The 72,089-nt window shown below is 37.7% G+C and overlaps 1 protein-coding gene, 1 long non-coding RNA gene and 1 pseudogene across 2 annotated transcripts; all 3 read right to left on the bottom strand.

Moving 5' to 3' along the window:
- Positions 1-12,592: 12,592 nt before the first annotated feature.
- On the bottom strand, positions 12,593-12,692 carry LOC113292132 (annotated as a pseudogene).
- An 11,447-nt stretch (positions 12,693-24,139) lies between these two features.
- Positions 24,140-25,536, bottom strand: LOC113289042. The gene is made up of 2 exons (XR_003330831.1): positions 24,837-25,536; positions 24,140-24,675 (listed from the first exon to the last, which is right to left on the bottom strand). It is a non-coding gene; the product is annotated as an uncharacterized LOC113289042 (long non-coding RNA).
- A 6,835-nt stretch (positions 25,537-32,371) lies between these two features.
- Positions 32,372-39,164, bottom strand: LOC113289041 (serine/threonine-protein kinase STY46-like). Its single transcript, XM_026538200.1, has 16 exons — positions 38,609-39,164; positions 37,999-38,113; positions 37,242-37,321; positions 37,014-37,133; positions 36,192-36,246; positions 35,512-35,622; positions 35,255-35,305; positions 34,960-35,141; positions 34,767-34,874; positions 34,127-34,200; positions 33,842-34,017; positions 33,611-33,706; positions 33,398-33,478; positions 33,224-33,277; positions 32,935-33,069; positions 32,372-32,832 (listed from the first exon to the last, which is right to left on the bottom strand). Exons 1-16 carry the CDS (start codon positions 38,800-38,802, stop codon positions 32,749-32,751), a joined length of 1,716 nt encoding a protein of 571 aa, XP_026393985.1. The 5' UTR covers positions 38,803-39,164; the 3' UTR covers positions 32,372-32,748.
- Between the last annotated feature and the right edge of the window lie 32,925 nt (positions 39,165-72,089).

Raw genomic sequence — 72,089 nt, 5'->3', positions numbered from 1 at the left:
ATCATGAATTTTTCTCAAACCCAGGAGTTTCATGAATTGAGGAAAATAATAATTTTTCAAGATTAGGGATTGCAAGGTATGGGACCGACCATGGATAGTGCATGCCCGGCAAGCTAGGTTGCCCGGTCCCGCAAACCTTTCCCTATTTTATTATTTTTCATGAATCCTTGAAGTTATGGAGAATGCTTGAAGTTATGGAGAATCCACGAGTTTTTGTTGAAACGGAGGATTTTCGTGAGATTAGGGAATAATAATTATAAAAAGCAAAGGATTGTGAGGTGTGGGACCGGACACGACTTAGGCATGGTCGGGCGGTTAGGATGCCCGGTCCCGCACACCTCTCCTTATTTTATAATATTATTTCGTGAATCCACGAAGTTATGGAGAATTCACGGGTTTTGAAAAAACAAGGAAAGTTGTTAAAACTAAGGAGTTCTCGTGAGTTCACGAAATAACAAAAAATAAGGAAAATAATGGAGAGGCACGGACCGACCACGGCTAGGGCACGGTCGGACGGCCGGCTGGTGGGCCCGGCCTTGGGCGCCTCTTAATATTTTATTAATATTTATTGTTTTCTCCTGTTTTGCGAAGGATTCCTCATTATTTCATATTTTTGGACACTCGTTCGTGCATCCGGGTGCTCAGTCGTGCATCATTGTCGAGTACACTCGCAACATTTTGTGGGGCTTACCCAGGGATGGTTCAGATGCCCGGTTGTTGAGTATCTATTACTAATCTATGAATTCAGTGGAGAATAATCCATGAAACTGAGTAATAAAAATGAATAGTTGCTCATTATTAATTCGCTGGATCAGCTGCGGATTCGACTACGAATTCAGAATAATAAAAAAAGCATTACCATCCTATTGGATCGTGGATTCGACCATAGAATCGGAGCAATTAATATTATTTATTACCATTTCATGAGATCAATGGATTCGATCATGAAATCGGAGTAATGAGATAGCACAGTTGTTTTATTGTCATTCTATGAGATCAAGTCGTGGATTCGACCATGGAATAGGAGCAATTGTTATTGCAATTCCATGGGATCATGCCGTGGATTCGACCATGGAATAAGAGCAATTGTTATTTCCATTCCATGGGATCAGGTCGTGGATTCGACCATGGAATAGGATAAATAATAGATTATTCTGGGAATTTAGTGGTAAATGTCACGGCAGGATTAATCTATTGCAGAAAAGATATTAGCCAGTTAAAGCGTCACATCTATTCTGAATGGTGCATAGTCAGGGAGTCACGATGTTGTTTACGATCTGAAGGCGTTAGTGTTCTCAATCTACGGAGAACCGCCTGAATCTATGCACAGTCTCTCCACATAATCAGGGAACGGTGAGTGTCACCGACGTCCTGAAGTTGTTCGCCGCCCAAATATTCTTCTATGTGGAGGTGGGTCTCTCTCTTGCAGTCAGGGAACAGTGAGAATCACCGACGTCCTGAAGGCGTTAAGCTCTCAATCTATGGAGAACCGCCCAAATACTTTATTCTGCATATAGGTCACGACGAAATGCCAGGGATCGAACGTCAGCTGGTGGAGGCTTTTCGAAAGAATATTCATCATGGCTTCGTAAAATATGAATCGCCGTTTGCCTGAAAGCCGTGTCAAAAACATGGCTCATGATTTTACGGTTTTTTCCCTTTGTTGAAAATCCACCATCTACAAAACTGTGAAGAAAGGGGTTTCCCTTATCCAACTGATGGCTGCCCATAGCAGTGGGTGTAAATAGTAAAGAGGATGACCCTTATCCCTTTGTGGGGTGTAGATAGCAATTCTTATGGGGGTTCAAATGTCATTTTTCGAGCCAATTTATCCGCAAAAGCTTATTTCTCCAAAAATACCTACAAAAACATAAAATAATCAAATAAGTATAAAATTGAGCACTAACAATACATATAATTGAGATCAAAATAGACACATAAATGCGTCTATCAGTTTTTACCCAAAACAATTGGCGACCACAGTGGGAGATTAATCTCTCCGTTGCAACCTCAATTTTCAAAAGGATGGTCGGTCTTAGAACTGATTCAACAAATCCAAGTTCCAGTCAGAATCTTGCAAATGGCAACATCTCTCCTTCCAACGCCGTACCCAATATCGTAGCCAATGAACAAATCCCAAGATTGATCGAGTTGGCGCGAGTTCAGGAGGTCCACACAAGGAATATGGACCTGATGAAAGAGACAATAAACGGTATACTCAATTTTCTCGTCAGATTGACATCAGATTTGAGCGGTTCCCCTTCCCCAAAAATTCCAATGCTAGGGACTGATACCCAGATGATCTTCCTCAAATCCACAGTTTCACTACCAACCAGGGGCCAGTGGACCAGGAAGCAGCTTCTTTGGTAGAAAGTTTATGCGATCTTCTACACCTTTCAAAGGATCAGCGAGCGGAGACATTTGCTGTGATCAATCAAATATCCCTAGATATGCGCCTGGCTCCTTCACATCCAGAGGCTTAAAAAATGTCAGAGATGTCCATCGACAATGTTACATTTACTGAAAATGACATGATGGCAGAAGAGGGTCATAACAGAGCCCTACATGTCACAGCATGCATCAAGGATTCAGAATTTAAAAGGGCTCTCATTGATACGAGAGCGTCCTAGAATGTCATTACTCTTAGAACGCTCAGGAAAGCCAAGTTGCGGCCAAATAAAATCGTACGGCATCCTACCATGATGATGGATTTCGAAGGAAACCACACCAGCACGTATGGATATATCAGTCTGAATCTGTCAGTGGGACCAGTCCAGTCGAAGGTAAAATTCGAAGTAATAGAGAAAGAGTCGGACTACCACATGATACTGGGAAGACTGTGGCTCCATGACAACAGGATCATCCCTTCAATGTATCATAAATGCCTGAAAACCATGTTGAATAAAGAAGTTGTACGCATTCCCGCGTCATTATATCCTTATGTACCAATTTGTGGCGTGGAGCTGTTCGAGCCAAGGGAAAATTCACGAGACTCATCAGGCAAGGTTTGCTGCACTCCGCTCCCTACATGGTCGTCAATTGTGGAGGGGGACAAACTCGCATCACTAAAAAAGGGACCCATCCTCACGACACACCTTCACCGACAGGGCACACCAATTTCCCCTCATCAAATGGAAATTTGTCTCATCCTCATACCAAGAGTGAGCGGGATTTTGTTGCAAGTCGTGATGAAAAATGGAAAACCGTATATCGGCGCCGATGTTAGCAATTAACAGGGGAGACTACCATCCAGTATATCCGCCCAATAGAATGAAATCATAACGACAAGTCACAAGAAGAAGTACCAAAAGCTCCACGACAATTACACGATGGCACGAATTCCACCACAGATGAACTCGGGATTATCAATATTGGAAGTGAAAAATCCCTGCAGCCCGTCTCCATCAGCTTGGCTCTATGTGTAGATGAACGCGCAAAACTTGTGAACCTTCTTAAGGAATATCAAGATGTATTCATGTGGACATACGAGAAAATGCCTGGCTTGGATGAAAAACTGGTCACTCATCATCTACATATAATACCTGGATCTAAACCAGTCAAGCAATCTCCAAGGCAGTTCAGACACGATGTGGAGGAACAAATCAAAAATGAGATTCAGAAGTTGCTAGCCGCCAGTTTCATCAAACCCATTCACCATCCCACATGGTTGGCCAATGTGGTTCCTGTAAAGAAGAAAAGTGGTCAAATTAGGTGTTGTGTTGACTTTAGGGATCTGAACAAATGCTTCCCCAAGGAAGATTTTCCTCTTCCGAACATTGATATGCTAGAAGATGCAACCAGCGGACATGGCATGTTCTCTTTCATGGATAGGTACAACGGCTACAATCAGATAAAGATGTATGAGCACGACGTAAGTAAGACATCTTTTCGAACTCCTCTCGGAAACTTGTATTATATTGTGATGCCTTTCGGTTTAAAAAATGCTGGTGCAACCTACCAACGCGCCATGACCGCAATTTTTCATGATATGATGCACAAGAAAGTTGAAGATTACGTAGACGACATAGTGGTCAAATAAAGAACTCGAGCAGCCCACACGGAGGTTCTGCGACAAGTATTTGAAAGGTTTCGTGAGTACAAACTGAAAATGAACCCTTTGGAATGTGATTTTTGCGTCTCTTCGGGAAAATTTCTGGGATTCCAGGTGACTGCCGAAGGAATCAAAGTCGACCCATCCAAGACCCAAGCCATCCTCACGATACCGCCTCCACGAACTGTAAAAGAACTTCATAGGTAAACTACATTCGGCATTTTATACCCGGTTTAGCCCAACTTATTGCTTCATTCATGCCCTTGCTGAAAAAGGGAGCAAGTTTTGTCTGGGTCGTGCCACAACAAGAGGCGTTTCAGAAGATTCAACAAATATTATCATCACCAGCTGTCATGAAATCTCACATACAAGGAAGACCGTTGTGCCTCTACACTGCTTCCAGCGATGTTGCTATTGGAGCTCTCCTCGCTCAGGAAGACGATGAAGGAATTGAACACCCTATATACTATTTCAGTCGAAAAAGCATGCCTAGCCCTGATTCACTTTATCCAGAAATTTAGGCATTATCTGTTGTCGAACAAAGTGGTGCTAATAGCTAAAGCTGATCCTGTCAAATTCTTACTCTCAAAACCGTTCTTGATAGGCAGGCCGGCCAAACGGCTCCTCCAAATGTCAGAGCTCGATATAACATGCGCTCCTCCAAGGGCTATTAAAGGGAAAGCAGTAGCAGATCTGCTTGCATCTTTCCCAGGAGAGGGTACCACCGCACTGCACGAAGACCTTCCTAGGGAATTCCCAGAAATCTCTTTCATCAAACAAGAAGCATGGTTGATATATTTTGACGGATCCGCCACCCCTAGCAGTAATACTGGAGGAGCGGGTGTGGTTCTAGTTGTTGATGGTGGTTTTTAGCTTAGGGCGAAAACCGTAAAAGTCTGTCTACCTGACCCAGCATCATAAGTAGTTGTTGGTGGTAGTTTTTAGTTTAAGGATAAAATTGTAAAACCCTGTATTTAATGCGCCATCGCTCTGCAAAGAGGTTGATCCATTTAAAGTGATGAGTGCTCAAACCTCTCAACTTACATATGTATTGAGAAATTCAGTATATTTAATGCGTCGTCGCTCTGCAAAGAGGTTGAGCCATTTTAAAGTGATGAGTGCTCAAACCTCTCAACTTACATATGTATTGAGTAATTCAGTACATTTATATATGAAATTTATCCAGAATGGTGCGTGCAACAGCAATCCCAAATATTCTGTGAATTTTATCTTCCACCGACATGATTCATTGCATGCCGAGTATTTCCCATGCTATGTTCCCAGCTGAAATCTCAATATTGACATGACATGACGATTAAATGTTCACTCTCAGCGGAGTAGCATGAGTCTCCCGAAGTGTTAGTCTTGAGATATGCATGAAAGTACCCACATGGGCTGCATCACTCTCTAACAAAGAGAATATTGTATCGACGCACTTTTAAGTTAGCTCGATCGAACACGCTTAAATTCCTTAAGGAAAATCTATACTTTTAATATCAGTCTCAAAAAAGATCATGGCCACACAATTTGGCCACACGATCCAACAAGTATATCCTACTCCTAGCAAGACTAGGCAATCACCGTAGTGACCACCGGTGGGCCCACTAAATCCCTAGTTGATTGAGTCCTATTTTTCTCATCCACAACTGCTTCAAACGCCGACCCAAACATGGATGATCGCGCTTTCAAAAAGAGAGCTCAAACGAGCTAGACCGGCCAAAATGGTCTCAGAAGCGTCACGACCGTCCAACTTCGCTAGACTAGTTGGACGGCTTGGATTTTCCCACAAGCGATTAAGGAAGTGCCGACGTGTTCACCACCGGCCCAATATTATCCCCGACCAATCGACTTGCTCATGGGAAGTCAATCTCACAACAAATTGTTCGATTGAACTAGGGTAGGCGCAACCGCTTTAAAACCTAATTGGTGTATGCGGCAATATGTTACTGCCGCAAATCGATCACGACCATCCATCTTCGCCAGCCGAATCGAGTGGCTTAGATCTAATTTTAGATGACTCAGGAGATGTCAGCATGCTCACTGGCAACCCACCTTTGCATATGGTCGATCGACTTGTCCATGGCAAAACTAGAGTGCATCAAAACACTTGCCCAAAGTAGGGTGAACGCGCTGTTTTGAAAACCCTAAATTGTGTTTGCGGCAATGGCCTACTGTCACAAATCGATCACAACCCTCCATCTTCGGCGGCCTAGTTGAGAGGCTTAGATTTAATTTCAGGTGGCCCCGAAGATGTCAACGTGATCACCGTCGGCCCACGTCTACACGTGACCGAACGGCATGCTCGAACTAGCGCTTGATGCCTTGAATCGCTCGCCCAAAAGGGAGTTGGCCGAACGACCCCTAAACCCTAAGGTTGCGTCAATAGCAGTATACAGCTGCCGCAAATCATCTCGTCCATCCAACTTTTCCAGCCTATTTGGATGGTGTAGATTTATTTTTAAAAAACTAGGAAAGTAGCATTGTAATCACCGGCCATCCCTCCTCCACGGGGAGAAATTGACTCAGAGACAGCTCGACCATAGGGTCCTCAAACTATTACCCAAAGATGGTCGGTCGTGCTACTTTTAAGACGCTTAATCCGTGACTGATTCGATCGAGCTCAAAAAACAGCGATGCTTCTAACACATCAATTATTTTCAGCTGCTTATTTGAAAGCGATGCTTTACATACATCGATTATAATCAATGATTTATAAATATCGGTTTTACAAATAATTTATTATTTGACCTAAAGTACTACGTGCTGATTTTAGCGGCAAGCACATGACTTGACCCATTCACTCGAGACATCAAACATGTCACAAACTGGGGGATACTTACTAGGGTATTTGTCTGGCGGTTTACAGTGTGCAGCATGCAACACGCCCATTATGAGAACGTGTCAGGAAAGGACGAACGGTTAACAACGATGAGAGTAGTGGGTGAAGGAGTTACCACGTGATAATCACCACCTCTTACACAACTCCACTACTTAATCTTCTCCACTTCCTACGAGATCAGGGTTATGCTCAAATGACTTGTATAAATAGGTTTTCAACATATTTCGACAATAACAAGACACGTGTTATCAACACAAGTATCCAGAAAACACCAAGAACTGATATCTTACATTTTGCAAGCCAGTTCCATAATCTGATACAAGTCATAAACAGCCACACCTTAATAATTCAACATTCTGATCTCAAACCCTTCTTCGCTTCCCTCCCTGAGATCAACCCCTGCTCCTTCACTTTGTGACCGAATTGAATCTGGAACGGCCATTTCTTGGTTTAGGCCAGAGTCTTACATATTGATCTCTCAAATCTAAAAGTACTCCCGTGCAGTGCATTATTTAGGGTTTGAATTCGTTTTTCATCAACGCACCCAAATTTACCAAAAACGGCAGAACCATTTTTTACCCTTAAACAATAGTATCTCCAACCGGTGAAGTCTTTTCGCATTCCTTCAAGTTGGACGTCCAGCGCACCAACGATTCAGCAGAATATGAAGCCTTCCTCATAGGACTATCGCTGGCCAAACAAGTTGGAGCAGCGCACCTGGAAATAAGAGGTGACTCCAAGTTACCGGTTAACTAAATGAATGGATTATACGCACTGAAAGAGGTAACATTGGCCCCGTATAGATATGAGGCGTAAAAGTTATTAAATTACTTCGCTGATGCGACCATAACTCATGTCGGTCGCAACAACAACAAACATGTCGATTGTCTAGCCACATTAGCCTCGAAGCTGCAATTCGAGGGCTTGGAAGAAACCTTGACGGTGAGAAGGCGGAACGTAGCATCGACATGGATTTCGCAATCCAAAGATACTGAACCCAGTGATTGGAGAACCCCTATTATTCAAGAGATTAACAACTCGCTTTCCCAGGGAAAGGTTAGTCTCAAAACCCTATAAAACTTTTTCATGCTTCACGGAGTCCTGTACCATCGAAATCCAGATGGATCCTTATCGATATGTCTTGGAGACGAAGAATCAGAGCCACAACTTAACCATGTTCACAGAGAAATTTGTGGGCAAACGTTGGTGGTGACTCTTTACCGTCATCATCCACGCCTTGGCTACTACTGGCCAGATTTGGAGACTCAATCTCGATCACTTCAAGGGTCTTTCTCCAATTGTCAAGCACCGCCACATCAATTGGAGGTTTTCAATGTCGTCCACGTTGGGGACTGGTGAGAGCCATATGTCAGTTAACTTCGCGATGGTGTGCTCTCTACCGGCAAGAAGGACGTATCCAAGATGAAGCAAAGAGCCAAAAGATTCGTGTTTCATGAAGGAATCCTGTATGGTAAAAGTTTTGAAGGTGATTTACTACGATGACTGTGAGAGGTGGAAATCCCAATTATGTTGAAAGAGACGCATGAAGGTGAAGATCAACGGAAGAAGAAATTATTCCTCCAGATACACGAAAAATATTACTTGCCAACAATGGAGGACGATGCTGCAGCGTTTGTTCAAAAGTTCCATGAATGTTAAATTCACGGGAACCTCATCCACGTACCTTCTACTCCCTTGCACTCGGTAAGTAGTCCGTGGCCATTTTACATATGGGTAATTGACATTGTTGGGAATATTAATCCGCCATCGTCAAAGCAGCATGAGTATATCATAACCGCAACGGAGTACTTTACCAAATGGGTTGAATACATTCCTCTACGAGGGACTACTGGAGGAACAATTGCAGCAATTATTAAGGAATACATCGTTTGTCGGTTTGGCGTGCCTAAGCACATCATTACTGATAACGGCACTCCCTTCGCCAACAAGCAAGTACGAAAGTTACTCGAAGAATGTGGAACTAAGCAAGTCTTATCTACTCCTTACTACCCGCAAGGGAATGGTCAAGCCGAGAGCACCAACAATACTTTAATTCGAATTATTAGTCGAACAGTACATGATAATCCTCAAACGTTGCACGAACAACTGCCCATGGCACTTTGGGAATATCAGGTAGCACTTAGAAGCTCTACTGGCGTTTCTTCCTATTCACTTGTCTATGGCGCAGACGCAGTTCTCTCGGCAGAGATTAAAATTCCGTCGGCTAGGATTGCAGCGGCAAGTGGAGTCCAATGGAATGAGGCCGAAGTATCAAGTGCTAGAATAGCGGAGTTAGATACTCTTGACTCCAGGAGAACTAAAGCGAAAGAGCATGCTCAGACGTACAGAAATATGGTCTCCAGAGCATATGATAAAGTTGTAAAACCTCGAACTTTCCATACAGGAGATTTGGTATTGAAAACTGCTAAGCACATTCAGCAAGACATGTCCACACTAAATTTTTCCCCAAAATGGGAAGGTCGTTATGTGGTTACCAAGGCGTATAACAGTGGGTACTTGATAGACACATTTTTGTGTCCGATTTGTCTCGATTCTATATATTGTTAGTGCTCATTTTTTTACTTATTATGGTGTTTTATTTATTTGTAGGTATTTTTGGCTAATAAACATTTTTGGAAAAAATTGGCTCGAAAAGTTGTCTGAAAGCACCCGGAGGAAATTTGCTATTCGGACTCTCACTTTGGATGATGGGTAACCTAATTACTAAGGGGCATCCCATTTCCAGGCAGTTGCTAATCGCACCCCTACTCTGGATAAGGGGAAACCATCTTCAACATTCAAAAAAAAAGGATTTTGGCGGGAAAAAAAATGTAGTTAAAAAGCAGTTTTGGCAATCGTGATTTGAAGGAGTTTGAGGTCGATTAAACCTCTGATTTTCATAGGATAGACTCCTTATGGGTCTAGAAATCTGATATGGGTGTTTAAATCGATTAGAATGGGCTCAAACGACGGACTTTTCTCACAACAAGAAAATATGGAAAGTCACGTGTGTGACCTGTTTTAGGGAATTTTAGAGTGATTAAAACGCTGTAAACCTTCCCAAAGATTTGTATCTATCTAAGGAAGAGTTTAGAATAAAAAGGAAACCTCAGAAACGCGTAGAAATCCTAAAACAAGAAATTGTCGCAACTTGGCCGTGAAGAGAAGGAAAGAGATTTTGGAAGATTTGGGAGAGATTTAATCGGTATTTTTGATATAAATAGATGTCTTGGGTCATATAGAAGAGGTGTCGAGAGTTTGGGAACCTAAGGAGAGCCAGAGAAGAAGAAATCAGAGCTTTACCAAACTCTGTTTCTGCTGCTGCTGTGTGAAGAAGAAGAACGCGAAGAACATTGACGCTCGGTACAGTCGCAGAAAGTGTCGTTGTTTAACAGCTGAAGAACATTAAGCTGTTCAGGGCAGTCTTATTCTAGGGTCTTAAAATCAGCGACAAAGCAACAGTTTTTCTGTAACAGTTCCATTGTAACAGCTGTTTTGCAACACCAATACACTGTTGCAAACAGTCTGTGTTATTACTTTTCACTCTTTTAATCATCTTTTGAGCAACAAACACATATTTTGAGATCATGATTAATATGAGGAGCTAAACCCCATTGCTGAGGCGATAGAGGAAGCTATTTTTCCAACAAAAAGTGGTATATTCTATTTTATCTTTTTATTTGCAATAATTATATGATTATTTGCCTTGAACTATTATTGAATATGATTTTTATTTGAGTGATTGTGATCTATTTTGATGGAGTATGCTTAGTTTTAAGACTTTTGATGCTTCATACTTGGTATTTACAATTATTACTTTTGAAAATCTACTTGTTGCAATATTTTAGAATCAAATTAAACAAGAAAATTGCATAAATATAAGTATTGGTTTAATCACTTTGAACTTGGAAAATAGTGGAATCTTAGCCTCAGTGTTTCTTTTAGTATTGATATCATCTTTGATTGAGTTTGCTATAATTTTTAGTGAGTTTTCTATTTTAATATTAGAATTTAAGTCTAATTAATATCCTTCACAAGTCTGAGAATCGAACCACTTTTACCACTATCTACAAATCACATCAATTTTTGGCGCCGCCACGCGACGGACTTGTTTTAGGGTTTTAGATTTATTTATTTTTATTTTTTTTTTTTTATTTTTTTGTCTTTTTATGTTTTTGGGTATTTATCTTGTGTCTACAGGTTCTGGATCATAAAGAAAATTGAGCCAAGGAGTTTGGTGATTTCATAAAGACTTGGAGCTAAAGATTAAAGCAAAAAGAACAGAAAAGAACAATTTTATTTTAAGACAATTTTAGTTTAGGGTTTGTTTATTTTTTTATTTAAAAAAAAAACTGTATTAGGGTTTATTATTTTTGTAATTTTTTTTATTTTTTTGGACTTTTGGACTTTGGGGACATTATTTTTTTTATTACCCTACGGAAGGGTACTTTAAATATAAACTGTTTGCAGAGAAGGAGGACAATTACGATATTGTCTCTGCACCTTGGGTTCGTACACTAGACATCGGAGTCAGTGGCCCGAGTCGACTACAACCGATTCATCCCCCGTCTGGAACGGGAGGTAAGATTCTAAACACTCGCGAATCCCCTGTCAGCGAGTTACTGGACTCCTTCGTATGCATATATGTTGAGGACTGAATACGGACATTTATTTTTCTAGTAAAGGGCAAGGCCTGGCCATACAAGATAAGGGTTCGGATTTCATCACCGTTCTCTTCTTGCCCGCTTTAGGAACACGTAACCTACGCGAACCTAAGCCTAAAATTTTGACTAGAACGAGACCGATAGGGTAACGAGCTTAACAGGAAAGTCATTCGAAAAATATTGGTTACTCTTTTAAGCATACTTCGAAGTTCTTGACGGTTTCTGTAAGTTGAATGCGTGACTGCGCCGCCTTGTAATACCGGTGAGGCCTTGGGTATCAAAGCTCCACCGAGCTTCCCTCGCCTCTATTCAACTTACGTTAACTCGGATTGATTCCAGAGGGGTTTGCTTAAATTGTAACGAATTCCCGTTCGAAGGATTAGAAGCTGGTCTAGAAACAATCTAAGTGGAGCCATCATGCTTTTTTTTGCTAGAAATCAATAGGTTTGATTTGGTTGAGTCGGCCTTGATCTGTGTTTGCTTACCCTTCCAATTTAGAAAATTCTATTGTATGCCTGAACGTAAAAGAGACGCACTAGGTAGATTTGTTAAAGAGAAACCTAGTAGTTCGAAGCGTCTCGATTACCTTAATCTAGAAAGTCCGGCTTTTGAAGAGTCTGTTTTTGAACGTTCTTTGACTGAGGAGAGAATCCATGTTGCTCCGATAGCGCCAGAAATGGCAACTTTGAAAGCTTTGTTGAATCCAACTAGGACTACCCGTCCTTCGTGTATTAAGTTAGCTGAAACGGAGGCACCCTATGAACTGAAACCTGGGACCTTACAGATGCTCCCAATCTTTTTAGGGAAAGAAAATGAAAACCCTTATTACCATGTTAGGGATTTTGAGGAAATTTGTAGTACTCTAAGAATTAGAGGCTTAGATGATGATGCTTTGAAACTTAGGTTATTCCCATTTTCCCTGAAAGATAAGGCCAAGTCGTGGCTGTATAGTTTGGACTCCGAGTCAATTGAGACATATGAACAACTTACATCTGCCTTTTTCAATAAGTTTTTCCCTAGGCACAAAATCGTCTATTAGGACGCAAATATGCACATTTTCACAACAAGAGGGAGAATCTTTATATAGGTATTTGGAAAGGTTCAATGATTTATTATCCCAGTGTCCTCATCATGGTTTAGAAAAGGTTAGGCTAGTTCAGATCCTTTATGAGGGTTTAGATTATTCCACAACGACCATGGTTGAGTCTCTATGCACTGGTGGATTTGAAAACCAAACTGTTGATGCGGCGATGGAATTTTTTAATGAAATCGCCGAAAAAACCCAGCAATGGGAAAATAGTAGGGCACCCCAGAAAACAATTCTTTTAAGTAGAGGAAACGTTAATAGGGTAGAAGGAGGCTATGAATCAGATGCCAAAATTGCTGCTATAGCAAAAAGGTTAGAAGCCTTAGAAGTGGGCCAGACTAGTGGTAGAGTGGAGCCTTTTTGGGAAGGCCAGAATATTGAAGAGCAGCCAATGCTCTTTATAATAACACTAGATTTGATAACCGTCAAAAGATTGACCCATATTCAGAAACCTATAATCCTGGTTGGAGAAACCATCCGAACCTTTCGTGGTCTAAGGGCCAAAGTCAAGGTCAGTTTAGTAATTCTAATGCTCCCCCAGGTTTTGGCTATACTAAGAATCCTTCAGGACTAGCTCAGTTTCAGAATCAGTCAGATAAGAAAATCCTAAGTTTAGAGGAATCTCTCGCCTTGTTAACTCAGCAAACTGCAAAATTCCAGTTATCCGTAGAACAGAGTCTACAAGCTAGTAACAGGATAGGACAAGAAAATAGTCAGGCTATTTCCGAGTTAAAAACCCAGGTTGGTCTGATAAGTGATTCTTTGAGAGAAAAAGGTAAGTTTCCTAGTCAAACACAACCCAACCCTAGAGGAGTTCATGAATTAGGTGCAAAACCATCGAATCAATTGAATGCTGTTAGAACCCTTAGAAGTGGTAGAGTTGTAGACAATAAGGTAACCATGCCCGATAGTGAACATACTGTAGTTCACCCCTCAGGATCTCACCTCTCAGGACCAGTAGCTGAAGAGACTGATAAAGTTTCTGATGATGTGAATTCGGTTCCTGAAAGGTCTGATTTTAGGCCTAGAGCCCCATTTCCTCAGCTATTAGTACCAACAAAGAAGGAATCGAACTTTAATGACATAGTGGAGGTTTTTAAGCAAGTTACCATAAACCTTCCCTTATTAGATGCAATTAGGCAAATTCCTGCTTATGCCAAGTTCCTTAAGGATATGTGTACGCGAAAGCGAAAACTTAGCGTCCATAAGAAAGCCTTTTTAGCTAGTCACGTAAGTTCAATCATTCAGAACACCACAACTCCAAAGTACAAAGACCCAGGTTCTCCTACCATTGCTTGCACAATAGGTAACTTCCGGGTAGAAAAAGCTTTACTTGACTTAGGAGCCAGTGTGAACTTACTGCCATTCCATGTATACTTACAGCTAGGACTTGGTGAAATGAAACCTACTCAGATGACACTGCAGTTAGCTGATAGGTCTGTTAAAATCCCTCGAGGTGTTATCGAGGATGTTCTTATTGAGGTCGACAAGTTTATTTATCCAGTGGATTTCGTGGTCCTAGATACCCAACCTGTCCCTGACCCAGAGAACCAGATACCTGTGATTTTAGGTCGCCCATTTTTAGCTACGTCTAATGCGATCATTAACTGTCGAAATGGTGTGATGAGTTTATCTTTTGGTAATATGACTATGGAGATGAACATTTTTAATGTCAGTAAGCAACCTCATGAGCTAGATGACACATGTGTTGAGGAGGTGAACATGATAGAAGCCTTAGTTCAGGAGTCATTACCAAACATCTTGTCTGAAGACCCATTAGAAAGTTGTCTATCCCATTTTGGTTTAGATTTTGACGACGATAGCACTATTGAACAGGTGAATGCTCTATTAGATTCTACCCCTGTGTTAGACACTGATAGATGGAAATCTAGGTTCGAACCGTTACCAGTTTTGAGACTACCCTAATTCCTTCTTTAGAAGAGCCCCCAAAGTTGGACCTTAAACCACTACCGATACTCTAAAGTATGTGTTTTTAGGCCCATCTGAGACTTTACCTGTGATTGTAGCTTCCAATTTGGATAGTGATCAGGAAAGTAGGCTAGTAAATGTACTTCAAGACAATAAGGAAGCTTTAGGGTGGACTATAGCAGACATTAAGGGTATAAGTCCTACTGTGTGTATGCATCAGATTCATTTAGAGGAAGACTCCAAACCTTCTAGGGAGATGCAACGTCGACTGAACCCTAACATGAAAGAGGTAGTTCGAAAAGAGGTGCTTAAGTTGTTAGATGCGGGTATTATTTACCCAATTTCAGACAGTAAGTGGGTCAGCCCTGTTCAGGTTGTCCCCAAGAAATCAGGTATCACTGTAGTCCAGAATGATAATAATGAATTAATCCCAACCCGAGTGACCACGGGATGGCGTGTGTGTATTGACTATAGGAAATTGAACAAGGTCACAAGGAAGGATCACTTTCCCCTTCCTTTTATCAACCAAATGTTAGAGCGATTAGCTGGACATAGTCACTATTGCTTCTTAGATGGCTGCTCCGATTATAATCAGATCGTTATTTCCCCATAAGACCAAGAGAAAACCACCTTTACCTGTCCCTTTGATACCTTTGTGTATAGACGCATGCCTTTCGGGCTATGTAATGCCCCTGCAACTTTGCAGCGTTGTATGATGAGCATATTTTCTGATATGGTAGAACGGTTCTTAGAGGTCTTTATGGATGATTTTTCAGTGTTTGGTTCATCTTTCGATGAGTGCTTGCATCATTTGACATTAGTGTTGACTAGGTGTAAGGAAAAATATTTAGTGCTTAATTGGGAAAAATTCCATTTCATGGTTAAATCAGGAATTGTATTAAGGCACATCGTCTCTTCAAAGGGTATAGAGGTAGACAAAGCCAAAGTTGACCTTATTAAGACTTTAAAGGTCCCAAAAACAGTAAAAGATATTAGGTCATTCCTAGGGCATGCAGGTTTTTACCGTCGATTCATTAAGGATTTTAGCTTGATTTCTAGACCTCTTTGCAATTTGCTTGCAAAAGATGTTAAGTTTGTCTTTCATGATGCTTGTTTAGAGGCTTTTGAGATGCTTAAAACTTTACTCACTACTGCACCGATAGTCTAGGCACCTAACTGGAACCTACCCTTTGAGATTATGTGTGATTCTTCAGATTATGCTATAGGCGTCGTTTTAGGACAACGAGAAAACAAATTACTTCGTGTGATTTATTATGCTAGCAAAATTCTGAATGATGCCCAAATGAACTACAAAACTACCGAGAAGGAACTTTTAGCCATCGTGTTTGCCTTGGATAAGTTTAGGTCTTACCTATTAGGTTCTAAGATCATAATCTATGCAGATCATGCTGCTTTGAAATACCTTTTATCTAAGAAGGATACCAAACCTAGATTGATTAGATGGATCCTATTGTTACAGGAATTTTCCCCAGACATTAGAGACAAAAAGGGTGCAGAAAATGTAGTAGCAGATCAGTTGTCTAGGCTAGTTGTTATTTCCCCTAGTGATTCCCTTCCTATAAGGGATAGCTTTCCTGATGAACAATTAATCTCTGTTTCCCAATCACCTTGGTATGCAAATATAGTGAATTATCTTGTTACTGGTCGAACCCCTCAACATTGGGGTAAGCAAGATCGTTCTAGGTTTTTAGCCGAGGATAAGCATTTCTTTTGGGACGATCCTTATCTGTTTAAGTATTGTCCGGACAAGATGATTAGGAGATGTGTATCTGAGAGTGACCAGTCTAGTATTATCTCCTTTTGTCATGAACATGCATGTGGGGGTCATTTTTGTGCTAAGAAGACTGCTGCTAATATTTTGCAGTGTGGATTTTACTGCCCTTCGTTGTTTAAAGATTCCCATAGTCATTGTGTTTCTTGTGAGAGTTTCCAGAAGTTAGGAACCATTTTCACGTAGAAATATGATGCCTTTGAACCCTATTTTAGTGATTGAGGTCTTTGATGTGTGGGGCATTGATTTTATGGGTCCATTTCCTATTTCGTTTGGTTATCTTTACATAATTGTCGCTGTAGACTATGTGTCTAAGTAGGTTGAGGCGATTCCGTGTAGAACGAATGACCACAGGGTCGTAGTCCAGTTTTTGAAAGAGAATATACTTACACGTTTTGGTACGCCGCGAGCTATAATTAGTGATGGAGGTTCACACTTTTGTAATAGACCGTTTTCTCTTTTATATGAAACAATACGGTATTACCCATAAAGTAGAAACCCCATATCACCCTCAGACTAGTAGTCGAGTAGAGGTTTCCAATAGGGAAATTAAACGTATTCTAGAAAAAACAGTTAATCCAAATAGGAAAGACTGGTCGTCGAGGCTTACTGATGCCTTATGGGCTTATCGTACTGCGTTTAAGACACTCATTGGAATGTCACCTTATCGTTTAGTGTTTGGAAAGGCATGTCACCTGCCTGTTGAGTTAGAGCATCGAGCCTATTGGGCTATTAAGAACTTAAACTTTTCACTTACAAGGCAGGAGCTCAAAGAAAGCTCCATCTCAATGAGTTGGACGAGATTTGTAGAGATGCATACGAAAGTGCTAAGGAGTATAAGAACAAAATGAAACTTGTGCATGATACGAATATTTTACGAAATTCATTTTCTCCAGGTCAAAAAGTTCTTCTGTATGACACTTGTTTGCATCTATTCCCCGGGAAGTTGCGCTCTCGGTGGACCGGTCCTTTTGTGGTCCGTACTGTTTTTCCTCATGGCGCTGTTGAGATTGAGACACCAGATGGTAGTGGTTATTCGAAGGTTAATGGCCAGCGATTGAAGCCCTTTTTAGAGTCTTTTCCTACAGGTGATGTTGAGGAGGTCCCTCTGCAGGACCCTGTTTACCTTGATTAACCATCGAGGAGATTTTGTATGTTGTATAATATTTTTGTAGGTTTTTGGTTACACTTCACCCAGGTACTATCTTTCCGACTTCTCTCTTTACTATTTCCTCATGTTACTTATATTTTTGGTACTGTTCTTTGATTAGAAACATTGAGGACAATGTTAGATTTAAGTTTGGGGGTGGGGTAGAACTTTTTGTTACCATTCCGTTGCAATAATAAAACTCTAGAGCCTAGAAATTTATCCCTATTAAGGATGGCACTAACCAATCTAAGTGGATGGAAGCATTTTGGTTGTAGGAGTTGAGGAACCAATCTGACTAGATGTCAACATCTAAAGAGTCTATGCATAAAAGCACAGAGCTCAGGTGTTAGAAATAACATGATAGTTTCACCATATCTCGTTGAGTCCTTTTCATTTCTGTTTTTATTTTGTTTTGTTTTTAAACTATGTTTCTCTAAGTGATTAGGTGGGGCTCACGATTCAAGTTGTTACCAATGCTAGGGTGAATTAGAGTGATTGAGATACAAAAAAAAAAAAAAAAAAGACCAGACCATCAGACCAACTGGAATAAATTCAATAAAGTCGACCACTGGAACCCTTGTATATGCCAGTTGTGCTGACCTAGAGTTAGGATTATCAATCACTGGTTCCCTTGTATATGCCAATGTGTTGATATTAGTCAGACTAGTATATTAGTCCATTAGGATAGGTTCATTTTGGTGGAGGCCTTCAGACAGATATAAGAAACACCGTTCACCTAGTAAACATCAAAACCATCTATGTTTTTCTATATCCATCTTCTTGATCTATCCATGTGATTAGTTTTTACTCCGGATATTGATGTCCATAGTGCGACTATCTGAGTAGAGCTCTGTCACTTCATATGAATTTTAGTATGCTTGAGTGCAAACTCGTGTACAACAATTGGAATTTCGCATCAGGGTACTTCCTCCTGTAGTCAATAAGTATGCCGACCAAAGAGATTCTTTAGTGCCTTCCAAGGTTCTGTGTAGATAGCTAGGGTCTGGAGTAAAAAGGTTTTGTGGGTATATCTATGGTAAGCCCTCCGGAGACAACACTCCGCCACTAGGGACACCTAGGGGTTTAAAGGCTTATTGCATACGCTAAATGCAATCGACGATGCCTGCGACAGTGAGTTAGGATTTTATTTCTATTTTATTTTTGCTCGAGGACTAGCAAATAATAGGTTTGGGGCTATTTGATAGACACATTTTTGTGTCCGATTTGTCTCGATTCTATATATTGTTAGGGCTCATTTTTGTACTTGTTATGGTGTTTTATTTATTTGTAGGTATTTTTGGCTAATAAACATTTTTGGAAAAAATTGGCCTATGGATGTGAGAGCAAAGCAAGATTAGCGGAAGAGGACGCATTGAATAAAGTTAGGTAGGAGTCCTAGTTTTATCCATTAGTTTAAGAAACTGGTTGTCCTTAGTCGGTAGCATCCTAAGAATTAAATCCCTTTGGTCGAAGTCAGTAGCTTAGAGCGATGTCCGCCTCGAACCCGATACTTATTGGTTATTGGTGCGGAATTTCTTAAAGTTGTCGGAAAGCACCCGGAGAAAATTTGCTATTCGGACTCTCACTTTGGATAAGGGGTAACCTAATTACTAAGGGGCATCCCATTTCCAGGCAGTTGATAATTGCACCCCTACTCTGGATAAGGGGCAACCATCTTCAACATTCAAAAAAAAGGTTTTTGGCGGGAAAAAATGCAGTTAAAGAGCAGTTTTGGCAATCGTGATTTGAAGGAGTTTGAGGTCGATTAAACCTCTGATTTTCATAGGATAGACTCCTTATGGGTCTAGGAATCTGATATGGGTGTTTAAATCAATTAGAATGGGCTCAAATGACGGATTTTTCTCACAACAAGAAAATATGGAAAGTCACGTGTGTGACCTGTTTTAGGGAATTTTAGAGTGATTAAAACGCTGTAAACCTTCCCAAAGATTTGTATCTATCTAAGGAAGAGTTTAGAATAAAAAGGAAACCTCAGAAACGCGTAGAAATCCCAAAACAAGAAATTGTCGCAACTTGGCCGTGAAGAGAAGGAAAGAGATTTTGGAAGATTTGTGAGAGATTTAATCGGTATTTTTTGATATAAATAGATGTCTTGGGTCATATAGAAGAGGTGTCGAGAGTTTGGGAACCTAAGGAGAGCCAGAGAAGAATAAATCAGAGCTTTACCAAACTTTACTTTTGCTGCTGATGTTGTTGAAGAAGAAGAACGCGAAGAACATTTACCCTCGGTAGACAGTCGCAGAAAAGTGTCATTGTTTAACAGCTGAAGAACATTAAGCTGTTCAGGGAAGTCTTATTCTAGGGTCTTAAAATCAGCGACAAAGCAACAGTTTTTCTGTAACAGTTTCATTGTAACAGCTGTTTTGCAACACCAATACACTGTTGCAAACAGTCTGTGTTATTACTTTTCAATCTTTTAATCATCTTTTGAGCAACAAACACATATTTTGAGATCATGATTAATATGAGGAGATAAACCCCATTGCTGAGGCGATAGAGGAAGCTATTTTTCCAACAAAAAGTGGTATATTTTATTTTATCTTTTTATTTGTAATAATTATATGATTATTTGCCTTGAAATATTATTGAATATGATTTTTAATTGAGTGATTGTGATCTATTTTGATGGAGTATGCTTAGTTTTAAGACTTTTGATGCTTCATACTTGGTATTTACTGTTATTACTTTTGAAAATCTACTTGTTGCAATATTTTAGAATCAAATTAAACAAGAAAATTGCATAAATATAAGTATTGGTTTAATCACTTTGAACTTGGAAAATAGTGGAATCTTAGCCTCAGTGTTTCTTTTAGTATTGATATCATCTTTGATTGAATTTGCTATAATTTTTAGTGAGTTTTCTATTTTAATATTAGGATTTAAGTCTAATTAATATCCTTCACAAGTCTGAGAATCGAACCACTTTTACCACTATCTACAAATCACATCAGTACTACAAGATTGTCAAAGAGGATGGAGGCAAATTGGAAGCGGTCGTCAATGGGAAATGGCTCAAGGCATACTACGTCTGACCATCACTATATCCCTTGATGTTTCATAGCACAGCCAGCCAGGCATTTTTTCGTTTCTCTCATATCCAAATTATCAAATTTTCATTTAGTCAAGACATATTAATGAAAATTCCGTTTGCCTTTTCCAAAACCCAATACAATTGAAAAAAAAATCAAAACCCAAAGAGCCATCAGACGTTCTCATGGCTACATAATGAGAATGACTCAGAAAAGACCATCCAATAAGTTGTAGTTCTTTGAAAGCATCATCTTCAACCTGTCTTTATACCTTTCAGTCCTACGCTTCAAATTCTGGATTTCCTGTTCCACCTTTTCAGATTCAGCAGTTAGAGCCTTCTCTTCTTCCAAAATATCCTTGGTGGCAGGAACGACATTAGCAAGGAGGCCGGCTCGATCAACTTTGATAATGTCGAGACGGTGTCGTAACCAACTCATATTAAACTCCAGGGATTCACAGGTAGATACCATGTTCTCCCACTTTACAACAGTTGATTTATCGATGTCACGAATGGATGTGCCTTCCATTTTGATAATCATGGGCAGGAGGCAGTTCACCGAGGTAACTAAAACAGACGGGTAATGTCGCACCACGTTCCTAGTTGTGATGTGGCTATATCTCCTCCATATTTTTGCGTGCAAAGCCACGAACTCCTTCCGCACTAGTAATTCACCAACATTCCGGTAACTAGAAGATAAACATTTCATGTGAATATTAAATGGCAAGCCTGCATTGGGGAATTCGTAGCAAGAAATACCCAAATCAGGTCTGCAGCAGTCGGCATAGTCGAGCTTGAATGAAGAGAAGTGGCCTGATCATCGTCATCAACCACGGTCACGCATGTTCCAACTGGGTATCTCTACACAAAAAAGAAAATCTCTCTTTGTTACCTACCGGCGGTGGCAAGCAAGTATCTATTCGTCAGTGAAAAGCATACCGGTATGATCTTCTTGACTCGGATAATCCGGATGGGGGAGATGTCACAAGACCCAGGAATTTGCGCACTCTAAAAAACAATAGCAGTGTTATATATGAGGAAAAGAATAATTATCACTTCAAAATCAGGAGGTAATTAGAGTCATACTATGGAAACAAGCCGCTTGCGCTTGGCCGAAAAGTCTGGCTAGCTCGAAGATGACTCACTTCTATTCGACATGATGAAGAGGTATGAATTCAACGAGAAGAGTCTTTATTCTGAACTGATAAAGACAGTACAGTTTCACCTTTATATATATTGCGGAAACCCTAAGAAGAAACGGATGCTCAACAGCCACAACAGGACTTATCCGATAGCCAAGGATTCAACCTCGACCGAGTAATGTTTCTCATCGAAACCCTAATGAAGAACGGGAGGAAACATACAGATAGCCAAAGGAATGATGCGTCTCCCAAGCTTGAAGCCCTGACACAAATACATCCTGAAAATATGAGGAGGCCACTTTCCTGGTAATGATTGCTTACTCTGACTTGACCATTTTATCGCAACAATGCCACTGTCACGTGATAAGCAGGGGACTTAATGTTGATGGTGGTTTTTAGTTCAGGGCTAAAATTGTAAAACCCTGCATTTAATATGTTGTCATCTGCAAAGAGACAGAGCCATGTAAAAGTGATGAGTTCGCAATTTTTTCACTTGCGCATTTATTGAGAAAATCAATATATTTAAAAGAATTTATTCGGAATGGTGCATGTAGCAACAATCCCAGATATTCTGTAAATTTCGGCACCTTGCCTGTATTATTCATTAATATAAGGCTCATTGAATACTTTCTATGCTATGTTCCTCGGCTGAACCCTTAATATTGATATGACATGACAATCAGTCTTCACTCGCAGCAGAGTAGCATGAATTTCCCAAAGTATCAAGGTTAAGGCTTTGCATAAAAGTACTCAATCGGAAAGCATACTGCTCTCTGGCAATAAATTTAAAGAACTTTGTGTCAACATGCACAGTTCAATCAATTTTCTGATAATTCACAAGATTCAAAACCAACCTGATTAATTTGCAAAAATTAGGTTTTTTGCGCCCTGTGCAGTATATCAGATCCTGCTGGTTGAAACTAAACCTAGGCAAACTAGGAAATTGATCCGCCATGGATTAGTAGGTGAAAAATCCTACCCAAAATCAGAAAACAAGGAATAAAATAGGAGTCGCGGAAAATAGGAGCAGCAACAAAGGGAGGTGTGGACGTGCCATAGGCCATCCGGCGCCACCTGCAAATGGCCACGCCCCCATACTGCTTGTCATCCCTCCTCTTTCCACTGACCAATCAGGTCGCTCTAAATCCGCCACATGCACATGTAACGCCCCCTAAGCTAACTGCTGACTAATCCAAGAGATTAACTAAATAAAGAGGCACTAAGAATCTAAATCAATTACTTAAACAAACAATTAAGAAATCTGCTACAAAACTTAACCCAAAAGCTATCCCCTCTCTGAAATATATATACAACAACTACTCTCAAGTGATACATATACAATAGTCATTTGGTTTGCAAATAAAATATACAACATAACAAATATAGTAATATTTAACTAATTAACGGAGTCAACTCCTCGAAGCTTTCACTGCGCAACTCTGATCTGTCTCTGAAACTGAAAGTGGGAAAGGGTGAGCACATCATCCCTAGAAGGGGTGCCCAGCAGGAATAAAATTTAACTTTAAAGAAATCATGAGCAAGATTTGGAAAACAATACATGTTTTCCAAAACATCAAAGTGACTAAGTCACTGGAAATGCACAAACAATGTATATGGACAAACTCCTTCTTCAAACAATATATATTAGTGATGCCGGGTTTTTCCACACCTACATAGCTATGTTGATGCCGGGTTGTTCCACACCTAATAAGCATAAAAGCTGAATTCGTGTAGATATAAATGAAGGAGCATATCCTATATACCACACGTGGAAATTCTCATTTCCCATAACAATTCATAATGACGAAAAACATTACAAGTCATTTCCAATTCATGGAAAGATTCAAATAATCAACAGAACAATCATAATACAAACTAAACAATTTATGAAAAGCACAATTAGACAATGAATGAGTTTGTTAAACATAAACTTTTATAAAACAAAACAATGATGGTTTCAAAAGAGCTAAAAGTACTCCCATCTCTTTTTGATGACAAGCCACGCCTACCTCGAGATCCACCATCCACCGGTTCATCCTTTGAATCAATCGTTGTTAGTAGACTAACCGTTAATCACACAAGCACTCTAAGAATCTAGCCAAAATGGCTCACACAAGAATCAAACAAGTCTAACTAATGGTTCTAAGCCCGAGTCCACTAAACAAACCCATTAAACCCAGTCCATCTGAGTCAACTAACGGTCGCTAACGGTCAATGAGATTCAACTAACGGTCAATGTCCAAAGTCAGGTCAACAGTCAAAGTCTCTGAGTCAAGGTCCACTGAGTCAATTCCGATTCAACACTAGTCGACTCAGTCATCTAACTGAGTCAGAATCTGACTAGGATGATTAACAGGCCTACTTCTCTTGCAGCTTCACTTCAGTTATAGTTCTTACACATTGACATCTTCTTTACTAAAATTTCAACATCATACATTCAAACTAAACAACTTCATAATTCATTACATAGGATAAGCTTACCTGCAATTGTAGTAGCAGCAACTTTCAACGAGGCTACCAACTATGATTCTAGAATCACCACTACCACATATTTTCTAATCTCCCAACTCAACACACAATTATAGATTCACAGACTTCACTATCAACTCTACATCACCATATCTACCTTTGTTCTGCAGTTGCAACTTCAGGTCTATTTACACTTTTGACATCTCTTCCACACTCTTATCTCCACATTCAATTCCCAATAGATACGACCAATCCATCTTCTCAAACTCATCAGAGATACCACCAACTATACCCACAACAGCTCCCTCAACTATTTAGTTTCCACTAACAACTTCAGATGCATTCAAGACAACACACATGTCTGCAACACAGCTCACCACTTCCAATAGAATTATCGATACAACACACTTAACTGCTAACATCCTATCTCAATTCAAACAACACTTCAATCACAACTTATTTACTGCTTCCATCTCCAACTCCAGATCCAAAAACCTAATTTCCTGTAATTCATTTAGATACCAGTTTCTAAATATCAATCCCAGTATCAACTCAACTCTTCTAACATCAGAACTATGAACCTTAATCTCAATCTGACAAACCCATAAAATAATCCATCAATTTATACAATTTAAGATACATCAAATAAGAAACTCTAGTTTACCTCTTTCACAGATCTCTGAATTTGAGTCAACACCAATAATCACTCCTACACTTTGTTAATACAAGAATCAAACTTGGTTCTTCACCAGTTTCAACTTCAAATCATTTCTCACTCAATTTTATCTCTACACTTCGATTTACTTCTTAAAACACCACACCCATCTAATAATTTTGTCTAATTCTTCTTAATCGTCACTCAATTCAAACTACAGAAAACACTAATTCTTTGATCATCTCCAAAACAACATCAGTACTGAAATTAAAACTTAACCCTTGCTTCTTCATCTACCCGCAGCCCTATTCTTCGTCTTCTAATTCTTCAAACCATATCAACTATAAACCCTAACTTCGATTAACAGCAACAACATCATCCTCATGTGCTCAATCAACCATAGTACCACCATTTTCGGCTCCAAACAGAGAAGCTAACGAGCTTTCTATGAAACTCTTACGTAAAAGGCCTCAAATCTCTGAGATTGAGATCGATAGAAGAGAAAATGAAAAGCAGGAATCAAAAGAAAGAAACGAGAAGAAGAACGAAGAAAAGAAAGAGAAAGAAGAATAAGAAATGAGAGTTTATCCTCTTGATCCGTAGATAAGGCTGACAAAAACTTATTAAGGCACCCAGAAATAATACGGGCAGCCACTCAGTCTAGAAGCAAAATAACTATTTTTCCCTTCAAACTCATAGGCTAATATCTTCTTCGTCCGATGTCCAATTGATACGTTCGAGTAGTCCATTCTGCGTAACTTTTCGAGACCTATCTAGCGCTACTAGTTTCGTATCTAAATCGTTGTTAGATTAATTTCTATAATTAAAATCTATATTAACTAATCGAATTATTATCGGATAATTCGTCACTTGACCGGTCTAACAGCGTTAACGAGCTTGCGGATCCTTACATCACATGAGGTGTGGTCGGGCCCATACCTTGTCGGCCCTCTTTCCATCGACCAATCAGGTCGCTGATGTGACCACGCCCTATGTTTGGCAGGCCCTCTTTTCTATTGACCAATCAGGTTTCTCTGAACCTTCCACAGTATTAAAAGAGGCAAATTACACCGAATGGCCACAATACCAATTAGCTTGCCATTCCGCGCCAACATGCTAATGGCATGCCAAACGTTCCATTCCGCGCCAACATGATAATGGCATGCCAAATGTGTCATGCCACGGCAGCATGCCAAACGTGTCATTTCGCCACAAATAGCGCGCTTACGTGCTAACTCACTTTTTGTTCATGGCCAACGCCATAACAGAGTCCAGTTAGGGTATCCCAACTAGAACACGATTTTTCTTTAGTGGCATTAGTTGAAACCCTAATTTTGTTCGTGGCTCAAATTACGCCACTTTGGCCCCATAACATGCCACAAGCCATGCGGGACCCAAGAAGACCTAAAAGTGACGCCATACTATGGCCGCTCATAGCTATCCTTGCTCATGTGGCCGTCCCCACATTATGGCCCTTACATAGTCCTTTGACGCGGCCATGGAACCGTTTGCACAAAAAACGTCACCGTGCCGCGACCACATGGCACACGCGTTAATTAGGGTTTCGGTATGGCAAACCCTAATTTAGGTAGGGTTGTCACGCCAACAAAGCCAAGTGATGCTACCTAGGGCATTCAGATTGATATGGCAGCTGGAACTACGGTTGTCAAGCCATATTTGGGCCTAACACCAATATGCCAAATTATGGCAGCCACGGCTACGCCAGACGTTATTTGCGCCGCTATCCATGGCATAGTGCCACTTGCATGTGCTAAATATACCGCTATGTCACTGGCATGTGCCAATGGCGCCACTATGCTACTATCAGGTGTCAACAGAACATGGCCATAATCAATGGCCACCCTCTCTCATGAATTACGATCTCAGCCGTCCAAATTCGCCACAGAATTGACCGGCCTATGGAAAGTCTCAGGTTCACACGCCATTTTCCTACGGCAAGGTCCATGACTTGACTTGCCACAACATGATCATCCGCCACCCAGCTGGCGCACGATTAATCAGAACAATTAGGTCTTGTATTCAACAATCTGCTGCACATTTTCCACGAAAATACTCGAGACATCAAACATGTCACAAACTGGGGGATGCTCATCAGGGTATTGGTCTGGCGGTTTACAGCGTGCGGCGTGCAACACGCCCATTATAATAAAGTGTCAGGAAAGCGGGCAGTTAGTGGCGGAAAGAAGTATTGGGTGTAAATTAACCCATTTCCTTCATAGTGGGGACGTGGTTTCAAGCATTTACACATTACCCCACATCTCCATCACTCAATCACTCCCACTTCCTACGAGATCAGGGTGCGTTAAATTATGAATTGTATAAATAGGTTTATACCTATTTCGACAAAACAACAGAGTTTTGGTTAGCAACAACACAAGTATCCAGAAAAACACCAAAGAACTGATAGCTTACATTCTGCAAGCTAGTTCCATATTTTGATACAAGTCACAAAACAGCCACACCTTCAGAATTAACCATTCTGGTCTCAACACCTTCGATTCCCTCCCTAAGACCAACTCTTCTCCTTCACTTTGTGACCGAAGCAAGATTTGAACGACCATTTCTTGGTTTAGGCAAGGATTGTACAGATTCATCTCTCGAATCTAAAGTACTCCCGTGTAGTGCATTTGTTTAGGTATAAATTCATTTCTCATCAACACCCAAAACTGGCAGAAACAGTTTTTACCCCAAAACAGTGTTTTAATATTTCGAACGTTACATGCATATGTAAGACCATACTTTAAATTATTTTTGGGCTTCATTTATGTATGCAAATGAATACGTTTATATTTGATGGCATATGGTTTAAATCATTTAAATCTCCTTGTATAGTATATGGATATGTATACCGTGAAATCTCTTTGTATAGTATATGGATTAGTATACTTATCCGTGAAATCTCTTTTTACAGTGTATGGATATATATATTGACCATGTATAAAGGATTCACATCTTGTTTAACAATGAACACATTAGTTCGACCAACTCTCTTCTCTTCTCCATCTTCAATAATAAACACTTATTTTTGTCTAAGTTATTATCTACAATACTTTCTTTCTTAATTATGGTGGGTTTAGCTCTGGAGGATGACGAATTGATAGTTAGTTTATGGTTTGATGTTCATCTAGAGAATGAAGAAGAAGATGAACAACTAAATACTACAAATATTTTAGAGCAGTTGATGCAAAGGTTGACTATACATAACGGGAATCCTAATGAAAGAACGGTTAAGTATCTGAAAACAAGGTTAAACGTTATCACTTCAGACGTGAAAGTATATGTATTGACACAGAGATACTTATATCTACGGAGGGCACCAGTACCTTCGGAAATCGTAAGAAACTTACAGGTTACCTATCCAACAATTTTTTGTGTATGTGTACTGAATTGTTGAATAATTTAATTGTAAATTAATATTGTTTTCTTTTTTTGTAGGAGCATTTTGCTTTGGAGAGTTACAAAAAAAAGAAGGGGAAACCTTTTAGATTTTTTAACTGCTATGTGATTTTGAAAAATAGTTTCTCAGAGTATAACCCTTCCCCCTTTGAAGATTCATCCTCTGAATCATCAGATGAAGAGTAAAGACTTTAAATAATTATAGGTTTTGTGGGTATATCTCTCTGTAAACCCTCACGAGACATAACTCGTGCAATAGGGTCGCCTATTGGTTTAAATGCTGGTTGCACGTTCTTAATGTAATCGTTAATCATATGAATATGAAAATAACTATTATTATTTATTGTAGAAGAACATTACACCATGTTCATCACTTTTAAACTCTTACAACAACACATACTAATTATTTAAAAAGCATATTACATCAATTGATATTCAAACTCTTGATTAAACTAAAACATAACAACATTTATTCAGCCCATACCACTGTTTCACAGACAAGGCATTTCCAGTAACGTTTTCCATATGTTTTCTTTGCACTTGACCGGTGCATTTCCATAAAGAAATTACAACCCTCAGTTTCACAGGGAATCCCCTTGCTGCATTCAAACTCCACCTTTCCTTTTAGTTTGAAGTTCTTGCAGAGTTCGTCAATTTTTTGTTGTTTAATTGCATCTTTTATTGCATCCTCCAAACATTGTGCTTCTCCCGGACATTTAGCATACTCACATTCCAAATACCTTATCTTCTCCGGTATCGACTATTTTACCTTTCTAGTGCCGGTGCAACCACGTTGGGGACATTTTGTATATAGCCATGGGCATTCAAGCAGACTATGATTATCCATGAAACAACATGTACAAACCTCTTTTGCTTCCACACATACTATTTGTTTTCCATTTCTACTCGAACTGTTAGAATACATGATTGAGGTTTATATTTGAGAATGAATTGAGATTTATGTTGGTTAGAAAAATGTTCTATATTTATAGAAAGAAACATATAGTTTTTGGACATGATTTCAGCTATTGGACACGAGTTCTAACAAATAGAGTCGTTGGGAACGATTTCTAATAAATATGGTCGTTGGGAACGATTCATATATAAGGAAGATAACCGATTATTCTTTGCAGCATCAATATACACATTCTTCTTTGCAGTATCAATCATTGAGGTGAAAATCAAAGCTAAACATCTATTCAATGGAAAATCAATCAGCAACTACCAACTCAGTCGAAGATATTCTTAGAAGATGCAAGCGAACCACCCAATCAATTGATGCAATGGAAAAAGAGATATGCAAAAGAGGAGATCAAGCTACTACGAACGCAACAACGTCTTCATCACCTACCAAATTTTCTAATGTGATAGTGAAGTGTTAAGCAAACGAAAACCCACAAAAGAAACCAAAGATTCATCATCAGCTGCGACAGAATACGAAGAAAAACTCAAGGCACAGAAACGAGGTCAAGAACAATTCCAACTAAGGGCAAGGTTAAATGATGTTGAAGAAGAGAAGGAATGGATTAGAAACTTTTACCTTCTCAAGGATGATTTTCCAGAAGATCCTAAAGATCATACTATATTTTCGATTCAAGTTGGTCGGGGTCCTTTCGTTAAACCGGCGGGCAAGAAACCACGCTTTAATCATGAACCATCCCACATTTGTTCAAGGACAAATCATGTTAGGAAATTATGAATCAAGTACAATGAGTTTCTCCATAGGTACAAAAGGGACGGGTCCGCTGCACAAGAGGCATATAAAGCCTCGAGAGGAGAATAGTTTTATCATATCGAAGCGGCATTGATCGTTGAATCTCACACCAAGAAAAATAATAACATGTAATGTATTCATACCTATCGTGCACCATGTTAAGAAAGGAGGGCAGAGCGATACACGTTTTTAATCGAATGATCTGTTGTAATTTCTTTTTTACGTTATTAATGAACATTAGTTAAATGAAGTGATAATGAAGTTATTAATTTGAATATGAAAATCGTTTCGTTACAACACATTCAAACATTTTATTAATTCAAACAACAATTTAAATTAATTTAGACAACACTTTTAAAATTAAGATAACAACAATACTAACTAGAAATTTAGGACAACACTTTTAATTTAAACCTAGATTATAAATTAAAAAACTAACTCAATAAAAGATAAAACAACTAGAGATGGATTACATCGTCATCTTCTGAATCTTCAACGTTGACTATATTCATCCCCTTCAAGATCTCCTTTTGCTTGCGTCGATAATATTTTTTTTCGTTGGGAGCTAACCGACTAAGGTCCATAAACATTATTGCATTGTCTTGATCTAAATGCATTTGTTGTTGATGCATTTGATAAGTCGGTTGTTGAAGCTTTTGCATATTTAGTTGTTCTTCCATTTGATAACTCGGTTGTTGAGTATACTCCCAAATTGTTTGGTATTCGGATTCTTGTGCCACTCTCATTTTTTCCTTCCTTGATCGTGTTTCCTTAAGATACTCCAAAATACTAGCACTTTGTTGATAGATCCTATCTTCTTCAATCTTAATCGAAGATGTTCCCTCATCACCTTATCTAAATATACCTTGCTCACGATCCGTTTTCTGTCTGGCTAGCATTTTGGCTTTTTTTTGTTCCTATAGGACGTGCATTATACTTGTAATTCCAACGAGTCTCTCCATTAGGAAGAACTTCAGTACCATCTTCGAGTGATACAAAGTTACGATGATTATTAAACAACTCACTGATTTGGCTCACAGTGAGTTCATAATTATATCCGGGGACCTTTTCTCTAAACGTTTCATAACATGCATCATACCTGAATGGTTGTCCTGTTTGTTCCTGAAACTGCTCCCGGCCTTCTTTTGTCTGAAAAATTATGTAAGAAAAATTATGTTTATTACTATTATCACCACTATATGGAAAAACTTAAAAAAAAATTAATAGAACTTACCAAATCTTCGTGGTTCGCACCGCTTTTGGTTTGCCGATATATAGCGTTAAGAATGGACACGAATTCTTTGACATCTTTTTTTACATATTTCATCTTGGTTTTTAAGGCTCCCCAATCTCTTCCATTTGGATTGCCGTTGTGTTCGACAAAAATTTGGTGAATACGTATCCAAAACATAGCGGTTTTTTGTCCCAAACCCACAATTTCGTCCATACTCACATAAATAAAGGCGGCAATAAGATCAATCTCTTCCCATTGAACAAAATTATTAACCATTTTGAATGAAACTAAAACATAAAAACTTGAGAAGTAGAAGATAAACATAAAAATCAAAGAGGTATAGTAAGAACAAGGGAAAAAAGAAATCAATTGATGTAAGAAGAAGAGAAATAAGAAATCAATTGATTTGGTGTGATTTGAGTAGAGAATGAAAGAGATATTTATAGAGGATTTTGAAAAAATAACCGCTAGGATCCGACAGTGAAGAAGATAGAACCGTTATTAATGATGGATGGTTAGGATCGGGTGTGAGAGAGGTGTAAACGAAAAAAGGTCTAACAAATATTTTTTACGAAACAGCCACTCAGTAGTCGTGTAAAAAGCTACGGCTACTCAGTATCCGTAAAGCTTAGCAGCCGTATGATTTCTCTTCCCTACAAGAGGGATCAGATGTGATCCTCCAAGTAGGGAAAGGAAGGGATATCCCTACACGTGATTTCCCTTCCCTGTAAGAGGATCAGATGTGATCCTCCAAATAAGGAAAGGGAGGAATATCCGTACACATGTTATCCTCCAAATAAGGAAAGGGAGGAATATCCGTACACATATAGGGATATGGAAGACCATAATAGATGGGGAAGGGTGGTTTTTTGAGTTTTTGAGGGATATTTAGGGATGGGGAGGGCACCATAGTGCTAGCTCTTAAATTTATCTTCAAACACAATGAACAAGTGATAGATTCTAAAGGTTACACAATAAAGCCAGCGAATACATCCAAACTGTTTCTTACACCTCCCAGCTCACATACATGATCAACCATTTGAAGAATTGCAAGAAACAAGAAATCTTAAGAAGGGACAAAACAGTTCTGGTACAGGTGCAAGTAGAACGGCAAAAATAAAAATGATGATTTATTTTTCTTCTTTTTCGGATGTTTTCCCGTGTGTATTTGCAAGACAATTTTTAACTGATCATTTAATAGAATTATTAACAGAGAAACACAACAAATAATATGCTACTGCAGGCCACACGGGTTCTGCAGCAAGTTATCACTAACCCTTCCAACCACAAAATTCAACATCGCTTGACCTGAATATCAAACGCTAGCAAAACAAGAAGGAAGTTGAAATAGGAACACTAGCAAGACCTAAGTTAAAATAGGAACACTAGCAAGTCCTAAGAAGTTACATCTCGGGGTTGGGCTGATCGCGAAAAACAAACTACTGTACAAGGCAGCGATCAGAGCAGCAGATGGGAAAATGGCCCATGTGATGGCTAAGGATCAGAACGAGATATAAAATAAACCTGCAACTAGGCTTCTTCCCTTGTGTGGGTACTTAGTGGTGATGACTATTCCTACGAAGAAACGGGAATCTGTTCGGTTTCTCTTTTTTTCGTTGTTCCTCTCCATCATCTACGACCTGCTAACAGAACAAAATGATGAGTAGCCAGAATAGTAAACAGCTATAAAATATGATAGTAATAATAATGAAAATACTATATAGTCATGTTAGCTTATGCACCTCTTTGGTAATTTGCCGCAAGATGTCAATGATCTCAGAGAAGTCAGGCCTCAACGATGGATCTTGCTGCCAGCATTTCTCGAGCAATTCTGCAAGCTTTGGATGCGTTTGCTTGGGGATTGTTGGTCGGAGACCCTAAAACACATCAGTACAATTATCGGGACCAATCAGCACTTCACCAAACAAAAGAGGGAGAAAAAATAAACAAAAAGTTTAAAACTGAAGTGCTAACCTAAAATTTGTTAAGAAAAAAAGTTGACACTAGAGGAGAAAGAATATAAGAAACTACCTTTTGTACCACACCGACTGCTGCTTGTAACGGGGTCAAATATTCATACGGAAGCTGAAAAAATCATCACACAACACGTTAATTAAGCCAATTTATATAATGTTATGAGTATAAAATATTAAACAGAAGGGGCTACACATAGTTCCACGACTGTGTTAATGCACTGTTGTATACCTTTCCTGTCAGCAGCTCCCACAGCACAATTGCAAAACTGAAGACATCGGCCTTGTGATCATAAGGCTTGTGTTCTATGACCTTAAGTGAAAAAACTATAACCGATGAGAAAATCTACGAAATGAAAGCCCTACCCTTCTATTAGAAAAACTTTCTCCACAGACTAACCAAGTAACACGAAGCAATTTAAGAGAACTGTTTCAAACTTCCTACCTCTGGAGCCATCCAACGGTATGTTCCAGTTTCCGCGGTCATTACTCCAGACTGAACTTGCACTCTAGCAACTCCAAAATCAGCGACCTTAACAACCTGATGCAAAAGATGTTTTTAGACAAACAAAAAAATGGAACAAGATCATTGGATTAACCAAGGTTAATTTACAAGTGCCATACACAAACATACTTAAGTTTAACAGCTGGTTATTATCATTTAAGACTCATTTACCTCATTCTCATCCATAAGAAGATTCGCAGCCTTCAAATCCCTATGAATTATATTATTTTGATGCAAATAGTTCATTCCCTTGGAAACATCAATTGCAACTTTAAGCAAAGATGGAAGTTTAAAGACACCCTTGTGTTTGTGCAGAAAATCGTACACACTTCCACCAGACATAAATTCTGCACAAAACAAACTGATAGAAGTTAATGAACAGAAAGAAGACTGTTATACTCAATTTCTCATATCAATATATGATTCTGCGACAGATTTCAAGGAGGAGTTTCATGCCTGTCACAATGCACAAGCTAGGAGTCTTGGTGCATGCGCCAATGAATTGAACAACATTCTTGTGTCGAACCTTCCTGAAAGACAAAAGATGGAGGAGAGAGAGTTGGAACACTGATAGTGAGTGCAAAAGTAAAATAAAAAATATACTGATTTATTTATATTTATCCAAAAGATGCACGGATCACGGATATACAAAAATTTCTAGTCATTGTCATGGAACCTGGATCCTATACCTCAACCCTGTCACTGTCCTTCCAGAAATCCGGGTTGAAGTTACTCTTTTTCCTCTTTTTTTGTGATAACCCCAGTTTTGTCTTCGCATGACCTGGGGACAAGTGCATTCACTATCAAAGGTGAGGTCTGAAGGGAGACAAATCCCCAAAGATGACCTACAGGCAACCATGATCTACTACTTCCTTTGTATTTGCTTTATTGTAGTTGCCAATTGGCCCTTGCTTTGATGGTTAACCTAATATGAAATAATGAGAAGTAATCTCCAACACCTTTGATATTTCAAACTGAAAAGGTTCTGTCTCGGAGAAGATTTGAGTGATTCACATGTAACTAGTTAACTATTCGCAACAACAGATGAGTACAGGGAACAGATTGGATTGACATATTGCAAAAGAAATTGACAAACCTCATAATATACACTTCTTGCGCAAACTCTTGCTGCATATCCTCATTTACCCTCTCTGGTTTTAGGACTTTAATGGCTACTTCTTGGCTGCAATATGTGCCTTTGTACCTGAAAATCATCACGCAGTTGGAGTTTAGAATAAAATTAGGCATCAGCAAAATAACTAATAAACTCGGGAGAAAATTTAACTTACAAGTCTCCATATGACCCAGATGCAACTTTGTTCTCAAATTTTAGCTGTGCTGCATCAATTTCCCAGACATCTGTCCCATCAGTGGGTATCTTTACATGATCAGAAGTTTGTTCACTCCCGCTCTGCTCGTGATTATCAATAGAAGACACTGGATGAACTTGTGATTTGGACCAAAACTTCTTCTGCAGTGCACATAGTAGGACTTAAAGAGCAGAAGAAGATTGCACATCCATTTGGAAGTAATAAAGGACATCTGTAAGCAAAACAGGTAAGGAAAAAGGCACGTAACAATTACCTCAAACTTTGACACTTCCTTCTTCACGGCTTGCCTAAGATGCTCAGTTTCCTACACATTTAAACTAAGGATGTGAAGAAAATATTAAAAATATAGGAAGACAGTTACCCTCTCAAAAAATAATCACTCGGACAACCTTAAACACGGGAACCTAACACAACTATTATCCCAACCAGGTGATTCATATGGCTGCTTAGATGATTAGTTCACTTAGTTTATTAAGCATTTTAAACCCAGACAGAGTAAGTGGAACATACCTCATCTTCCCAACCCTCAACCACAAAGACGTCCAAGGAGTATCCGTCGTTTGTGGAAAAAGCATGGGCCTCTTGGATGTTCAGACCAATTTCAGCAAGCAACGAAGTCAACTGGGGATAAAAATAGATAAATCCATCACAAAGCTGTGCTAGTAGCGTTGAAAAATTATGATGATAGAAACAAAATCTTGTTACAGAGATAAATGCATGTAAGAAGGTTAGTGCATAAGTTTGGCGTCGACAATTTCAGAGACTAAGAAATGTTTTACTAGAAGGAGAAAAAGATGACTCAGGATAGCAATCTCCAGGCTATAGACTGATTGTTTCCTCTTTGAGAATGTAGTAAGAGGTGCAGGATTTTTGATCCCATTAAAACATGCACGTTCAAATATCACAGACAGCATTCAACCACTAAAAGGTCAACATTATACTTTTGTACGGTATAAATGTACGAATTCAATCCGTTCAGGAATCTCGTAACAGTACTTTGGATACATTGGTCTAGAAGACTAGTATCCTCAAACAAGATCTGGAACCAAAAGGAAGTCTTTAAAAGAAGAAAAAATGGAAGTGCACCGTCGTTAAATGCAAAGTTAGGCAACAAATTTCCAATTTTCTATTACAAGTAATACATCAAAGTTAATGATAAACAAACCTAGAGAGCACGGTGATGAAAATACCTGACTGAGAAGTTTTGGCTTGTCATCCGTTGAGAATGTGATTTCATGCATTGGCCTACATGATTATGAATTTGTCATGAGCTAGGTGCAATAATGTGAAAAAACGGTTTACTTGGCACAAGATAGAACTATATACTTCCAGCAAATAATTGCAGCCTAATCATATCAAACGTTTAGCAGCAAGAAAAAAGGTTGCAAGAAACATAATAGGTTATCTCACATGTTTAAGAAATGCCAATAAGAATGAAAATACCCTTCTCTGTAAACAGGTGGTAAACATGTTACAAGTAGACACCTGAAGCACACAAAAGAATGAAAACATAGGACTTGGAGAAAGTATTTCCTATCCAACGAACCACCAACATTACAACGTTTACCGAATATTATTGGAATTCTCAGAAAACTTGTCTCATTCTTAGAAACTGGATTTATGAACACAATGAATCAGGAAACTGTCTGGAATGTTAAAAATCACTACTCTTTAATATAGAGAACAGTTGAATACATGACATTGCCAATACAGATAACAATCAAAAGAAGGAAAGAACTGGATAGCGTTGTTTCAGTTGAATACCAAACAATTAATTGGTACCCATCAAGCTGAGCTGTATTAGTTTATGAATTAAAAAGAGATATTGCAGGCCAATCTGAAGAACCAGACATCCATGTACCAATCTAAACATAAATTTTTTCTTTTCTTATTCATGTAAAAATAATGATTTAAGGGAGTGACGAAAGTAAAAACGAAACTCTTGATGAACGTTAAAAACTTGACATTTTTAAGGACTTCAAATGTCGATCAATTTCTATAGTTGTAAGTACCTGGTGAAGTGTACACTCTCATTCTCAATGCTATCACCATCATCGTCATCTGAACCTCCAGCTTCGAGTGCAAGAGCTTCAAGATTCGGCGACGAACCAAAGGCAGGCGGTGGATGAACTCTGAAGATGAAATGTACATCAGTAATCTAATATTTGTGGGCGGCAAAATATTATTAATGGAGAAGTAACTGCAATTACAAAGATGTACTGTCACGAGAGAAAATATACCTTCGTTTGCTAGAGTAAATAGGACTTTGAGCATCTCCTTCTCGGAGAGTATAATCTGACCCATTTGAGGCAGCCGGAACCTGCAAAAGAGATACTAGAGTAAGTATGGAAGCGAAAAGGCATACATACAACGCGAACAAATTAGGAAAGCATCCCAAGAGAGGGGGGAAAGGGCAAACTCCGAGAATGTCTCCGCTTTGCATGGTTATTTGAGTTATTATATACTTTTTGATCCAAAATTGCCATGATATGAAATTGGCATCAAGACTTGAACGCAGTATAATTTTGTACAAACACGACAACGTGAGAGTGTGCAAAAGGTATGTACATAAAAACTACCTGACTGAAGATTACATAAGAGTTTGGACTCATGTGTGGGTGTCAACATGTCAAACTTCACAAAAGTTGTGTAGTTTCACAGATAATTGAGGGAAGTGGAACCAAAGAAATAACTAAAATGCGGTGGCAATGCAAATCGTGCACCCTTGAGGATAAAAACAACCTCCCAACGGATATACTCTGGTCTTTATTAGGTGCTAACCAAGATTGCACGGACACAATTTTTTGATAACATACATTGTCAACACATATCTGTAATGTGATACATTTCTCCATTATAAGCAACAAAGAAAATGCAGGAGGCATCCCCATTTTTATCTGATAACTAGACAAAATAACACAGAGATACTAGCTCAAAAATCAATAATAAATAGTACATATTTCGACAAGAGGTGGAATAATCCAGAGTGTATCTTACCTGCACGAGGCGAACATCAAATGCAGGTCTATTGGCGGGATCATGGGCCAATTGGAGTAACCTTTTGTGTTTAAGAACATCTTCTGCCCTTTCCGCGTTTACATCGAGAGCATACCTAGAAAGTGCAGAGAATAACATTGTGTCTATCAGATTAATTCAAAAACAAGTACAACTTTAATCAGACAAAATTTAAAGTCATAGATTATCGATATTCTCACAATCTTGCAAATTTAACATTCTAAAATAAAATCTAATTCAGTCCATACTCGAAAACGTAAATCCATATCAAAATCTCAAAAATACAATATTAAAATCCGTTAATTTTCTGATCAAATGTCTCCACTCTAAAATAAAAGCAAAAAACCCTAAACCAATCAAAATCTTCTGTCAAATAAGATCAAACAAAACAACCTGCATAAATCCATCAATTAGCACAAAATACCAACAATCTCGTTCTAAAAGCACACACAAAACCCCAACATGCGATGTTATAACAACAATTGAACGATATTTGGTAAGATCCTAAGCAAACAAAAACAGATAAAACAGTCATGAATAAATGAGAAAATTGATGAATTAATCAATGGAATTATTGTTATTGTATTAGTACCTAGTAGGAAGACGATGAAAATGAGACCAAAGCTCATCTTCAAAACCAGGAGTAAGAGCTTCTTCGTTATTAGAATCCTTTAACCTACGAAGAACCTCATTATAAACCTCTAGTTTTTGCCTTTGTTGTCTTGGATGTGTTGGTGATGAATCTACAGTTCTGCTATTACAACTTTCATTATCATCCATTGCCATTAACCAAAACTAACAACAACAATAATAATCAATCTAAATATCAAGGTTTATTATCGTTAATCACGAACGAACCAGAGAAGAAAAAGAAGAAACGGTGATCTCGTGATTTATTTATTAAAAAAGAGAGAGAGAAAAGATTTCTGATTCTGAAAGGAGAGGAGGAGGAGTTTGTATTTTGGTTTCTGTTTTATTTATAGTAATTAGAAGATTTTATTTTTATTATTTTCTTGCTTTTGCATGAGAGAATTATAAAAACTAAAAAAACAAAAAGGATCAGGGAAGGCGGGGGACTACTCAAATGCTGTATCCAGGGAAGGAAGGAAAGAAAAAAGAAGAAGAGAATTTTGCTCTTTTTTGCCCTTCTCTTCTTCAAGATTACTCTCCAAAATACACTTTTTAACCTATTTTCCAAAAAAAAAAAAAAAAAAGAATCCTAGTGATTTTACATGAGCCAAACTGAGGAGATGTTGCCATGTAACACATAATGTAAATCCACGTGGAAGAGACTTTATCGTAGTGGTTTTGAATATGTTATCCTTTTTAGGTAGTACACATCGATATTACGTGGCATAGTTACATTTTCAGACTTTAAAGTGGGTTTATTCTTTGGTATCTTTCGGGGTTACAGCTTGGTGTGGAGCAGCAAGCAGATTCATTCAGCAAAACAGGAACTAGTACTTCTTCTACAAGTTCCTGTGACGCAGCGATGTATGGATATGGATATATTGCAGTGTGGGGACTGTTTTGACCCTACTAGTGCAGATAGATAGATTAATCCTCTCCTCTTTGTTTGTTTGATATTTTCTCGTTTTTTTGACTGAGCTTTGAATCTGATCCGGATTTGATAAACATGTCCGGTTCTATAGTTTTGATGGAGATAGATATATTACTCACTTGTGCTAGGAGGCAGGCATGTCCCTGGAAAAATGGATGGTGGACTGCAGCCCCTCGTCCAAAGGATGTGTTCCCAACTAAAAACTTCGGTTGTCTAAATAATTCTTTGTGCAATAATTTTATTTGTGATTTCTTATTTTTAATTTTTGCTTATGATTTCTGTTTTTGATATTCAAACATAATATTAACATTGGTAATTTTAAGTAGAAGTTTCCTTTTGGTCTTCTTTCCGAATTTGGTTGTATAAAATGTTTACAATTCAAAAGAAAAATCATTTACATTTTATACAATACTAGTTGGTCACCCGTGCATAGTTACACATATTGAATGTATATATTAAAATTAATTTTGTTAAAATACATAATATTACTAAAAACGAATAAAAAATTAATAAGCTCGTGATTCTAAAATCTAAAGAAGAAAATTTATATTCAAGCTTCATAAATTGATTAAAAGTTATAGTGGTCCAGTTTTTTTTTCAAATTTGAATTTTAATATTCTTTAAATTTATGAAGCTCGTGATTTTTCTTCTTATATACTTTTGTCTCTTTCGGTTCACCTAATAATAACTATATGACTTCACTTTTCAAAGATCGATGTTCTCTCTAGTATATGAGCATCAAGTAGTGATTCTTAGCAAACAATTCATCTACTTTAAACAGTCATTGCACTATATCGAATATTGGTTCTCTGACGCACAACTGGCTCATAGATTTCAATGAAGTTCGTGGGCGGTGGGCCAGTCACAGTATTGCACAATTTTCTTATTGAATGACGGTTGTGGTAGGATATGTTTTATCTCTATCTTCTTTATCGGTATCTAATTCTAGTAGTCTTTCGTAGTGATGTTTTTATCTTCTAATTCATGATTAGATGATAAATGTGTTGCGTGACATGGCTCCTGTAGCCAAATATATAATTCCCCACCAACAATTTATCAACCATATGCACATATGATTCCTTAAATTTCCACTATTTCGGGAATGTTTTATGCCAGTTTATCATGCGACTAATTAGTTCTTATTTAAATTTACCGTAAATTATTGGTAATTAAGTTTTTATACCTCTCTCTATGAGCGCACTGATTCGCATAAGCTTTAAAACTTTCGCGTTATTATTGAGTAGAACCTCCACATCTGGTTCAATATTAATAATTGTTCCAACTCAAGAATCATCATGCAATTCTAAATCCGATTTATACATGCATAAGTTTATCTATTAGTCTTATTAATTTAAAAGGACTGAAAAATAAAATGTATGTCTAATAATTTTTTTATCTTGGCACAAATATTTCGATCCTGCATGGGGAAAAAAAGCAATCCTTCACCCAAAGTCCATTATCTAGAAGTGTATTTTGAACACGCCAACGTTTGTAATGTAAGGTATTTTGAGTACCTTACAGTTTAACAGTATGTGTCTTTCAAGCATCTTACACAGAGTACCTTACTGGGTGGAGGAACTTTATCAGTTGCGAAGTTATTTTTTTTTTGCCAACAACACCTACACTGTGAGTACATACTCTATATTACAATGTACGACACTAAGTTCAACTTTAACAAAAAGAAAAAAAAAAGTGTTCATGATTAAGGGATCAAGATGGATATCGGTTGTTGAGTTGTACTGAACTCGAAAGTGTACACTAAGCAATAAAATAACGCTACTTAGAAAATTTCTCATGGATATATTCAACATCTTGGTGTATGTGTACTTACAATCCAGATCTATTCCTATATAATTATGCAATAAGACCTTTAGAGGCTACAAAATGTATTTAGATTTCGAACTCGTAGATTTATGTCTAATTCCAAAAAAAAAAACCTTCCAACTCACTCAAGCACAATAACAAAGTTGCATAAACACATGAAGTAAACAGTATAACTAAAGAATCATGTATCGAGACCACGTTTTTTGTCTGCTTGAAGTACTTGATTGACTATTTTGATTTTCCTATCATGTGAGGAATATAAACCATATACTTAAAAAATAAGAGAGAAAATGAGCCGATCTAGAAGAGATTAATTAGAAACTTCTTTTACCAAAAGAAGAACCAGACCCGCCAACTCTTATACTTGAGACTGCAGTCTACTCCACTGCAAAAAAAAAACGATAAAATCAAGTGAACGAAAGCAAGAACAAACACCTACTCTTTTTAAGCCCTTTGTCTGTAATATTTCAAGAATGTTAGTTTAACTTCTCTTACGTTAAGAGTAGCAGCACGAAAAACTAAGGTAACATCAAATAAATATGTATGTTCTTTGCTACACATGTAAGAATCAACTGCACTTGCATAGACAACATCACAAGGCACAACTCTCCCAAACTTTCGGACTTTCCATTTAACATTATATGACCATAATAAACATTATATGATCATCAACCACGCAACATTACAATCAGTCGTCGAATTGAATCCAACTATTGCTGAATATGTACACAAAAAAATAGTATAAGATGTTTCGGTTACTCTTGAATATCACTTTGACAACATAGAGATTTTATATGCTAGTTGCACACGATTATATGTGAACGTGATTTGGAAAGCTCGTGGAATTCATGCAAATATAGAAACCATAGACTCTGAATGGTTTCATAAGAACAATACCATGATTTTTTCATCTATTTCATTTTCATTCAAGCAGAAAAATTTCTTTAACAAAATAGTTCATACAGACATTTCAAAAAATAGCAAAAACGAAAAAATGAACCTGTATTTGAAATCACTACCGAAACTATATAAATTCAATATGGCGTGTCAATTAGCATACCAAATTTCATGTCGAGAGCAATCACTGCTTCGCTTTTTTTTCTCGGTATCACTGCTTCGGTGCAGTTATGATGGATTCATAGTGCGTCAACGTATAAAAGAGGTCCTCTGCTAAATCCGTCACCTGATGAGTAAAGAATTTCTACAATTACTTGCTCCATGTATGACAAAAAACAAAAAAAGTATGGAGAACGATAAAAATAGCTTTAACTCCCTTGTAAGACTCTAAAAAAAAACTTTCAATCTAGTTTAAAACTTTATAGAAGCTTAACTCCATTGGGTATATGTAAATCCATGCAGTAATCAATCGATATCCAAAGCAATCTAGATAAACAAAAAGTTAACAAAACACTCTTGCGCTTTTAATGTTCACCTTACGTCATCACCGTAAGGAAAGACAAATATCACCACCTTGGATTCACCAAAAGCCAATATATAAATTTTTCTGATAAAAATCAAAGAAACCCCAGAAAACAAAAAAACAAACATCAAAATTAATTTCATCACCTCTGATGTCGGTACTGTTAAGATCCACATTGTTGCGACTATTACAAATGCAAGTCAGCATTCATGCATTCCCCATTGTTGCTGCTATAATACATGAAATAAATAAAAAGGTTAGACAACCAAACCCCAAGTGCTGCTATAATACATGAAATAAATAAAAAGGTTAGACAATCAAACTCCAAATCGCAAAAAATAAGGGAAAAAAAAACAAAAACAAAATCCTAGAAGTAAAAAACAACCAGAAAACAATGTGGTTTGGATCTCGCTCGAGTGTTTATATAGTGAGTAACCAAACCCATAATTTCTATAATAAATTTTCTTGCTTAGGAAATAATATCGACCTCCATATAAATTTTCTTTCTTAGCAAATAATATCAATCTCGATATCTCTAAATTTATATAATATATTTTTATAATTTGGGTATCCTATATTTTTAGATCGTCATATTTACTTGTTGTGTTTCCTTCCAAGAAAAAATATAGGGCATATCTATGTTGTATTTTTTGTTTATGGAATGAACAATATTTACTTTTCAGAAAAGCACTAAGATTTTTTAGAATTCATAAGATTTTGTTATATTTATTTATTTTATGTAATCTTTTTTGATTGGCCAAAATATATATTGTAGGCCACAAATTCTTTTCTTTAAATTTTTTTATATTATCAAAATAAAAATTATTTTCTTAAAATATTGATAACATTGCTAAAAATAGAAAAAGGTGTGGAAACAATGTTATTTTGGTAAATAAAGTGATATATTTTCTTAGACAACATTTTTTGCATATTTACCTATAAGATAAATAAATATTATTTTTGGACAACTATATTTGTTTGTTGAGTTATTTTTCCAAAAAAGATATTGAGTATCTTCTCCATATCTGAAAAAGGAAAGTGTGTTTAATTTTTTTTAATTTTTTTATGAAATGAACAATATTAAGAAAATAATGTTTTTTTATTTTATGTGAAATGAACATTATTAAGAAAAATAATGTTGGACCAATATTCATTTTTGTTGATTATACTTTTGTATTGAGGTTTTTTGGTTAATCATTTTTAGTTTTGTTTAAATCATGTTATGGTACTTACATGCTTTTTTATTGACGGTTTTAATTTCGAACTATTGGACAGGATAACCGATCGTTTTTTTTTTGCGGAACAGGTAGCACGTTTTGGTCAGGTAAGCATTCACGACTCTATTTATATTGATTTATAAACTTAGATCAAAGTATTTTTACTTCTTTCGAATTGTAAATGTAATCGCAATTATGGTTAGTTTTAATATTAATCAATAGGGTAGAGTTGTAATTAGGATCAGTTTAATTATCAAAAACTGTAATTGGACATTAAACATTTTTTTTAATAATTTTGTGATTGATTTAATTTTTTGATGAGATCGTGATCAACAACATTTTTTTTGATGTGATTTTATTTTAATTTTGTTTGTAAAATATTTTTTTGTTTATTTCGTTTGTTATTTTAATTGTTGTTAGGATTAAAATGTTTATTTTTTAAATATTTTTGGCAATGTGTTAGATTTTATTATATTCGGTTATTTCAGGTAATTTGTTTGTTTGTTGTGATTGGTGGAAAATATATTGTATAAACCAAAAATATTATAAAAATGACAAAAAAAAATATTATGGTGTCAGAATCAACCAGAAGCTCTGATTAACCACGTCGATCGAAAAAACTATGTTTTATATAGAGAATATGATTATTTATTTTTTATTTTTTTGATATATAAAAAAAAAAATCTTTTTTGCTTGAAAGATTGTTGTTCCCAGCACTTGGTAAGCTAAGAAAATTCCAAACTGAACCGATTGACAATTGTCGGACTAGCATAAATCCTTTCTCTTTTGTTGTGTAATAGTATCACACCTTGTGAGCAAGCAACCATTCATTTGAGGCAATTTGACAGAAGCCAAGAGAATAAATTGTGCATCATTCATTGTAGATGTGACATCCCCTGAACCAAATTCTTGGAGTACACTGTAAACATTAACTTTAACTAAAGATGGTTAATTGGTCACGGCTATCTGCTGCAGCAGGATTGCACCCTTATTTGGATTTGACGACGCTTTGTGGACTCTCCTCCTGCTTTCATTAATGGATTGCTCACGCTCGTAGATCTTACCTCATTTTCGTGCATTCCAGACCTAACGATAACTTAGGTTAGTGAAGTTATTATCTTTGTTTTCTTAAACAATAAAAAAAGCTTATTAAGTTATCTTCAAAATTATTTTTGTTAATCATAGGCTATCTCTTTATTAAAAAGTGCATCCTAATTTGATCCGAAGTTTTATAATATCCACAGTATGTGATAATCCCATCTTCCAGCTCTTCTTCTGCCTTTTCCTTTTCTTGGCATTCTTATTGGACCCATGCTCGCCCCATCCGTTCTTATCCACTAAGAAATACACTCTCATATTGCACACGAAATGAACATTATTGCATTCCTGAATAGAACCAGCAGGCAGCAAAGCAAATGGTTTTCCTTTTTGACATCCATAAACAACAACCAATGGCTATACTTCCAATATCGTAGGCTTTTTCAAAGTCCTGTGACTTTGTGCTTATCTAACTGATAAGTACAACACTGTAATTTTTAATGGGTTACTTAAAAGTCTTAAACAAGCATTTAGCAGCCAGTTTGATTATAATTATTATTAATTAATAGTCATTAATCACAGTGTTTGGTTTGATTTGTTTTCAAACTACGAAAGAATAGAGGAGCAGGAGTATAGATTGGATTAGGATGTAGATTTGGTGATTATCTCGAAAAATAAAGAAATTAAGTAATGGTAGGCTAGCTAAAAGGGACAAGTTTAAAAGAGTGATTATGATATGTAATCTACATGGCAAAAGTGGCTCTTGGATGTGACGAGAAGGTGACAAACAACACCGTGAACTGCAATCAATATTTTTGGCAAGCCTGGTTTATGTTAAAAATAAAGAAAAAGTGCGGCGACCAGAACTTGGGCGGTAATCTCTTTAAGGTACATTGATCATAATTAGATTTTTGATAATGTTAATAAACATCTTGACAATGATATTAAATCTTATCCGAGTACCTGATTTTTTAGAATCATGCAGGAAAATAAACGTTGAAAATGTATATGAGATCAACTGATTTCACAAATCTTAATTGAATATGTGAATTATTATTTGTATTGTTAGTCTTAAACTCTTAATTAGATTGGGATTTGAGTTTGAGAGGGAGACAGAGATAAAGATTCTATATTGCCTTTGTCGTTTAGAAAAGAGGGTGATTTTAGTTTCAGTTGTAGGTGGGACCCGTAAAGGGAGGCACTGGAAATGGCATTCACATGGTCCGAGTCATAGTCAGGATACTGACTGCCTACTCAACAACAATTTTGCTTTATGATCCACAAGGATTGTGTCACGTGGATGGTATGCATGAGTCATGAATATTCCATATCACCATTTTCCTTGCCTACGTGTCTCTTCTCTACTGCTGTGGACGTTGTTTACATCCAAATGCAGCAGTATTACCATTACTGTCGATATATTTTTTCGTCGAAACATTTTACTTCACGATAAAAGAGAGGTTACGTGAATGTTTACAAGATAATTACGAACATCATAAAATAAAAAAAATAAAATTTAAATATGAATATGAATATGAAGAAAGGTATAGATTATTAATAATCGCAAAGAGAAAGAGTAACGAACTGTAATAGTTTTAACCTTTTGTAAAAAGGAGGAGGGATGGTATAAACCGGAATAAACGCGGTCATGTAAGATAGTTATCTTCGTCGAAAAGAGATGCTTTTAAAAGAAAAATTAATTTGCTTTAACTGTTGTTTAAGACGGACCTGGATTCTCAAAATTTCTTGGATTGAAGGTGAAATCGAAGTGCCGCCAAGTTGAATCTTTGATGTTCTTGAATAATCCTAACAAACCACAAACCAATTAAAATACCTAGAAAAAATCACTTTGCAAAAGAAGATAAAATCACCATAAAGGTGAAGACGCAATAGCACAAAAGCGAAGATACAATCCCCTCAAAAGCGAAGAAATATGTTAAACGACATCAAAATCATAGCAAAATTGAAATCCTACACTAAAAACTAGTAACAATTAAAATTAAAAAAATAATTTTCTCAGATCTAGTCCAATACGGATTACATCTCAACAAAAGGATAAAGGCTACTTGAAGAGTTTTTAGGTTTTTTTAATTTTCTCTAAGAGAGAAAAGAGATAGGTATATTCAACACGAAGAAAATGAATGTATCAAATATACTTGAAACTTGGGACTGTGGGTGGCCGTATAATTATATTGTCTGTTATCCCCCAAGGCATTCTCTTATGGACCTTCATAATTCAAAATTCACAAGGAAAAAAATGGGTAAACGTGGTGATTCCAGATTGGGTTCAAGAGATTGCTTGAATACCATATTGAATCCACCTTTCATTTGGCGTTCCAAAATTTACTTTTGGTACAGCAGAATGAGCCATTAGATTTTATTTTATAAGTTTAAATTCAATGGTTATGCTATATGCGTCCAACCATTGGGCGCTTCTAATATTATTAACAATTAGATTTTCTTTAGATGTTAAAATCTAATTGTTTCAATCTTCTGTGTCAAACCATTGGGCGATTTCTTGATTCAACCTTGAATAACGATAGCGCTTAGACCTTGAACTAAGGTGACGTGTCGCCTGTTGAATGTGAATGATGATGATGAGAGAAAGACTGATAGGATATTGTTATCAGTTACATAATAGTCTGATATAAACTGATACAATTGGACCGAAATTGTATAGTAACTTGACAATTACCTCGTGGCTAAAAGCTTATTTCGTAATTTAAAATCTGTCATGAGACTCAATATTTACTTAATTCCATACAATATTTGTATTTGGACTCGAGATCTGTTAGTGAGATCCAAATTATACAACAAATTAACTTGACATAAGATGTACACCATGACACATAATCTATCAAAAAATGTCACATGACTCTAATTTTATAAGCGACTCAAATACAACTTTATTGGCTAAAAAAACACGTGGATCAAAATTTATCTCATGGATCATCACATAGTAAATAACCATCACGTGAGACACTGGTCCAACCGAGGAGATGTGTGTAAAAATCAACCATCATGATTACAAAACTAGCCATTTTTAGGGTTTGTGAATCGCAGTAAATAATTTATACCACTTTGTGGTTATCTTTTTTGCCGTTTGGCAATGATATCTCCAATAACAACTATATCATCCAACTCCTGATTGGTATACTAATTTCAACCTTAATTTTACTTATATTCTTTTTACATGTTTAACCTCACAGAATCTCTTATGATCTCAATTATATTAATTAATGTTATCTCATCTTAATCTCCTGAAACATGGACTAACCCAAAGTCTATGCTCCTAATTATACTCAAGAAGAATTGTTATCTACTTGTATAGCTTATGTAATATTACGATCACAACATCCTCTCCATGGTGTAGATCTATCGACAACTGAGAACTTGGGGTGGAACATTCATGAAAACTTCGTTGCAGACACCGAAACCAGATCATGCTTGATCCAATGTCGTTTTTAAACAATCAACAGAGAAGTAATGTAATTTGTAGCTTTGATAATACAAATTTATCGAGTGAGAATGATGTGTGCAGTATGAAGCGGCAACAAAATTTTTGAAATTTTGCACTTAAAAATTTAATTTCTTAACTTGTTGCGATTTTTTAACTTATTTTGTTCGTGATATTACGTGAAAAAAGATCTCTATAAGAATGACAACCATTCAAAAGCAAAATTTTCGGTTTCGAACATTGTTTCGACATTATAAGGTGTTGAACATATTTAACCATTTTTTGTTGCAAGCTGCTCCACCACCTGCATTTTAATAAAGGCGTAGAAGATTTATCTAGTTTTAATTAAGATAGATAATCCGTTGAAAGACCCTATTCTTACAAGATCTAACATGCTTTTAAAAATGTTGGATATTATTGAAAAAATTGCCTAGATTTTCTTGGTTTTATTACTCTCATCTAGGTGTGGACCAACCCGTTAAACTTAGCAACACATCTTTCGCACCCGCATGAATCTTTCGCCTCCTTATATGGCTCCTCAAGAACGAAAATGATTAAGTGATATGCTTATATTTATGATTTTTTTGATTTTTTCACGTGCCCTAATTTAGCCTGATTATCAATTATAAAAAGAACTTACTTTTATAAACATAGTTGTTGCCCTAAATTGCCTACCGAAATAACGTTGGTAGGGTTGAAAGAAGGGATCAACATAACAAGGAAGAAACAATCTTAATAAAGTAATCTTTCGGGTATTTGTCATCATGCTATATACTCCGCGTTTATTCTTATTCTTCAAAATGAACCCAAATTTTAATCCAATCCACTTTCAGTTTATCTAACTCCAAAAAATGGATTCACTTCAGCAATTTCTTTAAGAAACCTATTGTCATCTCCATTATCCTCTTTTTTTTAAATTCAATCTATTATAACTTTATTAAACATGTAAATTTAATTAAGTTTAGTTCGTTTTAATATCTGATGTTGTAAATTAGTGTGGGTCTTAAATCTTCATTTAAAGTCTTTATGAACTTTATGTATTTTGAGGCAAAGAATAATAAATTTAAATCTCTATTCAAGAACATTGATTCATTATTCGCTTAATGTTTGATCGTCTATGTTGGCAACATGATAAAGAGAAAACGTAGGATATAAAATAGAAAGTAAGAGAGAGATCCCCAGATGAAAATGATTAAATTGAGAAAATCTAGGTAGTTTCTGAACTTAGATCCAATGGATTTAAAAGCATGTTAAATCTTGTAAAATTAGGGCATTTAAATGAATCCTTCCACTTTAACTAAATACAAGTCTCTAATTCAATTTAAAAGAAATGTAATTGATTCAGATTTGTACCTTAAGTTTTTATTAGATAGAAATCGAATTACATCGAAGTGAATAATATAAGAAACAAATACAATTATTCTACAATTATACATAAGGGTTCCATCTAAAATAGTCAATCTCGAATCTCGTTCTGTATCGGTCGGGACCGAGACACTGAGCAAACTTTATCTCGAAGAGATTCTCGTTGAGACCTAGGAGTCTTTATTTTGAATTTTATATAGGTAATATGTATGCCAAATATTTTGAACACTTTTACATATGTTAAACTTGCATATATTTAAATAAATAGTACCAAATTTTAAGGGGAAAAAAGTTGTATAGGGTTAGATTTGACTTTTATTACAAAATTTTCATATGTAAAACTTGTCTCGGCGAGTTTCTCGGCCAAAACTCGTTTCTCCGAGACTAAAAGACTCGTATGGGCCAAGGACCAAAACTGAGATACTCGGTAAGATCTCGGTCGAGATTGAAAACAATGGTTTCATCCTTCCAAGTCAGGATAATTGTTTGTGACTAATAAGTTCGAGAGATCTTGATTGGTTGGATAACTTGTTGAGTTCAAGAACCAAGTTCATCTCATAAATTTAATAAGTAAAAATATTAGGTTGTTGTGGTGCTTGTGTGTGGTAAACTATGCCAGATAGTATCGTCCATGGTCAAAATCCTTAAGGTTGTGGGAAAGATAGATTATGTTTTACTACTTAAGTGAAAAATCCTTGTTCTTGTGGTACTTGAGTTTATTACACATATTCTAGGTTAGACTGATTGTGACTTCCATAAACAGAGTCTATAGTAGGACACATTTGGAACAACATAAAATCAACCCTCAATTTATTTGTGACCTCGAACTTCTAACATGCATTAGTTGCATTTAGATACCACAAATGGTTACAACGGTCCTTCAATTGGTCTTCATTAGCGTGTATGCCATAATGTGGATCAGTATGATTAAGAACTTGAAAATCAATTACAATTGTAGTAGGTTCCCATGGTAAAATCATAATTCGTAACTCTAAGGAATTTTGTGGCATAAATGACGATGAAGAACCATCATCCGTGGTTTATGCAAACAAGCTTGGATATTCTGGAGGAGACTGGGTTGCAGTAATATGTGAAGTAACATCAACTCTACCAAATAGTTGTTGATCCATCCCAAAGTCGTGTTGTGGCTCAATAGCTCTTACAGGCTTCAAGATTGAATTGAACCGAAACATGAGTCTATTTTGTTAAGTAGTGGGTTGGACACTGACTTCATTGTGCTCCTACTCTTCAGGATCCTGTAAAAAATTTAAGTAATTGCCTTAGGAAATGTGACTTTGAACTAAAGAGTTTATGTGATGCACTATTTTTTATTCGAATGCAACTTAACAAATTAGTATAATCCAATGTTTAAGTATCATTAACATTTTTGGATTCCTTTCCTTACGGGATATTAGTTGGTACAATCTTATTGCATGAGTGTATCAAGTGTGAAAAATGAATCAAAGTTGACTATTAAATCATGACATTCAGACATCAGACCAGCTTGCACCATTATTGGGAAAATTCTCATTATTAAAAGGGTTAACCACAAAACTTTGTCTAGGTTTGTATAAAATTGATTATGGTTAGCCTCTAATTATTCATTTTTAATCTAATCAAGTTACTTTAATTATTTCAAGTTAAAAAAAAAAACTAAAACACCCGTGTGTTGTCTTCCAGTGGTTTTGCTCCCTGCAATTAAAACACCTTGGCTGACTTACAACTCAAACACTTGTAATCTCTACCACCTCTCATCTCAGCTGAAGCTTTCACGGCAGATGCAATTTTTGTCGACTCCAGGTTGTCCTAAGCGCAATCAAAAGCTTCCCGAAGAGTACGTCATGTGGGAGGGATGGTTTTAGGGCGCAACATTTGACTGCCGCTTTGAGTGTGGCAGCATCAGCTATTGCAGATGATTTGTTGGCTTCAGTTACTGGCGTGGTGAATCTTTTATTGGTAGGAAAATGTCCAACTTCCTTAGGGGAGTACATTTCTAGTGCACCAGACCTTAGACCCATTGTTGTTTGGACTATTTGGAGGCGATTGGTCTCTAAAGTTTTCGCGGTTTCAGTTGGTAAAGATATGGCAGCTTATTTGGGAGATTTTCAGTTTGGTGTGAGTATTCCATGTGGAGGTGAGGGTATCCTTAATGTTTTCAATAGACTTGTTGAGATGAGAGGTAACGCATGTACTATGTCCATGTTACTCATTGATTTCGCTAATGCCTTTAATATGGTGGATCGAACTTGTCTCATCGAGGAAGTCAGATTGCATTACCCAGGCATATCAAGGTGGGTGGAGTTATGTTATGGGAGGCCAGTTAAGCTTTACTATGATAAATTTGTTTTGTCCTCGGCTATTTGTGTGCAACAAGGTGATCCCCTTGGTCCCTTATTGTTTGCTTTAACACTTCACCCCCTTGTTAAAACCATTGCTTCACAATGTGAACTTGATTTACATGCATGGTATTTGGATGATGGTACTTGGGGATACTCTGAAGTGTCGAAAGCCTTAAAAATATTTCAAAATGACGGTCCAGGTAGGGGATTGCATCTCAACATCAATAAGACCGAAGTCTTTTGGCTAACTAAAGATCCTAGAAGCACCGCAGATGGGGTTTTTCCTTCCAACATCGGTAGACCTGCTAGAGGTGTTAACTTTTGGGTGGGCCTGTTAGCTTAGATCTTCAGTTTTGTTGCGACATGGTGATCAACATGGTGAATAAAACCATTCAGTTGATGTCTTCTATCAAGAGGCTCAAAGGTCCCCAAAGCGAGATGTTATTGCTTTGTAGTTGTATTGGAGTATCGAGGTTGTACTTTACTTTACATACAACCAATCTTGCGGCACTCCAATAGGCTATGGATCTCTTCGACAACCATTTGCTCCAATATTTGAGGTTGTTGGTTACGGGAGATGGAGCTGGTTTTGGTCTTCTACAACAACGGTTGGCTGCCTTGCCAATCAAGAATGGTGTCCTATGTATATATACTATGGCTGATACTCGTACTTACTGCTATCTTGCCTCGCAAAGACATACCAGCTCTATGCAAAAAATTATCCTCAAATGTTCTGCTGATAAAGTCCCTATTTTTCATCAGGCGCTGCAGTCCTATATCCAGGTATGTGGTTTGCCTTCTAACTACACCATCGACGACACTGCCCTTTTGTGTATGCACTCTTTGGAGGTAACTTACTTCGATGCAGTTAAGAAACAAATCCCTACCATATTTGCAATGTCGGTACGAGACTCAACGTTGTGGCAGTGTAACAGGCTCAAACATGCTCAAGATTATCTTTTGGATATACCAATTAGTGGGCTTAACCAAAGTCTTGGTACAAAGTAGTTTCGTACTGTAGTTTGTTATCGCCTCGGTATACCATTATTTACCGAAGGTGGTCTGTATTTGCGCTGCAACAGATTGATGGATATTTTTGGAGATCATTCTTTGCATTGTGCTAGCGATGTTGGACTCAAATTACGGCATGATCTTGTGTGTGATGTCCTTGTGTAGATATATGTTACAAGGATGGTGTGTCAGCTCGCAAAGAGGTTTCTTTGGGATTATTATCTGATGATGGGGGTGCGTTACTTCCTGCTGATATCTTAGTTTATAATTGGGAAAATGGTCTAGATGTTTGTATGGATGTCACAGGAGTTTCGACTTTCACAGGTGGTGGTACTCGTACTTACACTCCTGGTCAAGCTATCTCGAACTTCGTTTCGCGTAAGCGGAAAAAGTATTTGGAAAAGTGTGTTGAGCATGGGTATGGACTTGGTGCGCTTGATTTCTGTGTACTCTAGGGGAGTTGGGTGAAGATATTGTGGTTTTCTTTAAGAGGTTAAAAAATTATTTGGTTAACAATGATGCTGGGAGTGGTCTTGGTAGTTTTATCTTTCAGAGAGTAGGTGTTGCAATTCAAAAGGGTGTTGGTGATCAGCTTGTAGTTAGGTTACCAACCCATTCATTGTACACGGAGTAGTTTTTCTTTTTAATAATAAAAACAATTTTAAAAATGGGCACCTAACGCAGCTGGTCATCCATGTTTCCCAAAGTTTCATGCGCTCTAGGAGGTCCCAGGTTCGATCCCCCAATAACATAATATTGCATGAATTAACATGGAAGGTAGAGTTAGCTTGCCCCCCTTGTGACACAATCTCAGCCCCCAACGCCCCCCCCCCCCCCCCCACCCCATCCGCTTCGGCTCCTTCGGATAGGTTACCCATGAGGCTCGTTGGTAGGCTATCACGGCAACCTGTTCAATTAATGTAGTAGTACGTTGTTGGTGCTTAGCTTGTTAGGCTTCCAACTAGTTAATGTAATACCCTTTATCTAATAAAAAAATTTATCTATAAAAAAATAAAAAATTAATACATGATAACTAGTTATCATTAGAAAGAAAAATCGTCAGTGAAGTTGGTAATCAGATTGATAAATCAATAAACATTTTCTTGGTAAAAATCAAGTTGGTCCGAAAAGATTGAAAGCGCGGTTTCGTAAGTGGCGTATCGGAAAGTATGAGATTACCAAGAAGGTCAAAACCTAATAGACCTATTGGAGACGAAAATTTTATAGTCTGTCATAGTCGCTATCAGAACATTTTTCTTCCCACAAGATAGTGAATGTGGGATTCATCAGTGTCTTTAATTCAATTCGAATACGGGTAATTATCGTAACTTATGAGTTTTATTCTGAATTTTGTGTACAATTTTCTTTAGGGAGTAACGGATATACTTTGGACCATTTTTCTAGTTCAACTAAACCAGTTAGTCCAATCCAATGTTTAAGTGCTTATAATACTTTTGGGTTTCCTTAATAGTAATTCTTTTATGGAATAATAGTTGGTACAATTTAATTTCACGAGTTGATTTAATGCGAAAACCATTCAGAATTTACTACTAAAACGTGTCATTCAGACATTAGACTAGTTTGCATTGTCACATGGAAAATTTCCATTATTTATGTAAAAGGATTTTCTGAAGGAATTGAGCTACAGTTAACTGAAATTAGGATTAACTTCTAACTAATCATGTTTTTATCTGACCAAGTTACTTCAGTAATTTTAAGTAAAAAAAAAATAAAAAAAATAATTTCATGATAACCAGGTGTCACTATGAAGAAAAACCATTCGTGAAGTTGATAATCAAATTAATAAATCGATAAATATTTTCTCGGTAAAAATCAAGTTGGTCCAAAAAGTTTGAAAGTGTGGATCCTTGAGTAATATATCAGATAGTCGGTGCTTTCCAAGCGAGTCAAAAACCGACCCATTTTGGAAGCACATATTTTCTGGTTCGCCTGAGTCAATAGCCTTTGGTTTTATGTAAATTAGCGGTTTCATGAGTTTTCCTGACATAGGAGTATACTTGACGTAAGTTTTGGTCTAGCTAATATATTTTGGGCGTTATTAACTTGGTACTCCTAAAATTCTCGGTACTGTGCCAGAACAATTTGGTTCTAAACCTATAGTCAATTTGGCTCGGTCCCCAATTTTCCATGGTGTACTGCTTTATGATTAGAAAAAAAACGTTCGTAGTCCAATAGAATTGGTGCACAAATATGGAAATAGTTATACCACTAATACCGCAATTATATACTTCGACTAAAGATATGACCATTATATATATAACTCATGCAAATGAATTGTGGTATTTATCTCAGTGATGCCCGGAAAATCATGGAAACTTTGTTTTCTTGATAATGCATGTATCGAGGGTTACGTATAGTTCGGCTAAAATTGCATACCCCGAGTCAAGATTTGGTGTCTTTATCTAAATCTACAACTGCATTGAGCCAACCAACTTTTGCAGTAGTGCTGGAAATAGGGAAAGGACATTGGAGTACTCTTAATCAAAACACTTTTTTTGTTTCTTTTTAAAAGTGACCTTGGTTCATTAAATTTTAGTTGCTTTGTAAAAAATCTTTGACCCTGAGTTAGATCGGCTTTAATTTTGATGACTTGGGAGGGCTTCAGTGTCACTCATATATAAAGGAAGACTCTTAGTCCATTCCCCCCTTGACGTTTTACTTAGTTGAATAGAACCATATTTTTCACGTAGTACTCCAGCAATGAGGTACATATTTTGCGCATAATTTCTATAATATTTGCATAATTTTAAATAATGAACCTTCCTCAATTTTTGTGAAAAATAAAATTAAATCCAAAAAAATAGAAAACAAACATACCAGTTTGAAAATCCTTAAAATGGAACGTACGAGTAGTACCCTCACCAACCGAAAAGGAAATAAAGTAGTTGGAATCCCGACCGCTTGAAAACTAATCCATCGGCGACAGACACTTTGCCACTCGACACAGACTCTACCGCCCAGTTAGCTCTATATTGGTCAGCATAATTTTTCTCAGTGGAGAAGCTTTTTTACCGATCCACATGACTTGCCATATTGAGACTTTTTTTTGATGCTAAAGATTGGAATTTTATTAATCTGAATTAGAAGAGTTGTCCAACAGTAATTCACTCTCAATAATACTAGGAGGATTGTCAAACCAGATCCTAGTGACACCAAACTTTCTGCTGAATTTTGCAAGTATATCAGCAATTTTATTACAATTTCTTGGAACAAACTGACATTCCCATCTATGAATAGATTTTAGCTTTTCAATAGCGTCAAGCATAATAATCTCATTCTCCCATGAAATCACTGGAACATCCTTATTGATATAGACTTCAATTCCTTGAAGGTCCATCTCTAACACTATCAGGGACGACTGCATCTCCAAGCTCCAAATGACAGCATCGTAGAAAGCAAGACATTCTTCCTGCTCATCATTTTTTATTCCTGCATAGCACTTTGTGAGACAGCCCCTTCATTTTCCTGCAGAATCACATAAAACAAGTGCAATACCTGTTAGACCATTGTTGGGATCAAAAGATGCATCACAAATAATCTTTAGAAGAGGACAAACATGAGGTTTCCAATGTGCTGTAATGTGCATAGTATGATGTACTATATTAATGTATCCATGGTGCCTACTGTACAACTTATCAATATAGCTAGAGAAACTTAAGGCCTTTCTCGCTATCCTTTGTGGATTAGCTTTCATATTCTGGAAATTTACATCACATCTTGTGTTCCAAATAGTCAACGAGACTACCATAGCCATGTGTAAACAACTATTGCTGGCCTTGCTGCAACCAATTTTCAAACACAACTGCAATGTTGTTATGAACTCCATAAAGTATATTAGAACCACCAGATATAAACATCCATACTGTTCTAGAAAATGGACAATAAAACAACATATGCATTAAGTCCTCATCATGTTGATTGCAGAGAGGGCACTACCTGTTAATGTATCTGCAAATTCTAGATAGTCGTTACTTCGTAGGAAAAATGTCAATTAAACATTTCTATAATAAATGTTTAATTCTTGGCCAGGTTTGGATGCTCCATAAATCCTTCCATCGAACAGCTGTACTAGGAAAAATAAGAAATAATTGTATGTTACCCAGACTGAGTTCATACAACTTGTTTTGTGCTGATTTAAGTGTGAAGTTTCTATTCCTTGTTAATTTCCACATAAGCTTGTCTTCAACAGATGCAGGGAGTCTCATACACATGATTAATTCTGCAGTTTGTGTATCAAATGGATATTGTATTAGCTCAGTGTTCCATTGTCTCGTATCTTGAAGGAAAAGTTCTTGGACCGAAACATACTTCTCATTGTTTGTCACACTTTCTCGCGGAAATGGTGGTGCATTAAGACCCAGCACCCAAACATCTAACCAAAATTTTATTTTATTCCCTCTCCCCATCCTCCAGTGACTGTGTTGCTTTATAGAACCTATCTGCTTTTGTACACCATTCCAAGCCATGAAAAATTTGCTTTAGTATTTGCATGAACCATACTAGTACATGGAAAATACTTAGCTTGCATATATATCCTTCACTCATTGAGCCTCCGTGTTTGTGCGAATTCTCCAAACAACCCTTATAAATAAAGCTTGATTAAGAACTTTCAAATCTCTAAAATCCTGACCATGGTTTTTAAAAGTGTACGCTTCGCGCTTCGAAGCGTGCGCTTCGCTTCAAAATTCTTGAAACCGCTTCGAAGCGTGCGCTTCGCTTCAAAATTCTTGAAACCGCTTCGAATCGCAAAGGTGAAGCGGCGAATATGATGTGAAGCAGGTAGATTCCATAAATAGGTGCGCTTCAAACATTTTTCCCGCCAACAATTTAAATTTCCCGCCCAAAAGAAGTAATATAAAAGAAAAAATACGTAACTTCCAAGGGGACTCGAACCTCGCTCCTCCTCCCCAGATACAATAGGCCTAACCACTGAGCCACAAATTACTTTTTGACAATGATCGGACATATATAAAACTAATACAAATATTATCTTCTTAGTTGAACATTTTAATTTTAATTCTGTAACTAACTACGAACAACTAATGTTATTTATTGACGCTTCAGACATCAATCATGAAGCGGCTTCACGCTTCAACATACGCATCGCTTCTTAAAAATGAAAAACGCTTCACGCTTCGATTCACGCTTTCAATACCTTGATCCTGACCACCTAAATTTTTGTGTATACCCACCCTTTTCCAAGAAGTGACATACATACCTTTTTTTTCCTCGAAGGCCCACCAGAAATCCTTATGCGCAACTTCTATTTTGTTGATTGTATCAACTGGTAATTTATGCAACTCATAGAATACGTTGGAATTGTGTTCGTAACATTCTATATCATTAAAGGTTACTACATTGCGACATAGTGCTTCCATTCCAAGCTGAGAGTCTACCCTTTACTCTGTCCAACAGGTGGGAAAAGCATTGTATTTTTTTCCTACCAACTATAAGGGATATTCCAAGATATTTTTCATTTGAATTCATTCTTGGAACCTTCAATCTTCTACCCAGTATTCTGCAAAATCTCTGAGGTACATGAACATTGAAGTATACACTTGATTTATTGAAATTAACCAATTGACCTGTTGAAGCTTCAAAGCCTTCAACAATTTTCAGCACGTTATTAACATTATGAAGATCAACATTTAAGAATAACAAACAGTCATCCGAAAAAAATAAAATGCGAGATTGATGGTGTACCTGGTGCAATCTTGATTCCTCCAATCTGATTCAACTGTTCAGCATGATACAACTATCTCGAAAAAGCTTCCATCACAATAATAAATAGGTAGGGTGATAGGGGATCACCCTGTCTTACACCATGTGTTGGTTGATAGGTAGTACATGGAGCACCATTCAAAAGGATTGAGATTTTTATAGTGCTGATACACTGCATTATGAGATTGCACCAATCTGGACATAAACCCATTTGAAGCATAACATCCTTCAAGAAAGACCATTCAATCCGATCAAAGTCTTTTGACATATCCAACTTTAATGCTAAAGACTTTGTAGTTTCATTCTTGTTATTCATTGTATGCACAATTTCTTGAGCAAGTTGGATGTTGTCTGAGATTTTCCTACACGGGACATAGGCTGCTTGTAGAGGAGAAATTATTTTTCCCATTAACTTCTTTATTCTTGTTGCCATAATCTTGGATATTATTTAGTAATATGTGTTGCATAAGGCAATATGGTCTCAAATATAAGGTAAATTGCTTGTTCTTAGTCTTTGGTATTAAAGACACATTTGTAGCATTTAAACTCTTGAGACTATATCATGTACGAAAGAATTGATGCACTCTTTCCACCACTTCAGTTCCTACAACATCCCAATGAGTTTTGAAAAAAACTGGAGGAAAGCCGTCTGGATCAGGTGCTTTCCAGGACTTCATGCTTTTTAGAACTTTAAATACTTCATTGCTGTCCGGAATTCTCATCAAGATAGCATTATATACATCATTTATTATCTGAGGAATACACCGAAGTATCTGATCATTTTCTTTCTGGTGAGATAGTAGTGTGTAAACTACCATAGTTCAGTGTAACTTTATTACCGTGGTAAACCAATTTCCAATCGCATCTTTCAGAGCCACAATATTGTTTCTCGAACGTCTTTTATTAGCATTTGCATGATGGCATTTAGTATTTATGTCCATCTTGAGATAATATTCATCTCTAGATTTTTGTCCCCAAAACTCATTTTGAACCTGGTGCCAGTATTCAATTTGATTCTCCACCTGTTGAACTTGGTAGGTTGCATTGTGATCTTGTCTTCCTCCATGGATGGCTTCTAGCTATTGATGAAGAAGAAATACATTACTTTGTAGGTTTCCAAACTTCTCCCTGTTCCGTTTGGCCACATATTTTCTTGTAATGATCAAATTCCTTGATAACTGATAGGCATGAGATCTATTTATTTGGTGATTCTAGGCAGCAACAACTTCAGATTTTAATGTTCATCTCTTTCATAACATTGAAAGTATTTCCATTTACGTTTTCTATCACCATTAATAGATGAAGTATCAAGCATAATTGGGCAATGGTCCGAGCTCAGCTGTGGCATGTGAATAATCTTAGCATCTGGAAATTTAATAACCCAGTCTTCATTGGTGAGAGCTCTATCAAGCCTTGATCTTCGAACTCCAGTACCATGCACATTAGAAGACCATGTAAAAGACTTTCCAGTGTAACTCATATCTTCCAAACCAGCCTCATGAATTAAATTAACGAAGGAAGAATCTCTTGGAGATGAAGTAAAGTAGTGAGAAGTATTAGAGGAACTTCTACCAACGAAAATCTTGTTCTCATTTTGGAAAACCAAGTTTAAATCACCGATAATAACCCACAGCTGATGAATAGTAGAACTCAGGTCTTTGATGTATGTCCATTGCTTGTATTGTGACCCATACATATAAGTGAGTATCCATTCTGGTTTAGAAGGGTCATCCTGCACTAGACAATTAATGATCCAAGTATCTGAATTTACAATGTTAAAATGAAACCCATCTTTCCATAATAAAATTAGACCCCCAGCTAGCCCTCTGGAAGGGATAAGTTTATTATTAGGATATTTATAAGGTCTGATGAACTTATTCATTTTTTTCTAATTCTATTTTTGCTTCTGAGATGAATACTATATCATGATCATATTTAGACGTAAGGACTCTAAGATGGTCCATAATGTTTTTTTTGCGAAACGAACCATCACAGTTCGAATCTATGGCTCTCATAGTAATGGGATATGGCGTTTTTGTAAAAACTAAATGAAATTTAGTATAAAAAACAGTCGAGTAACTATTAACTAAGAAAGCATCAGCAACAAAATATTTAAGAAAATAAAAAGATAGAAATTTAGTATTTACCAAACTTGCATGGTTCTCCTGATTTTGTATGGCATTCAGCCTTATGCTAGTGTTGTTATCTGTGTTTGCATCAATTTCCACCCCTTCCATAAATTCGGCATGGGCTTCATTAACAACATTGTTGTTAATGTTCCCTCCATGAGCAGCCAATATAGGACCTTGAATGGATAGATTAGACCCATTTGAATGGATGGGTTGATTTCCATCCCTCTTAGTGTGTCTAGCTTCCCCAGCATTATTCAAATAATCATTTTTCAACGTGAACAAAATCGAGATCTTTATCTTCCGTCTCATTTTCAATCCTTTTCTCGACATTTTGGTTCTTTGCAATATAGTAAGCTTCGTATTCTTCCTGCGTCATTTCTCTTTCCCTCAGTATCTCAGCTACTTCTTCACATGTCGCATCATCATGATCAACTACATAACATTGATCACAGAGACTGTGTGGTTGCTTGACCCAATGATACCTAAATTTAGGCCTGCTGTTCTTAGGATCTGTTGAGATTTTATACCTATGTCTTCTATTGCTTCATTGACTACGGCTTCATGATGATGTTCTAGGAGTAATTCTTTCATTTGAACAATCCATTCTTGAGTAGTGAAGACATAATCTTTGCATGCAGTTGCTCTAGAGTATTCCTGCAGACCAGTTTACTTCCCTGAACATTCCATGGAGATTTTTTTAACACATCCTTCATCTATTTCTGGGTATTAAACTTAAAAACATACATATGCTTTCCCACAACTTTCATTTCTCCCTTCTTATATTATTTCCAGAGTGTATTCAGATCATCTTTCACTTGCAATGTTTCTATTTCATCATCATTGGTCATAAGTTTTCTTATCAAACTGTTAGACCATCCATCTACGACTTCATTCAGATTCCTTACAGAAGCAATACCACCTCTGCTTCTTCTTATAGAGGCATTCCTCACCCTCTTAGTAATCTCTAATAGGTTGTTGATGTTGCTGCCAGATTCCATTACTTTATGGAAACAAAGATAATTTTTAGGGTAAGGGTAATGAAAAGCTTAAGATAACACCAGTTGTTTTTATTCTTTATACACATAAAAGGATCAAATCTATTTACACCAAAAATATATTGTTTCCTAACTAACAATTTTAGAATAATATGGGATGAGAAGAAAATATATTCTGGTCGTTACGATTTGCATGTATTCCGGCATAATTTGCTGACTGCTGAAATCACAGGAATGTTTAGGGGGAAATTTTGAATTTTAAATTTTTTGATATTGAATCGGGTATTGGATAGGTCTATTCCATTGGTTGCTCATAGTTGCAAACACTTTACAAGGGAAACGAATGTATGTCTCATACCGAGAAAGCTTCAAACTTGGTATCTTCTTGTTGCGCAATACTGCTGGACGGAGGAAGGGTGTATTTTGCAACACTGCAACATTTGATAATACTATCGACTGAAAGATGCATAACCATAGCACAAAGATCCAACAAGGGATGGAATCCATTACAAAAATCAGAAGAAAACCTGCAAAAAAAGAAAGTTAAAAGGCCATTAAACATAGGGAGATCCAAACCGTTAAAGAAAACCCCATTGAAAAGGAAAACTAAATAAGAAATAAAAGAGATCCAATCATATGTAACTTATAAATCTGATAAATTAACTCATAATCTATCTAAAATCATAAAGACCTAAAAAAACATTGAGAGAAAATCTAAGAAAAAATGTATACCGCTTAAACTTGATTACAAATTTATCACAAAACCTTAGGGCCTATTTGGTACAATTTTTAAAAACAGTTTTCAAAAATAGTTTTCTACTGTTTTAAAAACACACTCGTTTTTCCTTGTTTCATTTTCTAAATATTGTTTGGTAGGATAAAAACTGTTTTTGAAAACTAAGGAAAATCAACTAAATCAGATCAAGTGTAAAGACTCGTCTAAGAGATAGTGATAGTGGTCATGACTCACTTGCATATTTCCTGATCTCTTACTTTGTTCTGAAAAAGAAGAAGAAGGAACAAAAAATAAAAAAGAATTAACACAAAAAAAAACTATTTGTTGATTTCATTTTTCTGTTTTTAAAAATAGAAAACGTTTTCTGAAAATGCCTATACCAAACTCATTTTCTCTTGTTTTCTGTTTTCTTGTTTTTAAAAACAGAAATCTGTCTTTAAAAACAATACCAAACACAACCTTAATATCTCGTTATTTTTTTCTTCCTGTTACTCCCAATCATTCAAACCACTTGATTGTAGTAACCCAACTGAGTACACGATTTCTTCATCAGGGACATTACAAAACTTTTTTAACTAATGAAAATCCAGTAGCACACCCAAATAAGAAACAAACGAGATCTAAGACATAATAGATAATTTGGATAAGAAATTATTTATTGATCAACCACTCAAGGTCATGAAAGTACAAGTTTTGGATACAAGGAAACCCTAGTCTCACACTCTAAGCAAGACTATTCTTACCCAAAAATCCGAGCTCTTTACATTGCCCAAGGGCCTCTATTTATAGACCTTCCAATACTAATGGAATACAACTCATTTTACTTCGTCCAAGGTCATCGTGTTCTCGTGGGTTAGCTTTTTACTTCGCCCAGACCATTTTCCATAAAGTTTCTCCTCTTCTTTCACTGACGCCTTTGGGAACTTGTCGGGACAGCTGTCTCTTTTCTTGCTCAATAATTTACTAACTTCGTGGGTTATCTTTTCAGCCAAGTAACCTTACTTCGCCTATCTGATTTCGTGATTGGTATCTTTTTGGGTACTCCAAGTGACCTTTCGTGCTTTAAATTCTTATGCGAGTTATGCTTCCGTGCGTACACGTGTTCTTACTTCGTGTTGTTAATCAGTGGCGAGGTGATTTTGAATTTTGATTTGACAAGTCACTGATTGGGATCTTGGGGAATAATACAAAATCTTTGAGTGAGATTCTTCAGACTTATTTCGTGCCCTCTTGTGCGGCCACGTGGTGAGCCTATTTTGTGTACCTACATTTTGCCTTTTCTTGTTCTGTTCGAATCACATGAGAATGGAATAAGAACCTCTCGAAATTCCCTAACTTCCACATTCTCCATCTTCTTGCTTCCACGTGGCCACGTTCTCCTGGTAACCGGCTATTATCGGTCTGGATTCTTCGAACGTGTCGACAACCTGTTTTTACCGGTTACCTTTTTTATACTATAAATGTCTCGTTTTGGAAGAGGGTTGGGGTTTCTTCTCCCTTTTATTCTTTGCGTCGAACTTAAGTTGTTATTGCTACTGCTTCTGCTCCTGCCATTGTTGTCATCTTTCTCTTTTTTCAGTTTTATCGCTTTTCTTTTATCGTCATGGCTCAAAAGATAGCTTCAACACCTACCTCACTCAAAACTTTTGAGGAATTCTAAGAAGATTTTCAGAAGATGGGTTTAACTTTGACCCCCGCCGTTGATTCTTCCGTAAGTCCTCCTGTTTCTGCGACTCAAGTCATGGAACTGAATTATAGGTGGATTCAATTCGGTATGTGGTCTGCAGACAAGATGATCGTCACCGTGGGTCAGTTAAGAGCCGGGTTATATTTTCCCCTCTATAACCCTTCGAACTCTATCTTCCTTGAGATCCTGAACATGCTTCAGTGTGGGGCTTTCCAGCTTTCTGTCAATGCAATTCGTATTTCCAATGAGTTTACGATTCGCTCAGAGAACGACACTTCGCAAGTTCCGTTAATGGCTGAGGAATACGATCCTCGGGACTATAACGTGGACTCTCTCGTGGCTAATTATTCCGCTGGGTTTACAATCACGAGAAAGTATCAGGAGTGAGGCATTGAACTTATTCGGAACACTGTCTCTGCCCCGTCTAAAGCCCTTCTTTTAGATGTGGTTCCTCTCAAACTAGGATGAGATGAACGACTTCGCTTTTCATTCGAAGAAGACTGGATGATGTTTCCTCTGGTGGTAGGGGGGCCCTTAATCTGGGGTGTTGATGAGAAAGGGATTCCTCGCAAAGGACCTCTTCCCAAACATTGTTATCTCGCCGGTTGCGATCCCTGGAAGCTCCGATGGTCCGTGCCAACTGAGGTATTGTTTTGTATCTTAGATATTTATATTTCTTTGGGTTTTGTACGTTCTCATATCCTTTTTCTCTTCTACTTACTACGAAATTCCTGCTGCTGGTCTCCCCAAGGATCGCAAAGAAAGGGATGTTACTGTGGAATCTCCTGCTCCCAAACAGGTATCCACTTCGCACATTACTTTCTTTTCCGCGATGTAACTTTAGATTCTTACCCCTTACTCTTCGCAGGATGATGTTCCCCTTGTTAAGCAACCTGCTTCTGAGCCAACTAAGGGACGAAAAAGACGTGATCATCATACTACGCCTTCCCCTTTAATTCACGTATCTCTAGTTCGCTGAAAGTTGCCACTTCGTGTATTATAGTCCTGTCATCCCTTAATCGTTTTGAACTCGTTATTTCGCAGACTGGTGCCTCCCACGCCCCCTCTTCTGGCGAGCCTAAAAGGCAGCGTAGGACCTTGGACTTGGCTGGTTTGACAACGGTTAGGAGTTATGTTGTTCCTCCAACTCATCCTGCTCCTCCTAAGCACCAGTTTTCTCGCCTCATACAACTACTTCTCCCAAATTTTTTGATCCTCCCGTTCCTCCTCCTTTGGTCGTGCATCTCGAGGAATACCCAAAGGAACCTCCCCCTCGTAACAAGGGTAAGCAAAAGATTTCATCTGTGATGTCTAATCCTCTCTACGATCCAGACATGAAGTTTCTGCAGGGTATTTATCACAGGGCTCGTGAAGATCCCTCCACGGGGTCTCGTGCCCTTGAATATTTGGTGACTTTTAGTGCTGACGACTTCCTTTCTCAATATTCATCCGTACTGCTGAACGCATCCATGAATCTGACTCTTCAACAACATTCTGCTTTAATGAACGTGGTGAGCCCTTTATACTTCTTCGACCGCGTCTTCATAGCATTTTGAGATCCATTTCTAAATTTCACCTTATCGGTTCGCATGAAGTCAATCGTCACATAGCCATCTTAGTGGAGATTAGACTTATCCGCGAGAAAATGAAGAAGGATGATGCTCAAATCAAGGCTTTGACGAAGGAGCTTAACGAAGAGAAAGAATACTCCATCAAGCAAGTCAAGAAGGTGGACAAGATTCAGAGTAAGTTCTTCCCCTCGTAAATCCATTTCTTGCCAATCTTTATCTCTGTTATTTTCTTATTTCGTATTTCGTCAAGCTCGATGCATGAAACGTCAAATGGATGCTTCCGAAGCGTCTGCCTCTCTTGAAGATATTCACATTGAAAACTTGAACCTCTCAACTCAGAATGATTGCTATATGACCGAAAATGAGATTCTGAATGAGAAGGTCGAAACTCTTTTCTCACAAGTGGACCGTTTGTCTATCGATTTCTCTCGTAACGAGGAATTGAATCACCATTTTCATGACGAGAATGAACGCCTCAATCTAGAGATCCAGTGACTCAATAACTCTCTCATTACTTCGAGGAATCTTCACTCCTCGTCATTATCTTTAATTAAGATATTGAGGAGGATAAGGAACGTACGATCAACAGAAAGAATCAAGTTGCGGTTGATTTTCGTAAATCTCTCCGCGTTGTTACTGGTTTGAACGAGGAAATCGACTGTTTGAAGAAAAAGGTGGAGTTCCTTCAGGATCAGCTAGAGGCCTCCTCGCGCCCAAAATCCGTTAAATCTTGTTCTCAAGCCAAGTCTGTTGATCTTCGTAAGAACAAGGGTACCCTCGCCATTCATCCTAAAAAAGATACTTCGAAGTCCGGTCATGGTAAAGGTTGGGACGATTCGTATCACGAGTTATGCGTTCAGCTCCGAGAGTCGTATCTAGAAGTCTCCAGACTGGATCATTTGTATTATGATATCCAAGAGACTTTGAACGCTACTATCTTACAAATGGAGGGTGGTTTTAGGTGCGCTTGTAGTTATGGACAAACCAAATTTCAAGTTTCTGATAAAATTTCATTTCGTCTTTGCAGAATCTGAAGAGCGCTACAAGAATCAAATCCTTCACCTTTCTCATGGCAGGGATGAGTCTCGCAACGAGGTTTCTCGCCTTAGAGACGACGTTAAGGATTTGAATGCTGATATCGACGATATGATGGAGGATTCCGCAAAAGTGGCGAAATTATCTCGTAAGAATACTCAAAACTACTCGGTATCTCTCTTCAACAATTTCTGCGACGAGTATGGTATTCCTCATCCCACTTTTCCTCTGGAGATTTTCTCTGACGATGAGCAGCCAGTCGACGACAAAACCGTCTCCGGCGAAGAAGAGAGTTTTGATGGAGGTGACGATGAGCCGAAGAGCAAGGAGGCAAATGTCTAAGAGGAAGAGACCAAGGATGCCTTTGCTTCTACAAGATTTTCCGGACAACCTTCAAATCCTAATGCGGATATTGGGGCTGACCTTGGCAAAGCTGGTGCTGATGTCTCTGAGATAACAGTTACTGATGGCATTCCTCTTCAGCAACAATCTTAACTTTTCTTTTCCCTTATTTTAAGTTTCACCTTTAGTTATTTTGGAAACAATCTCTCTGTCTGGGCGCTCCCAAGCTTGGGGGGAAAAACATCTCGAATCCTTATATTTTCGGTTGTTTTATACTTTCGTTAAGCATACCAATATTGCGATTTTTCAACAGAGTACCACATCCCCCTAACCCTTTTGTCAAGTATATACTTGCCGAGGGAATACTCAAAAGAATAACAAAATTTAAAGTATATACTTGCCTCTTATTCTTTTGTGCATTCATGAGGTATGAAATGGATTTGTTTTATTTCGCCTAAGTTTTGAACCCTGCTGCTTTCCCCATTGCATATTCTTATTTTGTATTCTCACCCATGCCTCTCATGTTGTCTTTGTCTCTTTACCGTCTTATTTGTTTGCCTTTGCCTCTTTTATACATTTGATGATAATCCCGTTTCTGATTGCCTATAGCATTGGTTGCCTTTAATGTTACTCCGGGTTATAACTGGTTTTATTCAACCTTTTATTCATGTGTTGCTTTTTGAGGTCTTATTGCGCCTCCTAATGAAGGTCTTATTGCGCCCCATCCTTTTTGAAGGATCTTAATTCGACGAAGTATCAGGCGCTTATTATTCTTTCAAATAATAATCCATCATCCTCGTCTTACCATTCGTTTTGAACCCCATCTCGCGACAATGTGACAGGCCTATATTATCCCCATGACATTGTCGTGTTTCTCGGTCACATAGCTCCCTAATATGGAGATGACATCCCTTTATATTCCCCCTGATTGCCCCTTCAAGGAGGTTAACCCTAACATGCATGTTGGTCTCCTCACATACAGTTATTACGACATTCAGTTGTTTTTGTGATTCTTATCCCATTCGCCGATATGGCTTGTCGTTACGAAGTCACACCCTAAGTGAGGTTTCTTTGGGATCAAGTGCATCGTAGACAAGACTTGCCATACGGACATGGCCGGTAACGCTCCAGACGTCCCAGACACCCGCAGCTCAACCGAATACGTCGGTGCCTTGGTCATATTTCTGCACCCCTTACCGAAGGCCATCATAAAAGGGACACTAGCGGACAGGTCTTATCATTACCCCTAACTTATTTCTCTGAGAGTTTTTCACGACGTGCATTAGGACTTTCCTCTTGCACTTCTTGTGCGAACTAGGGTGCACGCCGTGGATTCTCAGCCTTCCTAGGCGGAGGTTTTAAGTTTCCCTAGAAACTATTTACTTCGTGGGTCTTATTTGCCTCCTAATACGAGGTCTTACTTGCCTGGGTTGTGGTTTATTTCGCTTTGATTACTTCATACACATGAGAATTAATATCTTTGAATTGATTCATCAAAATTCTGAAATATCATTGCTGTCGTTTGTCAAATCTGGTACATTGCTTAAATGATAAATTCACTAAAATAAGTACAATATTCTTGGTTCTACAATCCTTCCTCGGCTATTAGTATTCTTCTTCCATGCGAATGTGTTCCGACTGATACCTCTTCAATTCCTTCATCCCTACTTCGTTCCTGATCTTGAACAATACCAAGAATAAAGGGTGACTTGTTGATATCGCAAAGATGAATGAGCACACTAAATCTTCTTCTGACAATCTTCTTTTCAACTCACCGCAAATCATGTCCCATCTCGCCACAATACTTTGCAAGTTTTCATTATCCCTTTGTTTCAACGAGAATAACGCCGCTATTTCTGGTTTGCAAGGCTCACTTCTCACGCATTTGTTCATCATTCCGGTCGCCCCTGCAACCCAGACGTTCTTCCGGTTGCCGGGACATTGCTTGTTACTCCCCGCTTGCGGGTCATTCTTAATTATTGTGTCCGATACTTCTTTTCTCTGAATTCCCTCTTGCTATGTTCTATGGCTCTTTTTAAATCTTCCCGTTCTTCTCGCTCTCCTCGCCCCTTCGCTTTTCGCCAATATTCTTGATGCCCTTCAGCTGCTAAATTTCTTCTCGAAGCGTTTTCTTCTTTTTGAGTATTGTGCTCCGCTTGTTTTCCTTTCAGGTGATTGTTCTTAATTATGAGTTTCTCATTTTATCTTTCTGGCCTTATCCGCTCCCTTACATGGTCTTCCTTCCTTCAACTTTCTTGGTAGAGTTCGTCCTTTAATCGTTCCATATCCTTATCTTATTCGCAAGCGTCTTTCGGCCCGCTTCTTGTACTCCGTGCTTTCTTTCCTTCGTCGTTTCCCTCAGTCTCTGGTACCGATACCCTTTTGCGTTTGGTAACGTTTGCTTTTGCTCCACCTCGTGGGGTTTGTTTTTCCTTGGCGAGAGGAGTTTCTTTCTCATTTTGTATTGCTTCGCTTTCTTCTGCCCTTTTCCCTTTCTTTGTCTTCCCATTTTGGTTTATTTCAATCAGACCTTCCCTCTCCGGAGTCACCTCGTGGTCCTTTTCGTTGGCAACCAACGTTTTATCTACCTCTTCTATACCCTTTTGGGACCTAGTTTTCCCTTTGCTTACTCCAATTGTGAATATCATTAGATGCTCCGCCCTTTTTGCTTCGTACACCTTCTTCTTTTGTTCTATCTTTCTTAATAGTTTCTCATTGTAGTTATGGAGATCCTTTTCATTACATTCTCTCGCACCTTTAGATCTCCTTTGATTTCTCCTACCGCACTTGGCATAGGGAATCGTATGGCTTGATGATATGTCGACGCAACTCCTTTTATCCCATGGATCCATGGCCGGCTTATGAGAGCGTTATAAGGCGAGTTTATGTCTATCACGCAGACTGTAACTTTTGTTTCCAACTCGCCCGCGAATTTTTTTACGACTAGTTCTCTCTTTGGCTTTGATGCGACTCCGTTAAATCCATATATGTTGTATGTTGATGACACAAGGTCAGAATCCTTGTACCCCATGGTTCTAAATGCATGATAAAAGATTATGTCAACCGAGCTCCCCGTATCTACCAGGATTCTATCTAATACCCAAAATTTTCCTTTCTTGACATGATCTTCCTCCCACTTTGAGTATTTCCTAAAGTTCAATGTTATGACCAATGGGTCTGTGTGTGAAGCTCCTCCTTCAGGTGCGTCCTTTGCTGGGAACGTTATCTCTCTCTTTTGCCACTCTTCCAATGGCTCATTCTTCGCGATACTGAATATCTCATTTCCTTCGAAGTACCTCTTATGCACTCTATTGAGTGTATTATCATGGAAATTTTGAATGCTCTTAGCTGAATGTATTATCGAATTACAGTTCAGTTTTTGGGTTCCCGATCTATTTCAATTCAGCACACTTGTTGATTGTCACGAGGTGGTGGTGGTGGTGGAGGCACATAATTCTCCAGGAAATGTGCGAGTTTTCCCTGTTCTACTAGACGAAGTATAATTCTTCGGATGTTCCGACAGTCATTCGTATGATGCCCATGAAATCGATGATACCTGCAGAACTCATGACTCCTAAACCCCGAAGGTGGTTCTCTTCCCAAATTTGGTGGGGGCGGGATCTCCTCCGTCAATACTATCGCTTCCCTTATCTTTTCCACAGTTGTATTGCGTCTGGGAAGTTTTACATCTTCAAAAGCTGGTGCACTCGGTCTTCGCTCTCCAAATCTAGGTCCTTGATTTTTTCTTTGCTGATATCCCGTGTTATGACTTCGCGGCTCATAATTCCTTCGTCTTGACTCCTCATATCTTTGTTGATCGATCCATTCCTAATTTCCGCTTGACACAGCTACAAGTTTCGCAGGAATTGGGGTTGAAGGCTCCCCTTTTTCATATTTCAGATCGTCCTCCATGACATGCACTGTTCTTGGTAATAGCCTTGAATTTCCTTCCTTTGCTGGGATCGGCGTTACTTCGCTGGCTTGCCTCTGCTTCTCCTCCAACGCCATGTATTCCTCATGGTACTCCCTTAATTCATTCATTTCCAAGGAGTTCCAGATTATGAATATTTGGGTGTAGAGCAGGTCGATCGGTATTAAGGCGTTCACAAAGGCTAGGATAAAAATTTTCTCATCAAACTCTTCCTACGAGTTCGCTACATACTGTCCTCCATCTTGTTACCAGTCCTCGTAGGCTCTCCGCAGGTCTTCGCCTTAGATTGAATAGGGTCTCGATCCCCGACCTCAGCATGTTGTTACTCGTATAGGTTTTCAAGAATATTCTCTGCAGGTCTTTAAATGACGAGATCGACCTTTCTGGTAGCCCATCAAACCAAGCCAACGCTTCTCCAGTTAAGCTCACAGGGAAATACTTACAGAGTACCGCATCATTTCGTCCCCACTGCATCAATGAAAAAGTATTCTGTTTTAGGTGTTGCACAACACTTTCTGACCCGCTGAATATGCTTGCAAATGTTGGTAGTACACATTTCTCAGGAATGTCCGCATATATTATCTCGTAGGTGAATGGAGATTTGTCAGCTTCCTCTATCGCCTCTGCCGACTGCACCCTGCCACCTCGTCGAGAATTGTTTATCAATGTC

Source organism: Papaver somniferum, chromosome 6 (assembly GCF_003573695.1).
Source record: "Papaver somniferum cultivar HN1 chromosome 6, ASM357369v1, whole genome shotgun sequence".
Lineage (NCBI taxonomy): Eukaryota > Viridiplantae > Streptophyta > Magnoliopsida > Ranunculales > Papaveraceae > Papaver > Papaver somniferum.
Note: the sequence above shows the minus strand (reverse complement) of the source record. Positions and strands in the feature narration are given on the sequence as shown.

What these genes read in the sequence shown, in the direction of transcription:
- LOC113289041 (XM_026538200.1), bottom strand. Translation starts at nt 38,802, where the DNA reads ATGGCAATGGATGATAATGAAAGTTGTAATAGCAGAACTGTAGATTCA. An exon ending in CAAGAAGTGTATATTATGAG is followed by an intron (nt 34,201 to 34,766) that starts GTTTGTCAATTT and finishes TTTGTCTTTCAG; the next exon opens with GAAGGTTCGACACAAGAATG. An exon ending in ACCGTTGGATGGCTCCAGAG is followed by an intron (nt 33,479 to 33,610) that starts GTAGGAAGTTTG and finishes TTTTCACTTAAG; the next exon opens with GTCATAGAACACAAGCCTTA.